Source organism: Ambystoma mexicanum, chromosome 11 (genome assembly GCF_040938575.1).
Source record: "Ambystoma mexicanum isolate Mex_15411 chromosome 11, UKY_AmexF1_1, whole genome shotgun sequence".
In the NCBI taxonomy this organism is placed as follows: Eukaryota; Metazoa; Chordata; class Amphibia; order Caudata; family Ambystomatidae; genus Ambystoma; species Ambystoma mexicanum.
The window spans coordinates 1,307,768,413-1,307,840,501 of NC_090934.1; positions in this window are offsets into that span (position 1 = coordinate 1,307,768,413).

Sequence of the window (72,089 nt, forward strand, 5' to 3'; positions counted from 1 at the left end):
GGCCCTTTTTCATTCCCGAGACAAATACATATTCTGATTAGGACAGCCCACAGAGAGCAATCGCGTGTCCAATCCTATTGACAACCGCACACCCTGAAGAAGAGCACTTGCTGGAGGAAGAAATAGGAAACAGGCAATTTAATATTTATGGTAGATTCAGGTGCAACTAAATCATGCATCATGGAGGGGAACTTTCCATTATCAGGTACAACTCTTCACATGCAGGGATTCTCTGGGGCTATTTCTATGGTTCCATACACTGAGGAGCTAGATATAAAAGTGGGAGGGGAGCTAGTACGAGCCCCCTTGATATATTTAGAGAGTTCCCCTGTGAAATTGTTGGATATGGATCTTCTCAGTAAACTAAATATAACTATATCATTCACAGACCAAGATCCATTCCAGGGATGTGTGTAGCTTGAGCAATAGTAATAATCAATGCAATGAATGGTGAGGGAGTCAATAGTCCATGGGGTTCCTGTGAAAGACCAAAGAAATATTGAGGCTTAGTACCACAAATGAAATACGCCAATCACAGGTTGAAAAGATACAAGTATCTTTTATTACTGTACAGTATCAAAGCAAAAAAGATAGCTATCTGGCTCCCAACACCTCGCAATGTATACCAGCAGACACAGTGAGGGGTGAGAGTGCTGGACATCTAATCACAGACATATTTATAACATTTTTGAAACCTTGTCCAGCCTCTCTCCAAGCTAATAAGTTACTGGCTAGAGTTTGTGCCCAGTTAATATGACAAATATTACAATATTGTACAATGGAATAAAGAAGTTTACATGTCCATGAAGTTACAATGATGCTGTTGGTTCTCTGATCCACGTTAAGCATTGTTGCAAGAGTCTCTACAATGCAGTTCAGCCAGAACACACGATCTGAGTTTGTTTTCCATTGTCTCATTGTTTATATGAGGATGAAGCTTGTGAGCGCAGACAACACTTGGATGGCAGTTGATTCTAGTCACAAGGTTTCTTTACATTGGTCAAACAGTCTGCTCTTAAACATTAACAGAACTCAAAGGTCGTTTGGCTCGGCTGCAAGTTGAAAACATGGTCCACCATTTTAGAAAACAGAAACAAGAGTTGAAATCAAAATGGCGGACGATTCTTAAAATGGCGGCGGAGTTTATCGAAAAGCAGAACATTTCAGATGCGGTTTTCTGTGTAACGTGAATGGGCTTAGGCCAATATTCATAACAAGGTGGTATTATGCGAATACGGTTTAACAAACCCTCCTTTTGGCCTAAGCCAAGAGCATTTACTGACCATTCGCTTTACTCAAAACCCCACACCTCAATGTCAGTACATCCTGAATCCCATTCTTCAGAAATATCGATTACCATAAGATCCTTGATGGTGATATCTTTCATTACAAAAACGCTAGCAATTTCTCCGGGTGCATGTACCTTTACTCCTAATGTACCTATAGTTTGTGCACAACATCCTCCTAACATCGAACATGTGGCAGGAAAACAATGCATGCAACAGCAACAGAACAATAGAACAACAAGAACTACCACTAAGACTGAAAAAAGCTTCCAACCCCATGAACGTAGAAAGTCCCAAAACCAAGCACTAAAATCCCAATTTTGACATGTACTTCCGTACTCAAGGTATGCAGATTTTGTATTGCCTTGAATATGGTAGGGGACGAGTCAGGTTCAAAAACACAGCAAGCATATTCCACCAATTTACATACCCCACCACGCTCTGCTAGAATGACGTCTAACACCATAGTATTCTGAAGGGCCACTAATCTGATTGCTTTTTGTTCCAGCGTCATGTTGTATAGTATATCAGTGGTTCTGTTGATGGTTCTCTCCAATACTCTTGATAGTCTCCTAATATCCTCAGAGTTCATTATCTATCCCCAAAATGGTACAAAGGATTTTGCTACATCACCCATAACCTGCGAAGGAGTATCACCATTCTTGTCCCGCCTTGGACGAGCTCTAGAGACCTCAGAGGTGCTAACCACATATACCCCAGTAACAAGATACCCAAGTAACAAGTACCCTGCCCATCTCTAGGTAACCAAGGATAAGCTGCATTGACACAGACAAAATAAACGGGATCACCTACATACAAAGGTCTGTCCTCACTAGTTAGGTTTGCAATGTTGGTACAACCCTCGAATGTACCCATTGGCTATAAACCATCCCTGTGTATACAGAAGGAAACAGAGTTGGGGCTATGACTGATAGTGTAGGAAGGAGGCATCCCGGTTCCCCACGGGAGCCATCTTGAAAGAAATTACCGAGGGGAAAGGTCTAGAAAGTCTATCAGAAGGCCTAATAGAAGCAACATTGAGTTTGCTCCTATTCGCAAAAAGGGAACATCCCAAAGGTGTCAGGACTCATTTTTTGAATTCGTTCAGATTAGTCCCATCGAAGTTCGCAGAAATACTCTCATTCCAACGACCAAAGAATTGTGCCCTCAGTGAGGCGTAGCATGCAGTAGTCAAAGGAACAGAATGAATATACCATCCCAACCCTTTTTCACCGTGCTGTGGCAAATGTGAACATACCCAGCAATTCGTTCTATTTGGAATCACATGGGTGGCATTCATGATGCATAGGAGAGTGTTATTGTGTGTTGGGAATCCCTAGGAGATAGAGTATGCAGATGCACGAAAGGTGAAGACATAGTGGGAACAATTTCAGTAAGTAACAAAGTCTCAAATGGACGCATCCCTTCTAAATACCAAAACCCAAGTGAAAATACAACTGTCAGACCAATTAACATTGTAACAAGCAAACAATGATCCTCAAGCACCATGATCTCTGAAATCAAATTCTTTGTCAGCCACAACACCAATGGCTTCCTCCGTACGAGTAGAGTTAGAAAAGGGCATTGTTTCTCAGAGTCCGTTCAGAAGCCTCTCCATCAGGCTCTTTTAGTTCATCCATCAGTGGCCCCTGACCACTTAGCTTATCTTGCTTGAAGGTAACTTTGCCTGTCCCTGCCACTTATTTCCATTTCAGCGAGAGAGTGGCAAGGGACTAGCTCAACAGTGGTTTCTTGTGGGCACAGCCGATGCCGTGCTGTAAGTCTAGTGCTGTGGATGCAGATCGTACCTCAAGCCTCCAGGTACGGTGTGATCTGCAACAAAGTGTCATCGCTTCCTGATGGAAGTGGTGAAACAGAAGCAAGAATGCTCAATGATGCAGAAAGATCCGAAGAAGAATTCAAAGGCAAAGCAGCATTCTCCCCATTCCCCACGGGCTCAGTAAGGTTTCCAAGACTCCCTTGGAGTCTGTCAGAACAGGCTTGCGATGAGGAACAAAGTGAACAATATATTTCTCTTCTCCTTCATCGTGTGGCAGAGGAAAAGGTCTCTTCTTAACGTGCGTCGTGTGTATCCAATATTTCTTTACGTCTACTCGTACAGCGGTCTGTGTGGCCAACAGGACTTGGAACAGTCCTCTCCAACGCGATGCGATACAGGATGCTCTTTCAAAAACCTTGGTGAGCACCCAATCACCAGGTCCGAGGTGATGACCTGGCCCCTCATATTTTACTGGGAGGGCTTCTCGCACCTGTTGATAAATCAAATACAACTTTTGAGTTAACTGGTCACAGTATTCAGAAAGGAGCAAAGGCTTGGCATCTTTCATTCGCTTGGGCTTGGGTGAATTCCAAATATTAGCTGGCCTTCCCATAACTATTTCGTAGGGGGAGAGCCCAGTTTTTGTTTGTGGGGTTGTCCGCATAGACAATAGAGCTATCAGCAAAGCATCTGGCCATTTAAAATTATAACTAGCGCAAACCTTAGCCAATTTGTGCTTCAATATACCATTGTGACGTTCTACAAGTCCGGCACTCTGAGCGTGTCTGGCCGAATGGAACTGTGTATCGATCTGTAATCCTGCACATATTTGCAGTGTAACAGCAGCAATAAATTGTAGTCCATTGTCCGACCAAATGACCCTCGGCAACCCAAACCTAGGAAAATATTCCTTAAGCATGGTTTTTGTCGTCGTTATTTCTGTGGCATCTTTTACAGGGAATGCTTCGACCCATTTGCTAAAGGCGCAAATGACTACCAAAACATATTTGTAATTTTGGCAGCGCTCCATTTCAATAAAGTCGAAATGTATTACCTCAAAGGACACAGAGGGGGGACCAAAACTACCCCTCGGTGTCAATGTACCCTTTCCCACATTATGCTGTAAGCATACCATGTAATTCTGGACCAAACGCTCAGCAGTCTTTGAGATGTTTACATTTACGCAGACATTTTCTAGCAGTTTACACATTTTTCTAGCACATATATGAGTGGGACAATGAGCCATCGTAACCATAATGGTGACATAAGCATCGGGTAGCATCCATCTTTTCTTGTCCCTGTCTACCCAACAACCTTCATCATCTAAGCTTGCTAAACCCTCAGCCCATTGCTTACATTCTTTTGAAGTGTCATCAGCTTGAATCTTTCTTATAGAATCAATTCCTTCATCTATTATACAAATGTTGGTGGCTTCTTTTGTTACATACATTTCAAAATACAAATCGGTGGCAGTCTGTTTGGCTATCCTGTCAGCAAAAGCGTTTCCTCTTCCCATATCATCTGTTACTTTCTGATGTGCGGCGCAGTTCATTATTGCTAGTTGAGTAGGAAGCGCAAGTGCTGAGAGTAGCCGAACTATCAACGTGCCATGTTGAATCTTAGTTAGCTCAAGAAAACCCTTTCTGCCCATAATCTACTGAAGTTGTGAACCACCCCAAAGGCATACTGACTGTCTGTAAATATATTTACTCTAAGCCCTTCGGAAAGTTCACAAGCTCGAGTCAATGCGATAATCTCTGCGGCATGCTCAGAGTTATGCAAAATTGTTTTGGTTTCCACAATAGTGCTTAAAGTAGTGATGGCATAAGCAGCAGAATTTTGAAGCAGGAGCCATCGCAAAACAGCTCCCCTTGTGGACTTTTCAATGATGTATCCTTTAAATCGATACTGCCTTTGTTTTCTTGCTCTGTGGTATAGAGGCAGTCATGTGACATCTTGTCACTGCAAGCAATGTCTTGCTGAAGAGGCAATAGTTCAGCCGGATTTAATATGCAACATCTCTTAATTTGGATATGTGGTGCAAATAGAATCAGCTCGTATCTTGTTAATCATGCTGGGGTGAGATGTTGCATTTGCGTTCTGTTCAATAGAATCTACAGAGTGGGGTACCATCAGGGTTAAAGAGTGAGCTAAAACCATAGCCTCACTTTGCTTTACAGATGCAGCGACAGCAGCAACAGCTCTCAAACTTTTCGGCAAAGCGCATGCAACAGGGTCAAGTGTGGAGGAAAAATAACTGCACGGTCTATTCTGCATGATCCTGCGTTAACACAGCCAAAGCACATCCATCACATTCATGCACATACGAAATAAAGACCTTGTCATAATTTGGTGTGCCCAAAACTTGTGCTAAACACAACGCAGTATTGAGAAGATCAAAAGCTTTCTGGCAATTCAAGTTCCACGGTAATGGCAAAGAAATGCCCTTCTTTGTCAATGCCAACATTGGTTTTATCATTAATGAGAAATTGGGGATCCACTGTCTACAGTACAAAGCCATGCTTATCAAGGCTCTGACCTCTTTCTGTGTATTTGGGACAGACATGCTAGAGATGCTTTTCATCAGTTCAGGTGTCAGTCTTCTTCCCTCCTTTGACAGGAGATAGCCTAAATAGGCAACCTCCTGTCGACAATATTGAAACTTTTTCAATGAAGCCTTATGTCCATCCTCTGCTAGATGAATAAACAGTAACACGGTGCCCTCCTTGCAAGCAACTTCTGAATCTGCAGCTAAAAGAAGATCGTCGACATACTGCAACAGCATACAAGTGGAAGGCAACTCAAGTGTATCAAGCTGTTCCTTCAAAGCTCTACTGTAAATACTCAGACTCTCAGTGTACCCTTGTGGCACATCAGTGAATGTAAACGAGCATCCCCGTAGGGTGAACTCAAACAAGTATCTACTGTCAACGTATACAGGAATGCTAAAGAAGGCAATATTATGATCCACAACACTGAAGTGAGTAGCAGAAGCTGCAATCATCGTTAATATTGCAGTCACATCAGGCACAATTGGAAATTGTGGAGCAAAAATCCTATTGATAGCATGCAAATCAATAATGAAACAGAAAGTAATCACATTATCCCCTTTCTTATACACCAGTAGAATCGGGCTATCGTACAAACTTCCTGCAATTTCCTAAATCATTTCTCGATGTACAAAATCGGAAACTATACTCTTTAAAGCTTGCTCACTGTCAACTGAAATCTTATATTGTGTAATACGTGGCAACTTAACACCTGGTTTCAAAACAATCTCAACAGGTTCAATTTGCAAAATGCCAACATCATTATCATCAACTGCCCATAAAGATGCCAGAACTTTATCCAATTCAGTCGGTAAAGGCCTAGTCATAAATTGTGAATCAGAAAATTGCTGAGGTGAAATCGTCAAATGTACTCCAACTGTAGAACAATGAATTACCGCATTTAATTCTTTCAACAGATTCAACCCAAACAAATTCTTGCTACAATCGTTGTCAAAAGAAATGGACATGAATCCGTGAATGGCCCCAGTGAAATCGGTACCAGCTGAGAAACCGGACTAACCACTGGTGTGCAGAAAACCCTACAGAAATGTTATTCTGCCCTGACAGTGGGATACCTGCAACCCGTGAATGATCTATGGAACACTTCTGTGCTGCTGTATCTATCAAAAATAGATGCTTCCTATTCCCCACCTTCATTTCTTTGTAGGGCCTTTTCTCATCGATGGAAATAGGCACTGGTTCCAGACTCTGCTTCGGGCTGTCCTAAAGGAACAATATATCATCAAATACAAGAACCTCAGAAAGATAGGCAGTCAAAGGATTATCAAAAATATTCATATTATCAACACTATGTTGCTGACTATCTTGTGAGAATGACTGTGGATTCTGAGCGAACTGACTTCTACCAGGACCCCCTACTGCAGGGCGGCCTCTGGATCATCTACCCATGGTACCATATGTGTTATTCGATCTCTGCTGAAGGATCGGGCAATTGTGCTCACCAATGACTTTCTTGTCTGTAATAAACACATTAGTTCATGTGTTCAGGACCCATCTGTGCATTACTCTGTGGAGCAAACTGACCTCTAAACTGTGTACTCCCACCTCTAGTCCGTCTTACTATCTGCTGCAACAATACATTGGTTTTCAAGTCTCCCTTCTTCTTTTCTATTCTCTCTTTTTCAGTATTGACTTTATTTTCATAATACTGATCCATATGCAATACTTCAGACTGTGATTTAGCTTGCCATGCCCTTTCGGAAATCACAATTTGTGACTGGATATCAGGTAACAATCCATGCACACATTTGTCCATAAAGAGCCTTTTCCCTGACTCAGTGCTTAAATCCTGACCGCTAAAATCTGAAAATACTTATTCGAACAGATAAAATACTATGGTAGCACCTTCAGACTTCCCCTTGGTGCAAGCAGTAAGCTTATCCCAAACTATTCTTCTCTCTGGAACCAAAGTCTTCAATGTAGTTACTACTCTGTCTGGCAGTGTCAGTATCACCTGTGGCAGTTTCTCACCAGCTTTCCTTTCTCCATCTATCCATACCAAGTTAACCCATGTGTCACCCAGCCCAGCCTGATCATCTACAGTTCTAATCTGTTTCCATAAATCAGCAGGTAGGATCACATGGAACAACAAGTCTATATCACCCAGAGTGAAAACTGACAAATGCAAGACAGATTCTATTTCTTTATAAAACCCTGCTGGATTTTTCCTAATATCTGGAATCAACTGTCTAATAGTATTCACTTCCTATCTAGAGAACGGGACATGAACAAATTGTGAAACATAGTGACCTTCAATAGTAGCGGTTTCTGCGCCTGTCGTGACATTCGCTGGAATCTCTACTTTAGGAACAAATGTCAGAGGAACCTCCCTCATTGGCAATTGAGAAGTAGGCAATTCCAAACGCTTGTTAAGCAATAGAACTAAATTGAGCGACAAAGTAGTCAAAGCAGTGTCCGGTGAAAATGCTTGCTTATAAATAATCATCAAATCTGAGGACAACAAATCTTTTTCTTCATACACTCATCCTGCAGGTACTTTACCATTACCTGTCACACTTTCTTTTGCATTTCTGGAGTATACTGACTAAACGTATCATATAATTCCATGGGAGATATCGAAACATCTGAAATACATCTAAGCGCATACCTTGTGCAAATTCGCATCTCTTCACATCTGTTTCATCATTCTGTAACCGATCTAACGCCCTTTTAAACACAAAAACCCTCTCAACATGCTCATGTACTTTCTCTGCAGTAGCCCTTGAGTAAGCTAAGACATTCAAATCCCTCAACCCTTGTGGGACATCCATGTCCGTCAAATCATTCCACATTCCAGCCATGTGCATTCCCATCCCCTTTATAAAAATATTCCGTTCGGGAATACTTTCTTGGACAGAAATTGCATTTAAGACAGCTGATTTTTTACCTTTTTCTATACATTTCTTAGCCCGTGCATACAATTCTCTTTTTTCTAGCTTTTGAAACTGTACTACGAGTCACTACTTTTGAATCAGCACTCGCCCCTTCAATTGTTTCAAGTGGAGCAGAACCACTTGGAAAAGAAATTTCAGACAAATCTTGCACAATCGGTAGTGGAGGCACTATCACTGGTGGTAAAGACAGAGTTAAGGGAACAACAACTGGTGGTAAGGGCAGAGGTGCAGAAGGAGGAGCAACAACAGGAAGAGGAGCAACAACTAGAGGAGGAGCTACAACAGAGGAACAGTAATAACAGTGGGAGGAGGTGCAACAACGGGAAGAGGTCAAACTGCTCATATTCACACCATGTCCATCCCCAGATTTAAGCTCCAAAAATCTGGAGGCTCTAGCTTCCCAGTTCTGGCGTCCAAGCTCTGGAACACGCTTCCTTCCTCCCTTAGATCCATCTTTCCAACTATTTAAGAGCAATACTAAACGTTGGCTCCAGGAACTCGATCTGGCAGGACAGTACGCTTAAGACTAGCCGTGATTGGTGGGTAGTGCTAGATGAACTCGATCTGGCAGGACAGTACTCATAAGACTAGCTATGCCTGGCGGGAAGTATCAAAGGACCACGTTATCACACCTTCCCCCATTGTAAAGTAAATGTGCTAAGTTCCTATTGTGTCATTGTTACGTGCTGGGTCCCTTTTTACTTTACCTGCCTCTATTCAATACTGTATATTGCCCTGACTTACCGTAATCTATGTAGAATACTGTATAATTGTGTTAACACTATGTTTCTGTAAGATATGCGCCCAGATGCCCCAAGGCCAGGAGCGCTCTATAAATAAAGTAAATACAAAATACAAATACAAGACAGCAGGAAGATGCACATAAGGAGGTGGTGCAGTGGCAACAGTCCTAAGATCATTTAAAAGCTTATCAATTAGTTGGTCTGAGGCATGGAAGTCCTTAGATGGATATATTTTCTGTACACCAAGTTAATGTTAATGTTAATGTTAAAGGACATTTGTACAGCGCACTATCACCACCGGAGTGGTCCCCTGGCGCTCTGGCGGCTCTGAAAGAGGAGGGGAGGTTGAGTTAGTGGAAGGAGGCAGGAAAAGTGCAAGAGAGCAGTGATGTGCTGTTGGCGGCCTCAGCCCGGTGGGTCCGTTGGCTGGGCCTGGGGTGTTTGCGGCCGGTAGTCGTTGTCTAATGTTGTGCAAGACTATGCATGTTTTTGTTTTGTTGTTGCAATGTAGTGAAGTTTGTGCGGTTTGTTGTGCTATATATTTTGGTTGTGTGTGGTTTGGAGTTTGAGAGGTGTATGCAGAAAGGGAAATTGTTAGTAGGGTTGGTTAGTTTGCGTCTCTATGCTGAATTCAGGCGCTCGGCTTGCGCAGTCTCCACTGGTGCGGCTCTATCCTGATCTGGGTCCGACTGGCAGACAAGGGTCCTTACTACTCTGGCCCCCACCTCTAACATGCTCTCTCATAGCTCCCCTTATCCTCCCTTCATGCTCCTGTGGCCAGTGCACCTGCCAATGTCAACCTCTCAGGTAGAGTGGTGATTTCCAATATCTCGACAATTCCACACCACTGTGGTACCTGGCGGTAACTAAGGGATGGGCGAAAGTGTTGGTGGGATTGTCTGGGGGAGTTGGCTCAGTCTTCGTGCGTGCCGCCTGTGTTCCAGTCTATCCGGTTTCACTTGTCTAGGTGCCGTGGGAGCACCCTCTCGGGTCGGGATGTCCGTGTCCTTTCCGGATCCGTCATCTTTTTTCCAGTTTCGGTTTCCAGATTTAGTCTGTGGTGTTGAAGAGCCAGGTTTTTAGTGATTTCCTGAATTGTAGGTGATCTTCAGTGTTTCTTATTTCTTTTGGGATGTTGTTCCAGGTTTTGGTTTGAGTTCCAGGCAGATTTCGTTGCTTAATCGGAGGGGTCTCGTTGGTTTGTAGACTGTTATTTTCTTTTGTAGGAATTCTGCTCGTTGTCCGCTGATTGCCCTGTGCGTTATGCACATTGTTTTGAAGGTGATGCGAAGTTTTACTGGGAGCCAGTGTAGTGTTTTTAGGGCTGGAGTGATATGGTCTCTTCTGCATAGTTTGAGGAGTAGAAGGAATGCAATGTTTAAAGGTAACACATAAATGGGTTTTAAAGGGTTGGGTTGAAAGGAAAAAAATTGACGATAGAGACACTTATTTTTCAAAGGAAACTCATTCAGTTTTATATTACAGGCGGGGAGAAAGAAAACCCTATATATACCCGGAGATTTGGCAGTACTCGAACCTATGAGCAGAGAGAAGGGTCAAGGGACCTAACCAGATGCCCATACACAAATGTGTCTGCTGTGCAGTTTTGACAGTGGACGAACTCCTGTGAAAACTCCCATATCGTTGAATGGACTAAGTGGCCTATGCAGTGAAAGTCCCAGGAACTTGCTGCAAAGCATGCCTCAAAAGAGGACAAATACGACCGGACAGACGATATATGGAGTCCAAACAAAGATGATTCGGGTGGAAGAAATACACAATGAATAAAGAAGAAAGGGAAAATCAGCGTGTAAAAATGCAAATGGGGAACCAGGAAATGTTATGGGATGGGAGCGATGGAACAAATGTGGAGTATAAGCCACACGTGAATAAAGTGTGACAAACGGGCTGGTGGTTTATCTCAAAGCGTGATCTTCTTTCAAATTCTCATAGTGGCTGTAAAATTATCTGTTAGTTTAAAGTTAACTGGGTGATAGTGGTGGGATTTAGATAAAAGTAAACAAAGGTATTGTTTAGGGACATATACATGTTTAGACTAGGAAAATATAATGTGTTAGTACTGACATTGTAGAAATGTTGTAGGATACCTCCCATATTAAAATAAATTATATCACAGAAAAGGGTGATTAGGTGATTATATTTTTATAATATAAAAAAGATAAAAAAACAAAACATAACATTTGTACGTTGAATTACAAATTACAAATGCATATGTCATCCATCATAAAAGTTAGAAAAATGACACCTAACAACAAAATACAGTGATTCCAATGCATTTGTGTTTGATATCTGAACACCATTATTTGAAGCTATTTCCTTAAACTGTATAAAGTATAAGACAGAGCACATAATTTCCCACCTGCAGCAGATCATGCCATTTTTCCCAATTTCAAAATGTCTAACAAAACATACTGATGGTTGTTTGGATCAATGCCATTGGAAGCCCATGATTTCGACTTAGTGGATCTTGCACATGTATAGAGAATATGCAAATTATATCTACTTCAGTTCTAGTTCATCTGTACACCGAGTTGGAAAGCCCTATCCATATTTCTAACAGACTCCGACTATTTCTGTTGATCATACAATAATGCCTTCTCTGAGTTAGACATATGACGATGTGCATATTTCTCTTTACTCTTAAATTGGTGCATAACTTCCTTTTTCCAATTCTGAATTACATCAAATGATGCAGGCCTAGCCGTTTTCTTTAACAATATAGACTCCAAATACTCTATACAAGCAATCTCAAAACTACCATGAACTGGCCACTGAAATTCGGAAGCATGTCTAGTTTGTCTGTGCCAAATATCATTGAATACTATACTACCAATGCCGTACTTAAGTACATAGTACATGCCAGCGACCCCTCCTGTGGCGCCGGTCGGCCAAATTCCAAAGATTGTCTGTCCCTGCAGAATAAACTCCTGAAACAGGCAGACAATTGCCCAGGCATATCAGATCACTGGTGTTACCTGGCGTCATTTGAACTTGCGAGTACAAATCTGCAACCAAATATCAGGATACTTAGGAATCAGCAAAATCAACTTGATGAGGACCCTTGTGGACACTTGGCAATGCGGACCTCAGCGCCCTAAAAGGAGGAAGGGTTTTTTATATATATAATTGTTGCATGCATTGCGCAACAACAGAGACAATGGTTCCTCCACTCCGTTTTGCGAAAAAAATTAAAAAATGTGTGGTTGCGCTTAATACTTCATGCGCCAAATTATAATATTGAAAAGAAACTCCACTAAATTGGAATACAATGATTCTGGTTTAATAATTGATTAAGATGAGTGCCCTTTGTGATAACACGTGTTTCGACGGACTCGCCGTCTTTCTCAAATCAGGGCTAATAGTATTGTATAAACAATTGTAGCACAAACGTTATAATTATTATGACCCACACAAGAATAGTATCCAATGTAATAAAGACATAAAGGGAGGGGCGAAGGGGAGGATTTTTAAGGTAAAAGAAATTATTAACATCGAAGCGAATCAAACAGTATCCGTAATCATAACGAAATACAAACATTTATAATAATGAAAAACAAAAACACAAGGTAGTTTGAAAGGGAGAGAAAAAACAGAAAAACATAATGAGTTCATTTATCTTTTGAAAAAACATGTAAAAAGAAAAAATCTTTAGTATCTAAAAAGTCAAGGCTTACCTAATGGTATTGTATACAAATGTGGAACGCTGCTTTTCAGCAAAAGAATGGAAAATGAAAGTCTCGGGTTAGATCCCAACCTGTCAAATGAATTTATGGTAATGTATATGGTATTAATACACCAGTTCCTTCTTAAAGTCATAAATTCAGAAAGTGATAAAAGCTCATGGTTCACAATACGTAACAAGTAACAGGTTTCATAGAAATGAAGACATTTCATTATCCGAATTCAGGCCTCTTTCTACTGAACGAAAACGACATATTAGTTTGGCTTCTTCTTGTCTTAATTTCTTCTCAAGGTCTCCTCCTCTTGGTCCCAGTGTCACTTTTTTTAAACCTACGTATGTGATGTCTTTTTTGTTGCTAAGTTGGTGTTCTTTCTGCCAGTGGGATGCCAATGGTAAATTAACATTCTGGCTTCCAATGCTTGCCAGGTGTTCCTGAATCCTAATTCTCATTTCCCTAATGGTACTTCCGATGTACACCTTTTTACATTGACAAATTATTGCATAAATCACAAATTTCGTTTTGCAATTAATGAAGTCCGTAATTTTGTATTTGATGCCAAAAGAATCTTGAAAAAGTTCTGTATTACCCGTTGCATATTGGCACATCGTGCAGGAGTTGCATTTTCGGAATCCTGCTGGTAATTGGGGTAACCATGTGGTTGCTGCTGGACATTTTTCTTCTTCTGGTAGTAGAGACGGACTAAGGATATTTTTTAACGTTTTTGCTCTTTTAAATATTACTGAAGGTCTCTCTTCAATAAAATTCTGAATGTGCGGATCCAACTTCGAAATTTCCCAATTCTTTTTCAAAATTTTTCTTATTACGTCATTATTGGAACAATAGGTTGTGATAAATCTGATTTTCTCCGACTGGCTCTGAATTGCCTTTCTGGACGTCAGTGTCTGTTGTCTGTTAAGTTTCAAGGCTTGCGCACAAGCTTTGATGATATGTTTCATGGCATATCCTCTGGCTAGAAATCGCAATGAAATTAGTTCACATTCTTGATCAAAGGCTGCTTTTACTTAGGAATCGCGTCACGACTCACCTTATTACAAAGGACTAAGGAGGTCCGATCGGATTACAAAGGACCCTCGTGGTTGGGGATTTCGACAAAACAGCCCGCCTCGATATGGGGACCCTCGTTTTGAACCTTGTGCTCACCATTCAGGGATCGGAAGGTGCAGTACTGTCGAGGTGTCACATCTCATACAAAAGGGCCCCCTTTTTCTCACTCTCTGATCCTGGTCCTGAGGTTTTCTCTTCAGCGAGGTGACATCAATCTTGAGGGTCCCTATTTGGGCGCCATCTGAAAGACCAAAGAAAAATCGAGGCTTAGTACCACAAATGAAATACGCCAATCACGGGTTGAAAAGATACAAGTATCTTTTATTACTGTACAGTATCAAAGCAAAACAGATAGCTATCTGGCTCCCAACACCTCACAGTGGGTACCAGCAGACACAGTGAGGGGTGAGAGTGCTGGACATCTAAACAGAGACATATTTATACCATTTTTGAAACATTGTCCAGCCTCTCTCCAAGCCAATAAGTTACTGGCTAGAGTTTGTGCCCAGTTCATATGACAAATATTACAATATTGTACAATGGATTAAACAAGTTTACATGTCCATGAAGTTACAATGATGCAGTTGGTTCTCTGATCCACAGTAAGCCTTGTTCAAAGAATATCTACAATACAGTTCAGACAGAAAACACGATCTGAGTTTGTTTTCCATTTTCTCATTGTTTATATGAGGAAGAGGCTTATGAGCGCAGACAACACTTGGATGGCAGTTCATTCGAGTCACAAGGTTTCTTTACATTGGTCAAAAAGTCTGTTCTCGGTCAGCTTAAACATTAATACAACTCAAAGGTCGTTCGGCTTGGCTGTAAATTGAAAACACGGTCCACCATTTTGGAACACAGAAACAAGAGGTGAAATCAAAATGGCGGACGATTCTTAAAATGGCAGCCGAGTTGATCAAAAAGCGGAACATTTCAGATGCAGTTTTCTGTGTAACACGAATGGGCTTAGGCCAATATTCGTAACAAGGCAGTATTATGCGAATACGGTTTAACACCTGTGGTCCTAGATATATTTATTTTTATGGCATTAAGGTATTAGTAAAAGCAGTGCCTCCAATTGCAAAAAAGTATTGGAGAGTGCACACAGATTCTATTTTCCAACCCATGGTGCCACCCGAGATGGTGGCAGGGGTTAGATTTATAATGCTTAGTAGTGTCAGACAAAAGAGTAGTCCTGATTGAAACAGACCAGGACGGGTGCTAGTAGCACATAGTCCTATGTGTAGGCCTGACAGTACAATTGAAGAAAATGACTGATGAGGAGTTATTTGAGGACAGTGACCAAAATGGGAAGATTATTTTGGAAATCTGCATCCCCTGTGATATCATGGTGCAGTATAGGAAGGTACTGATGGCAGCGGTGACCCAGACGTTTTTATTTTTTGAGGTGGACATGCGATATGCTCCAGCACAATTATGGACTTTTAATCCACATGATGATGGGTGGCTGAGAGATGTGACCCCAGTACAGATTACATTTAATTCAGGTGCATAGCATAATCATCCAGTATGTGGATGATCAGTTGGTATGTAGTGAAAATGAACATCAGTGCAGGAGGGATTCTGTTGCAATATTGCAACTGCTGGCTCACAAAGGGTACACGGCAGATAAAAAGAAGCTACAATACTGCCAGCAGGGGATACTATACTTGGGACAACTAATTTTTGCAAACAGGAACAAATATTACCAGATAGGGTTGCAGCAGTACACGCCACCCCTAGGCCCAGTACTGTCAAGCAAATGTAGATTTTTTTTGGGCTTATGTAATTATTGTAGGGCATGGATCCTAGAGGACACAGTCTACACAAGGCCACTATTACAAAGTCTCAGGGAAGGACAGATGACTTAAAAGTAAATTGGAATGGACTGAAGAAATGACAAGACTTAAAAGAAGCTGTTTGCATGGCCCCTGTTTTAGCAACTCCGGATTATATACAGGAGTTTTATTTATTTTCCCACTCTGATGAACGGCTCTTGCATTGACGGAAGGAGACATACTATATGTTCATGGGTCATAAATAATTGACCATGGGATGGGACGGAGGCACACAGGGGCGGTAGTGGTGTGTGGTAAAGGGGGGGAGAAATAGTGACCACCCCTGTTGAAAGCGAGACCACAGTTCCATATACACCATTGCCCATATTACAACTGGACCATTATTACCTGGGGAACTGATCAGCTCCAGGTTTGAAGGTCCATATGAGGTGGTGGTCTGTACTCCTTTCGCTGTCCGTATGAAGGAGTTAGACATTGGGTGCATCTCTTGGTTGTCCGAAGAGCACCTGAAACAAGGCAAAGCTCAAACAACAGACTAAGACTAAGATAAAGGATCCATGCCGGGGGGGGGGGGTGCACACACCTGATTTTTTATTTTTTATTTTCTTTTTTCATTTTTTCATTTTTTATTGTTTTTTCTTTTTTATGTTTTATCAATGTTTTGATTTTTCAATTTTTTGAAGGTCCAGAACCTGGTCTGCCCTGGTGGAAAACGGGTCTCTCTCTCTCTCTCTCCCTCCCTCTCTCTTCTCTCTTCCCTTTGCATGAAAAAATATAATCAATGAAAGCTGTTACGTGTGTGCACTTATCCCGCATGCATCAGGGGCTCCTAAGGTTTTAGTTCCACATCCCGTCCCAATTACAGAGGCACAATGCCTGGTACATCTTGCACTATGGGGGATAAAGGGCACATATCAGGCACACAGTGTGCAGTTGAGGAGCATTGATCTATACCCAGCGTTATGCAATGGCAACACAAAATACCGCCAGTGTCTACAAGGACCATATTTCTCCTTGGGAAGTTACTCAATTGGCAATGACAAATGGCAGGACACCCCAGTGACGTGCCAGGCAGATGAACTGATAGAGTACAGCAGAGAAGTAGTATCCCAAATAAAGACTATGGGGGTCATTATGAGGTTGGAGGTAAGTAACCGTCCTTACCGGCATGGAGCAAATACCATGTCCTTGTAGTAAAGAGCCCACTAATAGAGGGCAATCACGTGTTTGCGTGCACGAGTTTAGCGGCATGCCGGTAATGACATTACCGGCCTGCTGCTAAAGCCCTAAAAATGCCCCTTAGCGGCATCATGGAAAGCGCAGACAGCACTAGCGGCATCAATGGATACAGCATTAGCGGGCACGGCTATCAGCTGTGACCTCTATTAGCGGTGTCCGCAAATAGGCAGAACCGGAAGTAGCGTCTTTGCACAGGAAAGGGAAAGAGCACGACGGCCATCTTGAAATCCATTGCCATCCTCACCACACAGGACCTGGAGCCTTTTTCTGATTACAGACATCGACCATAAACTCCAGCATCATGCCCAAGGCTGTAAAAAAGGTGTTTCCCGCCAGCGCAAAGAGCGCTTCAATGAGGATGAACGCACCATGCTGGCAGAGACACTGGCAGACAATGCAGAGGTTGTTTTTGCAAACAGCCCCAAGAGGAAGGTACAGATAAAAAAGAAAGAGATCTGGCAACTTGTTGCCTGGAAAGTCAGCGCCGTAGGCAACACTCCCCGCACCATCAAGGATGTCCGCAAGCGCTGGGACGACCTGCACCTGAGAGTGTGGAACATTCTGTTCGCAAACTGGAGCCAGGCCATGGCTACTGGTGGTGGTCTTAGCTCACCCATAAAACTAAGCTGGTGGGAGGAGATCTGCACCAGCACGATTGGCATAGAGGCCATAGAAGGTGTGGGGGAGATGGAGCGTGGCGCCACCTCATCGGCGGAAGGAGGTGAGTGTCCTAAGAAAACCCTGTTACGCTAAGTATGATGATAGTCCGCCAATTTGTCTGTCCAAAGAGGCAATGCATGGCCCAATACATACACATTGATACATCCCTGCCTAGATGACGTCCGCAGAACAGGCACATGCATGCAGCATGGCAATGCCATACCTGACACTCACCACACAAATATGAAAATGGCATAAGTCACACTGCACGCAGCCCACAACAGAAATGCATGTCACGTAGCATACTCCAGGCCCAACACATGAGTGACCCTGATGAATGCCTGCATTCTCCACCCATATAGCAAGCAACGTGATCATCAAAACTCCACTGCCTAATCCCCTCTAATGTGTAGAAGAGCAATAATACAAATGTATGCATGATGCTTGTCAAACCATCACTCATGCCGTCCCTCTCTTGGTCCCCCACAGGCTCAAATCCTGACAGCGAGGCCTGGGACTGACCCCCACAGGCAACTACACCCCGGAAGAGGACCAGGGATGAAGGCACCAGGCCTTCCACTTCGAAAGGCCCAGACAAGCCATGACAGCCACTGAAGTCAAAACCAGCACAGGATGCCACTGCACTGGTGCCGCTAAGGCCCATTACCACAGTCCCCACAACACCTGTGTCGACTGCACAGGAGACAGTGGGCGATTGGGCACAATCAGCAGAGAACAGCTCTGTTGGGGAGGCAGCAGCTATGGCACCCCAGACAGATGATGATGTGCAGGGCCAGGTGTGTGTACCTGTCGAGGACGACTCCTCGGACCTTCCTGCAACACCCAGTCCCACCCCATCCCCCCAGGTCACACCTGTCTACTCCTACCATGACACCACACTGGAGCAGTCTGGAGGGGAGGTCGTACAAGGGAGCATGAGTCCCACAGAGGACCCACAGGAATTTGGTGATGTCACACATGCACATTCCACCTCCACTGGTGTACAGGCGGGGGTGCAGCAGATAGGACAAGCAGTGCAGTGCCAGGTGGACCTCACAGCTCTAGTGAAGCAGTTTGTCGCAGACAGTGCCCAGGCAAGGCAGGAGGGGCGTGACAACAGTGCTTCCCTGAGGCAGGCCATAGAGGCAAGCACCACAAGACTATGTGAGGAGGTGTCTGCACTGAGGCAGGTCCTATCCCACATTGCGCATTCCATGGAGGCTGAGCAACTGGCCCCCAGACTGGAGCAAGCAGCCACCCCTTCTTCTTCCAGCTCACCCAAACCAGCCCCCTACGCAGGTCAGGGCGTACCTTGTGTCGCTCGGACATGCCGCCACCAGGTGCAGGAAGTGGAAGCATGCAAACGGGGCAGCCTGATTAAGGCAATAGACACAGACACATGAAGCATTTGCTTGGACACCATGTGTGGGGGAGTTGTGGGGGGAGAGGAAGGGGGAAGAGGGTGTGTGTGGAAGTTGTGGGGTGGGCGAAGGGGGAGAGGGTGTGTGGGGGAGTTGTGGGGGAGGGGGAGAGGGTGTGTGGGGGAGTTGTGGCGTGAGGGAGAGGGGGAGAGGGGGTGTGCGGTGGAGGGTTTGAGCACTTGAATTTTTTGGACAGTTTAATACACCTGTTGTGTGAAAAAAAATCTTGAGTGGACATTCCTTATTGCATATGTGTCATTTATTGATATACATTAGATAGTGCACATGTACTCCCACACCCAGTGCCCTCTGTCCCACTTTCATGTCACCCTCTGCACCCATATGTCTAAGAAATATTGTACAATCACTGACTGACACACAGCACGTCCCTCCTGTGCATCGGCACCATGATGATGTGCGCCCACATCTTCTTCATCCCCTTCATCATCACCAGGTGGTTGCAGTTCAATGTCACGGGACAGGAGCACGTTCCGTCGGATACGCATCTTGTGCAGCATGATACATACCATGATGATCTTGGCCACCTTCTCATGCCTGTCGAGGAGTGCCCCACCCGACCGGCTAAGGCAGCGAAACAGTGCCTTCAACAGGCCAAAGGTCTGCTCGATGACCACACGGGTACGGGTATGGGAACAATTGTAGTCCTCCTTGTGCCTGTTCTGCGGGTTTCGGACAGGGGTAAGGAGCCACGGTTTCAAGGGGTAGCCACTATCACCTGCATGAGAAGAAATTAAAGGTATATGTTAGTCGATTCGTGATGGACAGCTGTACTTGTCACACATGCCTGCAGATAATTGATGGTCACATGCACATATCCCTGGTTGTATGCACACATTTTTCATGCCCTCAATGTGTTCTGTGCCATGGACTTATGGTGTGGATTGCATCTTCAAGATGATACACGGTGTACACTGCCTTGATGTTGCTCATGCATTGTGGACGCATACCGCTGTGTTTGAGTTAAATATGTGATGTGTAGTGTTCTGTATGATTTTCTAACTGGCAGCGTTGGCAGTAGGCTCTGCATTATTTGCCATTTAGCGTTGATTATTCCCATGGTGACATGCAGCACTTCTTTGGTGGCGGCCCTGTGACATTCAGTGGATTTCCTTGGTGGTTTTGTTCAGTGCATTCCCATGGATGCTTGTCCTGTGTGGTGATTTGCTGCAGACAGCTACATAGTGAATATTCACAGCCTTCATCCTTCCGAGGTCGATAAATGAGCACCACACACCGTGGGTAATAATAAGCAGCGCTCAGATACCTGAGGGTTTGTAGCGCTATATAAATGCTAAACTATTATTATTATTATTATTATTATTATTATTATTATTATTATTATTATTATTATTATTATTCACAGCATGTTGCTGGATTGTGTTATGGAGGGTGAGGTGTGGGGGTGGGTGGTGCACGTGTTGTGGGATGTGGGGTGGTTTTAAGTTTGACATGTTGTGATAGGTGTGCAGCTTACTGCATTTCTATGGGATTTGGTTGTCATGTTCAGTTTGGGATGGTTTGGGGTACAGTGTTTTTTGATGTGCACATTGTGCTGTCACAACAACAATGATACCATGGTGGTGTGTCCATCTATCCCTCCATTTCACTGTCATGCAACTTACCAAGCAGCCAGACACGTCGTCCTGCATGTCGCTCCATGAAGCATGGTAGCGTGGAGTTCCGCAGGACCATTGAGTCATGAGTTGATCCGGGATATCAGGCACAACAATGTGTGATGATCTTACTGGTGTCACATATCATCTGCACATTGACGGAGTGGTATTGCTTGAGATTGCGGTACACCACCTCTATGGCATGCAGGACCACGAACTCCACGTGGGTGCAGCCGAGAGCACCTATACAATTTGGTATGCCTGCCAGTGCATGGAAGTCAACATGTGTATCAAATATCTCCTGGGGAGTCCGTGGTAGGGATATGTAGTCCCTTGTGTGCTTCAGGAGGGCATCCAGCACTTGGTTCAGTATGCAAGAAAATAAGGGTTGTGATATGCCATATATGTGCCCCACTGTGTGCTGGTAGGTGCCTGTGGCAAAGAAGTGGAGCACCAACCCTACGTTAAGTAGAGTGGGGGTGGCGGTGCATATTTTCATAAGGCTGACAATGTTGTTGTGTATCATGTCCACAATGGTGGTGATGGTTTCCCGGGACTGACGGTACAGGATGTGGATCTGTTCAGGGGTTAGGTTGAATGGACTGGTTCTGATGCGAGGGATTGGGGGCTGCCTGCGTGGTACCACTGGCTGCACTGCTGGGGCATGCTGGGCATGTCTCACTCTCCTTCTTCTCCTGCATCTCCTCTGTGGTGCCTGCTGTTGTTGTTGTTGCTGGTGTGGCAATGCAAGCATGTGCTCCAGCCCCGGTATTGCTACTACGAGTGGTATAATTTTGGTGTGGGGAGGGGTGTGGTGTGTGGGTGTGCTCCTTTTGTGCTGACCCAGACTCCATTGACTCCACCTGTGCTGATTGTGTGCACCTGTGGCAGTTGGGAACACTGCACATAGCAGTTTACGGGTGGTTTGCGATGCTGGTATTGCCGGCATGCCGGTATTTTCAAGTCCGCATGACTTGTGATGTCCTCCTGTTAACTGTATCCCGGTATTTCTGGCCTGAAGGGCCGCGTGCCCCCGCCCTTGCTGCTATTAGCGGCAACGTTATTAGCGGTGCCTCTAATACCGGGTTCTTAGGTCGGAATAGCACGGAGCGGTATGTGATGCCGGTAATCGTTTACCAGCATCGTTTTTCCATTACCTCCAATCTCGTAATGACCTCCTATGTGTGTGCAAATATGGTCCTGACACATCAACAATGAAGAAGCCAGGGCCAATACATAGAGCCATAGACTCAATGAAGGAACAGTTCCTATTGGCACTAACACACAGTGCAACCAAACTCTTGTAATCCCAGATATGACGAAATGTACAGCAGCAGTGATGGATTACTACTGGGTACTCATGAAGGGGCAAGCGTTCACTGGACACCCTGTACACAGTGCTACTAGTAACCCTAGAAGAACACCTGAAGGGAGAAGAAATGCCTGTCAAGGTGCCAACATCCACTCCAGCACCTAAAGAAGCAGAAAGAAGCTTGCAAATTACACAAGAATTTGGTATGCTGCCACAAAAGGACGATTTGAATGGTGGGCAAGAAGGAAGAGCTCAAACTGTCTCAAAAGACTCTTCCAAACTGCTAAGAGGAATACCTGATGAGTATCAGCTTTTTAGCTCAGCAGCGACTTTCTTTTCATATTTTTTGGCCCCTGGGGTACAAGTATCTGCTGCACTTGTATACCCCCGAAGGATGCTGAGAATGGGTCACTATCCCACACCATCAAGGCAGTGCACAATCTAGGTGTTCAAATGAAGAAAGAAGGTTTGGTTCAGAACACGGATTGGCTATCGCTTGCCTTTGATTGGGTCATGTCATGGCTGGAGGCAGCAGTAAAAATACTGGTTCCTGTTATTGTATACTTCTTGGTCCTCTTCTGCACGTGCCAATTGGGTCTCCGATATTTGTATTTGTATGTATTTATTTGTAAAGTGCAGCCAAGCCCTGAGGAATCTGGGCGCTAATCCTACATGTTACAGGTTAAATAGGCACTTAAATACAGGAATCACAGAAGTACAAGTTGCCCAGGCACTTAGATACAGGAATCACAAGGTAATGGTACAGGGTTACATCACTGTACATGTATATATAGTAATAGGACATAAATTACTGTACTTTGATGTACAATTACGTATTTACAGGGTCATGTAGATGAGCAGGTGACACAAGCAGATATATGTACATCAAAATGTGATACTAACGAGGTACTGAAGTCTTATAACTGTCAGTGGCCTTGAAGAGCGGGCAGGCTTTTGTCTTGCTCGAGGAGCCAGTTTTTGGTCTTAGTACGAAAAAGGCAAAAGGATGGCTCCCCTCTAATTGCTATAGGGAGATCATTCCATTTCTTGGCCGCTAGGACTGGGAAGCTAACCCCCCGCCCGTTGTTGGTTAAATTGTGGGATGTAGATACAATGTGACTGCGCAGATCGTGTAGGTCGTGTTGAGGTGTGACGTGTGAAGGTATTAGCCTGTTACATGGGTGCTTGGTTGTAAAGGCACTTGTGGGTAAGGGACAGTGACTTCATATCTATTCTTTGTCTGATGTTGAGCCATTTTATGGTTTGTCTAGTTGCCATGATATGTTGTTTTCTCGGTATGTTGCAAGTGGCTTGAATAGAATTGTTTTGCATAACTTGCATTTTGTTGAGATTTTGTAGAGCTGTGCCCAAGTAGAGAGCATTGCAATAATCAAACTTCAATAAGACAAGCGCTCTTGCTACTGAGATGCAATTATTAGTCATCAGATAGGGGTGGTAGGCTGTGATGAGCTTGCATGTATAGGCCGTGGAAGAGGCTAATGCGTTAGTTTGTCTCGTAAGAGTGAGAGCAGAGTCAATGTAAATTCCTAAGGTTTTTACGTTGTTGGCTTCTTTAATAATATTACTGTCAATGTTAAATGATGTGTATGAGGTGCATAGTTTATTTAATTTGGTTGTTGAGCCGAGAAGGAGCAATTCGGTCTTGTCATCATTTAAGCAAAGCCCATGTTTTGCCATCCAAGCTTGTATGGTACTGTAGATGTCATTGAGAATCTTACTGTCTACAATGTATTCACCAGTGATAGGGATGAGTATCTGGGTATCATCTGCGTAATTGGTATATGTGACTTCCAGATAATCAAGTATGTCAAAAAGGAGCTTGGTGAATACATTGTAGAGAGTTGGGGAAACACAAGAACCGTGAGGTACCCCACAAGTCACTGGCATGGGATGTTGTGTTCATATAGTCCTTATTGGTGCAAAGATGATGGTATCAATTGGGGGGTCTAAAACACCTTGCCATACAATAGAAAGCACAACTCAAACTAATATTTCTGGTGTTGCCGGGTGGGGATGAGTTAGTTACTGAAGAAGTAATGAAAGGGGGGAATGCTGGGGAGGAGCTAGCACCTTCCTGCACCCCATAAAAGCTTTAGAATTAGGCAAGTCTTCTTTTAACTATTTCTAAGCACTACAAGAGTCCAGGGGGCAGGAGGGCACTAAAAAGAAGGCAGTTATTTAAATATAAGGTGTAAATAACTATTATCTGAATATATTTGTACAAATGTTTAATTCTATGTAGTTTTAAAATCTCAACTCATGACAGAAGTAGGCTCTGAGCCAAAAGGAATGCAGCCTGTGCTAGAAATAGACTTCTGGCATTGCCGTGGTGTTCGCTAAGGCTGGCATAGAGCATGAGCTAACTCAGCAGCTGTTGGCTGACTATCTAAAGCCCATGAAGGCTAAGACTCAATGCATGACATACAGAATTATGAAATCAGGTTTAAAAGAGATTGTACGACCAGATACAACTATGAGTATAATGAGTGAAGTGTGGAGAGTATGGCGGGAAGGTATATTTATATATAAATGTTCATAATGTAGCAAAATGATGTAAAATGAAGCTACAATGTATTCTTGCATAGGCTAACAGCCTGCTAAGTAGTTTGCCCTAAACGAAAACCCAGCCATGAAGGAAGGAAGACTGCAGCATCCCTTGTAAGGGAAGGACAGTTTTGAATGAGCCATGCCAATATCCAAGTTAAACAGTATATAAGGCTCCTGCTTGGCACCAATCTGCAGGAGCTGGGAGTGGTTTAGGGACAGAATATACCATTCAGGAGCAGAGTTATTTTCCCCATCCTCATTTCTGTACACATTAAATGTGTTATCCTTGCAAGATAAGGCTCTTGGCCTTAATTCCCTAGAGGGATGAACTTTAATCTGGTGTGAGCGTGATTAGGGGTACCCTGTATACTTAAGGGGTGCCCCTGTAAGTTGGCCTACCTTTCACAGACTTAGACCAAGAGTTGAAATACAATGGGCTCATTGCAGGCCCCTTTATTCATATTTCATAAGCACACAGATAACTATGGGATTAATGCAATTGATTATACATAAGCACACAAACAATGATAGCTACAAAGGGTATGCATCACCGTTAGTGTAGTTGCAGGAAACAACTTAATCTCAGCCACGACAACACTACCCAGTCCCGAGGCAGGTAGGCAGAGAGATCACACGTACTAAGGGGGTCTGGAGCAGAGCGTCCTACCTCTCAGCGAGACTTCATCACCCAGGGTTCCAATTCTCTATCTCCTCATCAGGAAACCTCTCTTCTTAATGGGGACACATCCCTGCCCCTCATAAGTTGCAAACTGTCCCAGCCAAAGGACAGACAGCAAGCATGAGAGGCAAAGAGCGGAAAAATCCAGACAGTGGTGGAAAAACCCAGCTCATCTCTGGTGCGCTCGTTCCCAGCACCCCTTATCAATGCACCTGCACATATCTGACTCCCCTCTCGGATCGTTCTTCAGCGAACAATACAACAGCTATCCTTCATAGTAAGCTCATCTGCTTTTTAATATAATGTTGTAACCATTGCAGAACTCATGTCTGCCGTCTAACTGAGCTCACAGAAATGTGGACTTTCATTGCAGTTTGGAAGTAAATGTCCAAAATGGTCATGAGCTGGTGCCATATTTTAGCTCATTTTCACACACGCAATACACTACATCCTTTGGATAATCAACTACCATACCTCAATGAACCAAAGAAGGTCTCTGAAACTGGTGAAACATCCTCACTAAATTAGGGATACAAGAAATACAACAACAACAAACAATTAAAACAAAACAACTGCAAAAATACAAATAAAAACATATTGCAAAGCCTCAAGAATCCAAGAAAACAGTTGATACAGTTGATACAACCAGCTCCCGCCCTGTTCTTGAGTGATTTGGGAAAGAAGGTAATTTAAACAACCAATCAAAACAACACATCCCTTCAAAGGCATTGCAACATAAATTATGCTTAAAAGAAAATAATCTATAGCTGCTCTGTTTTGCAAAATAGCTTTTCTAAAATGTCTGCTGTCTAGCAACAGTTGAGTCAAAGCTTGAGAAGTTTCATTAAGCCTCATAACAATCACACGCCAATCTAATAAAGGATTCATAGCCTACGGCAGCTAAACCCCAAACTCCCACCAAGGAAAATGCAAGAGCCCAAACTTCAGGTTCAGACAATAAATGCACATTAGAATCACAATCAGGAGACAGGCCAATATGATGGACAGGACGTGTAGAATGACCAATAGCAGGCTGTAAGGGAAACATCATCAAACTAAGTTGTGTCAGAGCAGAAGGGCCACCAGAAATGTTAGCAGGAATGTCGATGTAGGTAAAGTTAACACAGGGAAACAACCAACCTGTCGCAAGCTTAACATGTCGAAGATGGCTGGCAGCTAAGACAGTAAAATTACAGAACATAGCATTAGACACATCAGTACACACATTCATAGACCGTGTATATAAACGCTTCTCAAAATCAGTTACAGATTGATCATTAGTCAAGTCCAATTGCTGACATTTGCCAATGCGCTGAGGATCACAAGTCATGAGATAGCAAACATCGGAAGTAGCAATGTCATAGGTGACAATATGCGTCATATTCCTCCATTTGCAATCAGTGTCCACACAAAACTTGCAGTACTCATAGACAGAAAAAGAATTTCGCGAATCGGAATCTTCAACTATAGAATCACTATGCAGTACTCCGAAAACGTGTCGTAGCACAGGGGCCGGCATAGGGATGGCCACAAGACATGTAGAAATCAAGTTTTCAGCATCATGAACATCAGCCAGGCAACAGTACGAGATGTTCAATACCCGACGGGCTAGAAAAATCCATACATTTTCAGGCTGCTCAACAATCACAGCATAGCCATGCTGCACAAAAGACATGGAAGTCGCGGAATGGGGAAAAACATCACGCCCATGACCACAACGTTTTCTCAAGAAGCTGAGGTACAATGCTGTTGATCTGGCAACAGGCAATGCAGTAACATTAAAGCTGCTAGTCATCATCCAGACCATCAAATCCAGTTGTAGGATGGAGATATTTGCCACACCTTTTTGCATGTCCCCTGACCCTCCAGAATGGACTCGACACAAATCCACAAGCGCAAACATCACACCTTTGGTCTGGAAAAATGTTTTACAAAAAAAACAAGATGTCAGTGAAGTACATCACTCACGTAAATAACATTTGTCAGTGGGAACATGACTCCATTTCCTATTTCCTGATTCCATTGCTAGAACAACTTGATCTTGCCCTGCTGCAATCACATCTGCTGGAACTGGCAGACCACCAGGTATCTCAACCCACACTTTCACTCCCGGAATCATTCTGTCTGATGAGCCAACACCTTTATCCCCTTGTGTAGTTAGTACAGTGGGTGGCTCTCCTTTCTTCACCATAGATAATTTCACAGGGATGATAATAATATGTGCCACTCTAACACCCTTATGGATGGGCAACATTTTCTCTCCACTATTGATTAAGAACACCTTGATTTCCCCTTGGTAATCTACATCAACAAATCCTCCCAGTACCTGGATCCCTTTTAATGCCAACCCATATCTCGGGGCAATCAATCCCATACGTTCTGATGGAATTTGTACTCCAATCCCTGTATCAATAAGACTGATTCCTCTGGATTCAACTCCTCCATAGCATGCAGATCCACCCTGCAGACTCTGGTTTTGCTCAATAAGGAGCTAAAGCTTCAGGAGGTGTTTCCCAATACATCAATGTTTCAAATGCCCTATTCAGTTTCATTTGTAAAGCTAGCATTAATATATGCATCAATGGTGTTTCACTGTTAGCAATTGGTCAGTTATTCAACACTTGCACCACATCTAGGATGCATTCACGCCATCCTTTCAGGTTACTATCACCAGTATTTCACAACTGTTCTTTCAACAAACCATTCAATCTCTCAATTAATCAACCCGAAGCCTTGGGGTGATAAGGAACGTGGAAAATCCATTCAACACCGTTCTCCTGACAATAGTCTTGAATCATTTTTCCTTTACAATTACACACATCATCACTTTGAATTTGTAGAGGTACTCCATAATATGCAGCCACTATATCCAATATTTTACTGGTATTCAAGTGCGTGACTCTTTTGCATGGTAGCACCATCAAGTATCCTGAATACTTGTCCACAATTGTACACGCATATTGACATCCTCGGCTGACCGGTATTGGACCGATGTAATCGATTTGCTGAATTTGTGCAAGTAATTTATTTTGTTTTAAGGTGCCTTGAATTACATGGGGGAAAGATCTCTGTTTTTGATGTTGGCACACCGGAAATTGTAAAATCACAGTTTTCACGCTCTCTAAAAGAATGCTAATTCGTCGATCTTGTGCCCACCTGATAGTAGCCTTTTCTCCAAGATACCCACTTTTTCTGGTGTGCCCATTTAACAATCCCTTCCAAATCATCTTCCTCAGACCTCGTGTCCATAGCCGAAATCTTGGCATGTTCGTCTGCAACAGAATTGAACCATCGTTCCAATGAGTCTGTAGCACAATGTGCATCCACATGATACACGGTCACCTCACTATGCATCAACATTTCAGCAATATCTTGCCACAATTCTTTTCCCCATAATTCTTTTGCATGCATTTTTCATCTATTTTTCTGCCTTGTCGGCATCCAAACAGATAATCCATTCACCAGAGACCAAGAGTCCGTGAATATGTAACAACAACCAGGCGCTTCTTGCTTCAATGCCTGAGTCACTGCATACAAATCTGCGAATTGATTACTCTTCCCTTTGCCTGACGTTGTCCAATTTTCTTTTTCGGTTTTGCATTATATGACACCGCCTTCCCCTGTTGGTCAGTCCCCACATATTTAGCCGAACCATTGGTGAACCAAGCATCTTCAGTTTATCACTAGTTCGCTCCCCATAAGGAACTCCCCATTTTACAGGAGACTCACAAAGTTCAGTCCCCTCCTTTGGTTCCAATCAACTATTCGGATAACAGCCACTTGCTCATGTAATTTTGCAATTCCACCCTTCCCTGTTTTGGCACGATCTTGTATGTACCATTTACACTTAATGATACTAGCCTCATGAGCATGTCCCATTCGATGTGTTTTAGGAGAGCGCAGTACCCATTGCATGATCAGAATTTCTGGTTGGATTAATACATCATGACCCACTTTCATTTCCTCTGTTTCCATAAGAGCCCAAAGCATGCCAACAACTGCTTCTCAAAGGGAGTGTATCTGTCACCAGCTTCTGGTAATTTACATCTCCAAAAACCCAAAGGATCACGCTTCCAGTCCTGTTTCTGCCACTAACTCCTAATAGCATAATCTTCATGTACAGACACAGTTAATTCCACTTCACCTGCCCTTAACGGCCATAATTCAACTACTTTCTGCATGGTATCTTTCGCTAGCTGAAATGCTTTCTCTTGCTCAAAGCGCCATTCAAAGTCAGATTTAATTTCGTCTCACTTTGTAAAGAGGCGCTAAAATCTGCCCCAAATGTGGTATATGTTGTCTCCAGAACCCAAACAACCCCATGAACTGTTGAGCTTGTTTCTTATTCGCGGATGTAGTGAATTCAAGAATCTTTTGTTTGGGCTTTGGCACCATTTCACGATGCCTAAATTCCGAGAATAATCACGGTCCCTGCTGGAACTTGGATTTTTGTCTCATTGATTTCCCATCCTTCTTTTCTCAAACCCTCAATAGTGGTGTCTAGGTGCATACGCACACTCTGCTCATCCTTTCCCTGTATCAGGATGTCATCAATGTTGTGCAAAATCTGGACACCAGGTTTGCACGGGATCTTATCCAAATGTTCCGCCACCAGCCGGTGACAAATGGTCAGACTATGCATGTACTCCATGTGCAAAGGTTGAAACGAATACTGTCTCCCATTCCAGGAAAATGCAAACTGCTCCGGACACGCTTCTGCAATCGGCACAGTGAAGAATTCATTTGCAAATCTATCGCCGCATAGCAAGTTCCCTTCAACTTTTGCACATTCTCAATCAGGGTAACAGCCTCTGGGACTGCAGGTATTAATGTAGGAGTGTACTTGTTTAACTCACAGTAATCCACAGGCATCCTATATCTTCTGTCTGGTTTCTTAACCAGCCAAAACGGATTGTTACACGCCGTGGTTAGCACGCCTGCTTCTGCATATCCCTTGATGGTATCTGAGATCTAGTTCTGCCCCCCAGGAATGCAATTCTGTTTCATAGATACCCATTTTGTGGTCAAAGGAACCTGCACAGTGGCATCTTACATTTTCCCACAATGATGGGGTAAAAGTCAATGCACTCACCCCAAACTGATACATCTTACCTCCTAGTCCTAAAGTCAATCCCTTCAGAATGTCAAAGCCAATAATATATTCAGGGATGAGAACAATCAACACCCGGCATTTATTTCCTTTTAAATTGCCAATTTTCATGTCAACTCTCATGCTGCCTTTTCACTTTTTATACCACTCTTTCCCTTCATGTCCTGAATTTGTATACAGCTGATACATTTCGCAAGTTTCAATTCCATCAAAATCTTCGTGCGGCACTCCATATTTTAGCAGTGCCAAAAACATGTCTTTCCTTGATCCACGCAAATCTCTACTATCGAGCCTCTTTCCAGGGGTCAGTTTATCACTTTGCCCCTCTCTCTCTTTCTCTCTCTCTCTCTCTCTCTTTCTCTCTCTCTCTCTCTCTCCCTCTCTCTCTCTCTCTCTCACTCTCTCTGGGTCTCTCTTCAGCTTTGTCCCATTCCACTAAGTCTGCTAACTGTCAAATTGCATCCACCACCTCATCCGTTAATTTGCCTGTCATCCCCAGCAGTAAAGTCATAATTACATTTTTATAGGTCGGTGGAGCAGTTTATATAATTGTATTTCGTGCTGAGACCAACAATGTCACCACCACCATATGTTCTGGATCATCGATATTGATGGCTTCTTTCATAGTATGCTCCCTGAGCTTTTGGATGGCCTCTCTCAGTGTGTACCACCTTTTCTCCTCGCTAGGCCAGTCCGATGCAATCGGATACTTACGATTACATCCTTGAGTAGCTAACTGTAGAAAATACACTTGCGGATCACTCCCTTGACCATCCAGAGATGGTCCTGCACGTAATACTTCTTGAATATGGGTTTCATGGGATGGAGCAAGAACCTCAGAGAATCGGTCAAATCTACGAGGAGACCTGCCACACCTCCGTCAAATAATATGACCATCCATGGTAACAGAGGCTCACCAGTCCTCTGTTTTAATCGATTAATTATCTCCCCAACCTCTTGTTGAGAATAATGCTCCAACATTGTTAAATCCACTAAACCACACCTGGGATTATTCGGATGTGGACCAACTTGTCTAGGCGTAACTGGTTTAGCGGTCAACTCTTTCCTATCAGGCTCTGGGTTGGATGGTTTTTCCTGTCTGAACCACTCTCTGAACTGGTACTACTGAATAATTTGCCGTCCCACTCGTTGGGGTCCCAATCAACCCCTGTGGAGGCAATCACCATTGCCACCTTGCAGGTATTCACTCTGCCTCTTCTCTTTCTATATTCATATTGGGCAACTCTCACAGCAGCTCGCTCAGCTACTGCTTGATATTTATCGTCATTATCATGATACAATTTCATCTGAAGCTGCTGCATTAACGCAATCTGTTTCTCAGCAGCCAGCTCCTTTCCCAATTTCAAGACACTCGTCTGCAATTCTACATTCTGCTGATGCACCCACATACCAAATTTCTGGTTTGTTGCATATTGGGAAGTATGCTGAAGATTACGAACAGATATACACTCATATCCACACATTTCCCTTAGATAAAAAGATAGATAGATAGAGAGATAGATAGATAGATAGATAGATAGATAGATAGATAGATAGATAGATAGATAGATAGATAGATAGATAGATAGATAGATAGATAGAAATGAATGAGACAGTTCTAGGAACAGGATCTGGGTCATTTCAACTTATTAGGGTAAGCGGGCAAAAAAGGGACAAATAGAGAACAGAAAACAACCTAGTCCTCTTATATTAGAGATGATATGCACTCAGACAGCCATATAGAATGTAACCTCACACTGAAAGTGTGTGAGGATGTTGCATGGACGAATGCTACATGGAAGGATGTCGCCTGCCAAGATGTCAGAATGCATCAATGAATATTATGAACGTACGTTAAAGTGACATCTGACGAAGACAAAGTGATATCAAAAAGAGGATATATGAACCTATGCTGAAATGATATGAAGTGAAGCACTAAGAGTAACATGTACCTAAAGCTAAAGTAATCATGGATCTAAAAAAGATGACGTAACTTGCTGATCAATAACTGTAAATACGCAGTAACGCAAGGTAGAATGAAAACGTATAGCAGCTTGCTAAAGAGAAATAAATAATGCCATAGTAGGAAAATGGATGCTGGCTCACGTTGAACTTAACCAAGCGACCTCAGAGACAGGCCGAGGCTGTAGAATCAGGAGACTCAGAAAAACAGCTCTGTGTGCAAAGCCAACAATGATTCAAGATTGGCCCAGAGTTAAGGGTGCTATTTTTAAAAGGATAACCACAGAGCACAAATAGAGTACATGGATAAGCTCTGAACGTGGGATAGTCTTCGTAGATGGAGGAAAAAGAAAACATCTGTGAGAGCCAAACTGCTAGTCAATTAAAAGTATGCAAATTTCATATGAGTGAGCAAGTCTCTAGAGGCCAAGAAGAGCAACAGCACCCTGCATAATTAAATCAAATAGCAGTAAATAGAAGGCTGAAATTGGCAAATTAGTGGTCTCTTCACATGTGACACAGAAGTTGAAAACAAAGGTTGAAAACAGAGTCTTAAGCTAAGATAGTGGTGGTCTCACACTCCCTTGAATGTTCCAGAACAGTGAGAAGGCAACACGGACAACTACAAATGGAAGACTTTGGTTTGTGGCCTACCAATGAGAGATGAAGAACTAATTGGGAAAATGGGGAGTAGCCTGATGGGATTCAAACACCTAAGTTTCGTTTAATGCACATGCTACTACAGATCCAAAAGTCCCAGGTTGGGATAGTATGCCAACCAATCAGTGAGGTTGAGGAACAACCTAACTTGCAATGTAGAATAGACCCATCCACTGTTGTTTTGTCCGCCATAATCAGTTTTATTAGTGTTTAGAAGTAGTTTAATGCATGCCCTACAGATGATAATGATGTGTTATTTATATAGCGCCTTAATACAAAGAGCTTTACAGAGCACATATTTACATACAATATCACCCAACCGAAATTGGTACTCATTTATCGACCTCGGAAGGAGGAAAGGCTGAATTGGTCTTGCCGGCATTCGAATTTGCGACCTGCAGATCACGCTCAGATCAACACAGCGAGCGCTCAACCCACTGAGATATCTTACTGGCAGGTAAGGGTAAGGGTTAGCCAATGAGGTACTAAGCCTTATACATCATATAAGTAGAAATGTTCCATTAACCAATGCCTTCCCTTGAAAGGTTTTGTACTTTTCACTATAGAATGACATCATAGATGATGCATAGTGGGATATAAGACATCCATGTAATCAAGCAACTGTGTGAGTGTGCATGCATCAGTCTGATGTCTGTGAGGGCACCCTGCTTTAATAAATTGACAATAAAGCAGTACTGTGCTATATTCTTTGAGTCTGTCCAATTATTTGGTCTGCAATCAGTATTGTAATTCCATCGAGCACAAAAGACGCTTCAAAGTGATAGAGCACCGCAGCTCTCGACAATTCAACAGGTAGGTCGAATTTCCAGTGAGGCCCAGTCATGTAGTGCAACATGTAGTGCAACATGTGGACTGATTATTTTTGTATTACCCAAAGCTTCCACTTTAAAATATGCAAGCCATATTATCCTATGGTATCGCTAGAAGGTTTGGGCATTCAAAGTGTTTCTGTCATTGTGGTAAAATGTATTTGTGAAGCCTTTACAGTATTCCTAAGAGTCACAGTAGCTAATGTACGGTTTTGAAAATCTCTGGTTGCTGTTTCATACTCCAGCGTTCTGCCTCAAGGAATGGAAACTACACCTTACGGGGAAAAGAATGAGATTGCCAAATCCTCTCATGATGCCCCATCACACTTAGGTACTGCTCCAAGATCACACAACACAAGGTCAGGAGTTACACTCAGGAGTAAACGTCCCATTACCTCACAAGGACGTCAGTTCTTGTACCACAGATGGTGCTTGCCATGGAGCTTGGGCAGACATGGTGGGGTCCGCATTTCTGTGAGGAGACGCCTGTTGCTGCCAGGCGATACCGCCTCCCGATTCTCAGCACGTCAGCGATCACGTGACATGGCGTCCGGGCCTCTACACTCCCATTACCAGACTCAGTAGTCGTTCACACTTCCGGGTCCCACAGAGCCCAACACGTGACACCCACGTCAGGATCACGTGGTACGGGTCCGACAGCAAACCAGGAACTATGGGACCGGACACGTCATGCACGCACACAGAATCACGTGATCCGGGTCCCGTAGCGGCACACTTAAAACAGCTCAGTTTCCATTACTCAGTGCTTCTAAGCTGTTTCATTCAGCGTTTAGCATTTTGGTAACCTCGGCTCCTGTTATTTGCTATACTCGAACCCGGACTTCATTTATTGGACTTCCTTTGTCTCACCCTTAACGGCTCCGCGCTTTTTGCCTTGCTGCTCCTCCTGTTTTTGATTCTGGACTTGTTAACACGGACTCGATTTGCATTTCCCTTTTTCACAGACGACTTTTGGATTCTCGTTCTGCATCAGCCTCTGGATTCAAGTATTCCACGCATTCTGCACTTCGTCCTTGCTCAGGTGCTTCCAGTGTGTTCATGTCAATTTCTGGCCATCCTGGTGCCCATTCTGCCAGTTGCTGTCTGAACTCACTGAGGGAACGGGGCTTTACTCCTGAACCACCACACTGCAGTACTCCTCCCAGTTAAGACAATTTGCATTACATATCCTGGTAGGTGTCCCTATCTTTCTTACCTTACTGACCTATTGCTCACAGGTTTGCTCTGCACTTACCTAACCAGCTCCTTCTTTCACAGCAGTCACTCGGAGGACCTGGTGTTCCTGTTCCTGCCACCTGTGGCCCTAATCCTCAAACACCAAGTATATTCGTATCCTGCTGTTGGTTGCTTAGGGACAGAGGTATTCATACGCCTCGAAAACCTCAAGTCTTGACAGATCTTGACAGACTGAAAAGCCATTTACTTGTCTGCAGTATGGAGCCCTCTGCCGGGGACCCAGTGGCTGCTCTAGTCCAGGCCATTTCGGTGTTACGCTCTGATATGGCGACAGCTTCAGCAGCTATACACCAGTGTCTTGACGCCATTCAGAGTGAGCACCATGCTTTGCCCGCAGATCTAGAGTTTGGGGACATTGCATCACAACCTAGTGCTCCTCAGGGAGCCCCTTCCATTATCACACAGGTAATAGTACCTACACCGTTCCCTCTGGCTGCACCCAAAAAGTTTCAGGGAGACCCACGTAACTATCGGACCTTCCTAAATCAATGCAAGTTACACTTCATATGTAAACCACAAGCTTTCCCCGATGCTACCACCAAGGCGGCCTTCACGTAGTCCCACCTGGGTGGCATAGCTGCCACCTGGGACAACCCCTTAATTGAGAGCAACAGCCCCTCTTTATCTGATTTTGACCTTCTGGTAAATGAAATGACCAAGGTATTCAATACAAGACACAAGGCTCAGTCACGAGACCTGGAATTGCTTAGCCTTTCACAAGCGAAAAGCCCCCTCATTGAGTACCTTATCCGCTACAATCAACTGTCTGTAGAAACGGCTTGGCCTGAAAGCAAGAAAGCCGTGGTCTTTTACAAGGGCTTGAGTGATGCCATAAAAGACGCATTAGCGGTAGTTCCTTCTTTGCCCGTCCAATATCATGAACTCGTGGATTTGGCTCTGCAGGTCCATGCCAGGCAGGAGGAGCGAAAGGCAGAGTCAGGCTTTGCTCCTTCCTGATCCACACCAGATCATGATCCACAGGGCGAGCCTATGCAGATAGGGAGTGTTTGCAGTCGATGCCAGGCAGGAGGAGCGAAAGGCAGAGTCAGGCTTTGCTCCTTCCTGATCCACACCAGATCATGATCCACAGGGAGTGTTTGCAGTCGATGCCAGGCAGGAGGAGCCTATGCAGATAGGGAGTGTTTGCAGTCGATGCCAGGCAGGAGGAGCGAAAGGCAGAGTCAGGCTTTGCTCCTTCCTGATCCACACCAGATCATGATCCACAGGGAGTGTTTGCAGTCGATGCCAGGCAGGAGGAGCGAAAGGCAGAGTCAGGCTTTGCTCCTTCCTGATCCACACCAGATCATGATCCACAGGGCGAGCCTATGCAGATAGGGAGTGTTTGCAGTCCGATCACAGCCACAGAGAGGGAACGCAGAAGGTCTGCTAACGCCTGTTTCTACTGTGTCCTTAACGGGCATTATTTCAGGGAATGTCCCCGCCGACCAAAACTCAAGACCACAGATTTTCAGAAGGCCCATCCCTAGACAAGGGGGCATGGACGGGCCCAGACCTGACCCCCTCAGTGACCACATCCGCTCATGTAGGAACAAGACCTATATAAGTACAGGCCTCCTTGTCCCCTTCCCCTGACACAACATACACGGTCCAGTCCACCGGAAACTACATTGAAATCGCTCTGGCGGCCACGTTAAACTTGTCATTGCAGAACAAGAGACGACCTGAACCAGTGCAGGCCATAGACGGGACATCTCTTATTTCCAGCCCTATGAAGCAACAAACCATCCCATTGACGCTGGTAATCCAGGACACCCATAAGGAGCAGATATCCTTCGATTTAATCACTACCCCTCAGTTTGGGCTGATTCTCGGGATTCCGTGGTAACGCCACCACAATCTCGTTGTCGATTGGGTTTCTGGTCACCTTTACTTTGAATCAGCGTTTTGCCAATCCACTTGTCTTACACGCCATGACACTCCTGAGACTCTGGCACAGTTGCTTGGGGCTGTCGCTCAGCTCACACTGAATGACCCGCTTCCTTTGGATCTGGATCCACCCCAACACATGGTTGGTGCCATAACACCAGATATTCCATCAGAGTATCAGAATTTCCAGAAGGTTTTTGATAAGGGCTGTGCAGAGACCCTGCCCCTACACAGCACCTACGATTGTCTTATTGACCTTATGCCCAATTCAAGTATACCCAGGGGCGGATTTACTCTTTGTCTCCCCCAGAGGATCAGACACTCAAATAGTATATAAAAACTGCTCTGAGTCGGGGACATATCCAGCCCTCCACGTCGCCAGCCCCATCTTTTTTGTCCTAAAGCGGGAGGGGGACTTACATCCCTGTATCGACTACAGGGGCTTGAATGCAGTGACCATAAAAAATGATATCCCATACCTCTTATCGGCCCCTTGCTTGACCGTCTAACCCATGCTAGGTTAGATCTCAGGTGCGCATATAATCTGGTACAGGTACGCAAGGGCAATGAGTGGAAAACAGCATTCTGTACACGGTAAGGCTTCTACGAATACTTGGTCAGGCCATTTGGCCTCTGTAAACACCCGCTACATTTCAGCGGTACATGAATGACATATTCAGCGATATCCTGGATACCTACGTCATCATCTACATCACCGATATATTGGTGTTCTCTCCCTCTTTTCCAGAACACGTGGTTCACGTGCGTGAGGTACTCTCAAGGCTTCGTACCCATGCCTTATATGCCAAACATGAAAAATGTCTGTTTTACATAGACAGGGTGGACTTCCTGGGTTTCCACATATCGCTGGGGGGCTTGTCCATGAACGCTTCCAAAGTCAGAGCAGTACAAGAGTGGCCAGTCCCAACCTCAGTGAAGGCTCTCCAATCATTTCTTGGTTTCGCCAACTTCTACCGGCGATTCATCTCAGGCTTCTCATCCATTGCGTCTCCCCTCACAGCTCTCATCAGTCCGCAGGTTCCTTTTCTATGGACGTTGGTCCAACAAGACGCCTTTGAGAGTCTGAAAGCCGCCTTCACCTCAACTCCTGTTCTTCAGCACCCAAACCCAGACCTCCCATTCATCGTGGAGGCTGATGCTTCTGTCCCAGTCCTGCACAACCACTGGCCGCCTGCACCCCATAGCCTTCCACTCAGGTAAATTTATCATGGCAGAGACACACTACACAGTTACAGAAAAATAGTTATTGGCCATAAAAGAAGCCTTCCAGGTCTGGAGGCATCATCTTCTGGGGGATAGCCTCCAAACCATTGTATACACCGACCATCAGAATCTCCAAGACCTAGCTTCAATGAAGTGCACTAACAGCAGACAAGTACGGTGGCATCTTTTATTTTCTGCCAACAATTTTGTTGTTAAACATAGACCCGGAAGCACGCATGGTAAAGCTGATGCTCTGTCCCGTTCTCCAGAGGGGGTTGCTCTCCCTACCTACCCTAAAACACTACTAGACAAAAACACCTGGTTTGCCTATGTACACCCCATCAGATCTATTCAGTTCTACCTGGCAGTGGGTGTCTCTACACCCCGATCTGGTGTCAGATGGGACTTGGTTTTATGGGATGGGCTACCGTACTACCAAGAGAGACTGTTCTTGCCCTCTCCAGACACATGGAGCCAAGCCCTGGAGTGGTCTCACGATGCCCCATCAACGGCCATCCAGGGCAAAAACGCACATACGGCCTGCTTCATCATTGGTGTTGGTGACCTTCGATGTGGAAGGATGTCAACACCTACGTTGATACATGCTCCATTTGTGCACAATGTAAAAATAGAAAAGGACGTCCTCTTGGCTTACTCCAGCCGTTACCCATTCTTCCCCGGCCATGGCATACACTTACAATGGACTTTGTTACAGACTTACCCAGGGTAAAGGGTTATGGCACCATATGCATAGTTTTTGACTCATTTACTAAAATGGCCCATTTCGTCCCTTGTTCCGGCATACCCACGGCCCCCAGAATGGCTGGGTTGTTGTTTCGGGAGATCTTTTGTTCTTTTGGGCTGCCCACGATCCTTATATCAGACCGTGGGTCCCAATTCACATCTAAGCACTAGAAGGCACTCACCAAGTTGTTGGGCATAGATGCTAGATGCTCCTCCTCATACCATCCGGAGACACGGGCAAACCGAACATGTGAACCAAGCAATGGAACAGTACTTACGATGCCTGTCCCTTCAGAATCAGCAATCCTGGTATCAGTTGTGACACCTAGCACAATTTGCATAGAATAATGTTCCTCATTCCTCTACTGGTTGCTCACCCTTCTATGCTTTGTTTGGGCAAAATCCACGCACCCTACCTGTTCCTGATCTCTCTATGTCCCGTACCCCGGCTGCTTCCGCCTGTGTTAGGGACCTGGTCGTAGTCCACAACCAAACACTAACCCATTTTCGCGAGGCACAGGACACCATGCGAATCACTGCCAACAAGAAGCAATCTCCGGCCCCCCTTATGCGCTAGGAGACAAGGTATGGTTGTCCACTCGGCACCTTCGGCTGCCCGGCTCTCGCAAATTGCTTCCCCATTTTGTTGGTCCATTCAAGATCACCAGCGTTGTGAACCCGATAGCTTTCCGGTTGGCCCTTCCCTCCACCTGGCATATACAACCAGTCTTCCACACGTCTCTGCTCAAGCCCTGCCCAGCCTCCACGAGGTTCATTTTGCCCCCCTCTTCCGTGGTGCAGGACGGGTCCTGTGAGTAGTGGGTTAGTGCCATCCTGGGCTCTCATATTACCAGGAGTCGTCTGTACTACCTGGTTGATTGGTTGGGTTATGGTCCCGAAGAGAGGTCGTGGGAGCGTGCTACCGATGTCCATGCCCCTGTTCTTGTGTCTTGTTTCCAGCGGGATAATCCATCTTGCCCATGGGGTTGTGGGCACTTGGGGAGGGATTCTGTCATGCATGCCCCATCACACTTAGGTACTGCCCCAAGATCACACAACACAAGGTCAGGAGTTACACTCAGGAGTAAACGTCCCATTACCTCACAAGGATGTCAGTTTTTGTACCACAGATGGTGCTTGCCATGGCGCTTGGACAGACATGGTGGGCTCTGTGTTTCAGTGAAGAGACGCCTGTTGCTGCAACTGCCAGACGACACGGCCTCCTGATCCTCATCACGTCAGCGATCACGTGACGCAGCGTCCCGGCCTCTACATGCCCATTACCAGGCTCAGTAGTCGTTCACACTTCTGGGTCCCACGGAGCCCAACACGTGACACCCACGTCAGGACCACGTGGTACGTGGCCTGCAGCAAACCAGGAACTACGGAACCCGACACATGATGCACGCGCACAGAATCACGTGATCCGAGCCCTGTAGCGGCATGCTTAAAACAGCTGAGTTTCTGTTACTCAGTGCTTTTCAGCTGTTTCATTCAGCCTTAAGCGTTTTGGTAAACTTGGCTCCTGTTATTTGCTATATTCGACCCCGGTCTTTGTTTATTGGACTTCCATTGTCTCACCCTTGATGGCTCCATGAGTTTTGCCTTGCTGCTCCTCCTGTTTTTGATTCTGGACTTGTTAACACAGACTGGATTTGAGTTTCCCTTTTGCACACTTTGGATTCTCGTTCTGCATCAGCCTCTGGATTCAAGTATTCCACGCATTCTGCACTTCATCCTTGCTCAGGTGCTTCCAGTGTGTTCATTTCAGTGACTGGCCATCCTGATGCCCCTTCTACCGGCTGCTGTCTGAACTCACTGAGGGAACGGGGCTTTACTCTTGGAACCACCACACTGCAGTACTCCTCCCAGTTAAGACGCCATTACACATCCTGGTAGGTGTCCCTTTCTTTCTTACCTTCCTGACCTATTGCTCGCAGATTTGCTCTGTACTTACCTAACCTGCTCCTTCTTACACAGCAGTCACTCGGAGGTCCTGGTGTTCCTGTTCCTGCCACCTGTGGCCCTAATCCTCGAACACCAAGTATATTCGTATCTTGCTGTTGGTTGCTTAGGGACGGAGGTATTCATACTCCTCGCAAGCCTCAAGTCTTGACAGATCTTGACAGTCTGCTCAGAAGGATGATGTACCGAATGTCTCATATTAAATTGAGCACAGTGGTAACAGCCATGCATTTCAGGAAAAAAAGATCACAAGAGAGTGGAAATCTGCTAACACAGATGGATCAAGATAAGAGCCACCTTGTTGGACATCCGTCGTTCTGTACAGGCAGTCTGTAATGTGCACACATGGGCAATGCTTTGCCTCATAAAGATGTCTTGGAAGGATGCTGCCTGGTAAAGCTTCCTAATAATTCATCCTGTCCTGGCTTGTACTACTATCATGAGCTTATGGCCCTTGGAACATGCATCTGTTAATGGATGGGATTACACCAGAATAATTCTGACTCCAAATAACTGGACAAACTCAAGAAGATGGCAAGTTACTGTTTTATTAACAATTACCTAAAGCAGGGAGGTTACAACGAACATCAGCGGATGTACGCTCATTCTCTCAATAATTTCCACAGAAAATACAATTCATATACTACATTATGTATCAGACTGGCATCATAATACGTGACAATAGTGAAACACCTATCAAGGGTCAGGATTGGTTGAGGGAAACATCTAAATATACAATGATATAGGAGCTGGGATTGTTATTGGCTGTCCACTATCAGGTGGACAACTTATACCTACCTTTTCAAACATGCCATTTAAGAAAAAAAACATTGCACTGTGTTTCTTTGGCCTTGTAAGCTATAAGGTCCTTTGTTATATGGACTAATACAATTGGTTGGCATGCTTGTGCTATGTCTGGAACATTTGGTTCATTTAGCAGTACCTAAACCAAGACCCAAGTGCAGGGAAATAGGACATGAAGCTACCTCACCTATCAATTAGCACAACATCTCTCATCACCAATGCCTTCTGCCATGAAATTGTCTTTGTACTTGGCCTTGCAGAGTATTCTCATCCTGGGAATGCACGGGAGTGAAGGCACTCACTATTGTGTCTGGGACTCCAAGTTCAAGCTTTATTTCCATCCTTGGCTCACGTGACAAGAGACCACAATTTGGTCCATTCTGCAACTTTTAAATGGTTTAAATGAATAAAAAATGGGCATCCTTTGTATTCTTTCTTGCACCTTAACGTGAGAAGATGCATCCTCCACACACTCGTTCTCTTCAGAGTAGATAGCTGATCTCGATTTCTAGGATATTTACTTCCGGTCACGCAGCTTGACACACAGCTTCAGTAACCTGTTATTCTACTGTGACACAGCTTTTCATTCCCCCTTCATGGTTTCTGGCTTATTTATTTCATGAAGCCAATGTCCAGTTTCTATACAATGGCTGCTTTGCCTGCATTCTACTCACAACGCATAGCTCGTCTATACAATAACTTTATCTACCTTCCGTCTCAGCGCTCTGTATACTTATTGAACTTCTGTTTTCTGCAGCACTTTGTTAACATTAAGAGGCCGATTCATGGAATAATTAGCGCGGCGCAAGTGGGCAAAAACGTGCGAATCGCAGTGGAATAGCGAAAATCGCAGTGCAAGTGCAAAAATCGCACGAAAAGCAGCGCACGTCGATTCATGGAAGTCCGTGCGCGAGAAAACCAGCGGATGTGCGATAAAAAAGTGCGCCGTGCACATTGGCGCACAGGCCATCTAACAGCGTGCGCCAGGTCACAGCGAAAATCGCACACGCCACAGCGAAATTCACACATAGCGCGGCGCACGCAACAAAAGTAGGCAGAACACGGGCGTAACACTCGGAATGGGGAACAACTTGAAAAAACGTGGGCGTCACGGGGGAAGTACAGGGCACAAGTGCGCGGAACGCTCACACGCTCGTCTACAACACGTATTCATGGAATAGAATAGGGCAAAAAAGCGCACGCTCAAACCAGTGCACAGGCACAAACACGACCGCCACAAGAAAGCAGGCAGTAGCGTCTCTGCGGCTGTAAGAAATGTGCGCCAAAAGGTGCGCCAACAAATAGCACCTATATACTGCCATGATGAATGTCCTATACTGTGGCCCTCCAGGACAAATGACGTGCAAAGGGGTACCCACAAACCCGGACACCCGCTGACAAAGAATACATGTGCGTGTATACCGGGGTGCGCGGGAAGTCTCACACGCAATTTGGCCGGGTACGTGGATTTCAGGGGTGCGCGGGAAGTTCCACACGCGATTCCATCAGGGTAGGTGTATTTCATGGGTGCGCGGGAAGTTCCACACGCAATTTCAGCAGGGTACGTGTATTTCAGGGGTGCGCGGGAAGTTCCACACGCGAATGGGCCATTGCGAGCAGGGTACGTGTATTCCATGGGTGCGCGGGAAGTCCCACACGCGATTCCATCAGGGCACGTGTATTTCAGGGGTGCGCGGGAAGTCCCACACGCAATTTCAGCAGGGTACGTGTATTTCAGGGGTGCGCGGGAAGTTCCACACGCGAATAGCCTGGGCGCGTGTATTTCAGGGGTGCGCGGGAAGTTCCACACGCGAATAGCCTGGGCGCGTGTATTTCAGGGGTGCGCGGGAAGGTTTACACGCGATTTCAGCAGGGTACGTGTATTTCAGGGGTGCGCGGGAAGTTCCACACGCGAATAGCATGGGCGCGTGTATTTCAGGGGTGCGCGGGAAGTTCCACACGCGAATAGCCTGGGCGCGTGTATTTCAGGGGTGCGCGGGAAGTTCCACACGCGAATAGCCTGGGTGCGTGTATTTCAGGGGTGCGCGGGAAGTTCCACACGCGAATAGCCTGGGCGCGTGTATTTCAGGTGTGCGCGGGAAGTTCCACACGCGAATAGCCTGGGCGCGTGTATTTCAGGGGTGCGCGGGAAGTTCCACACGCGAATAGCCTGGGCGCGTGTATTACAGGAGTGCGCAGGAAGTTTTACACGCGATTTCAGCAGGGTACGTGTATTTCAGGGGTGCGCGGGAAGTTCCACACGCGAATAGCCTGGGCGCGTGTATTTCAGGGGTGCGCGGGAAGTTCCACACGAGAATAGCCTGGGCGCGTGTATTTCAGGGGTGCGCGTGAAGTTTTACACGCGATTTCAGCAGGGTACGTGTATTTCAGGGGTGCGCGGGAAGTTCCACACGCGAATAGCCTGGGCGCGTGTATTTCAGGGGTGCGCGGGAAGTTCCACACGCGAGTAGCCTGGGCGCGTGTATTTCAGGGGTGCGCGGGAAGTTCCACACGCTATTAGGCTGGGTGGGTCCTCACAGGTGTACCCTGTACACCCTCGACGGCCCCTGCAGGCAGCCCACAAAACAGGGGACTACCCTGCACACCTGCTCATGTCCCCCTGCACCCCCACCCCCAAGCAGTGCAGGGGCAGCCTCCACCAGGCCCCCACCCATGTCTCCCACCACCCCCACCCCCCAGCATCCAGGGGCACCCTCCACCAGGCCCCCACCCATGTCTCCCACCACCCCCACCCCCCAGCCACCAGGGGCAGCCTCCACCAGGCCCCCACTCATGTCTACCAGCACCCCCACCCCCCAGCATCCAGGGGCACCCTCCACCAGGCCCCCACCCATGTCCACCACCACCCCCACCCCCCAGCAGCAGCCTCCACCAGGCCGCCACACATGTCCCCTATCACCCCCACTCCACCGCCACCAGGGGCACCCTCCACCAGGCCCCCATCCATGTCTCCCACCACCCCCACCCCCCAGCAGTGCAGGGGCAGCCTCCACCAGGCCCCCGCTCATGTCTCCCACCACCCCCACCCCCCAGCATCCAAGGGCACCCTCCACCAGGCCCCCACCCATGTCTCCCACCACACCTACCCCCCAGCCACCAGGGGCAGCCTCCACCAGGCCCCCACTCATGTCTACCACCACCCCACCCCCCAGCAGTGCAGGGGCAGCCTCCACCAGGCCCCCACTCATGTCCCCTATCACCCCCACCCCCCCGCCACCAGGGGCACCCTCCACCAGGCCCCCACTCATGTCTCCCACCACCCCCACCCCCCAGCATCCAGGGGCACCCTCCACCAGGCCCCCATCCATGTCTCCCACCACCCCCACCCCCCAGCCACCAGGGGCAGCCTCCACCAGGCCCCCACTCATGTCTCCCACCACCCCCATCCCCCAGCCACCAGGGGCACCCTCCACCAGGCCCCCACCCATGTCTCCCACCACCCCCACCCCCCAGCCACCAGGGGCAGCCTCCACCAGGCCCCCACTCATGTCTACCACCACCCCCACCCCCCAGCATCCAGGGTCACCCTCCACCAGGCCCCCACTCATGTCCCCTATCACCCCCACCCCCCGCCACCAGGGGCACCCTCCACCAGGCCCCCATCCATATCTCCCACCACCCCCACCCCCCAGCAGTGCAGGGGCAGCCTCCACCAGGCCCCCACTCATGTCTACCACCACCCCCACCCCCCAGCAGTGCAGGGGCAGCCTCCACCAGGCCCCCACTCATGTCCCCTATCACCCCCACCCCCCCGCCACCAGGGGCACGCTCCACCAGGCCCCCACTCATGTCTCCCACCACCCCCACCCCCCAGCAGTGCAGGGGCAGCCCCCACCAGGTCCTCACAATCCCCAATCATGTGCGTAATGGACAGCCACCACAGCCAAAAAGCCCTACCAAGTAACCCATTCATCCACATGGAAATGGAAATCACATGTTACACCCCCAATGTTCATTAAGCTAATGAACCCATGTCCGTCACACACAATGGTTGCAATAGAATGGGAAAATACACAACATGACATGCATGAAACCAATGAGATGATACCACACAGTGAAGTATGGAAACAAAAATTGTATGGAAAAAAATAAAGAATGCTAAAGAAAGAAAACAAACTACAATGTGAATGAGAAAAAAAAGCTGCATGTCCGTATAAAAACACAAAACTGAAAATCAGAATCCTAAAAATATTTGCCCAAAGTCAAAAGTTAAAAAATCTCCATGCAATAACGAACTATGTAAAAAACTACCAAGGGTCCATGAGCCCAACTGAACAAAGGAAACCTACTAAAAAACCTACCCAAAAATCAACTATATACAAAAAGTGGAGCAGTGTCCGTCGACTCCAAATCATAATAAGAAAGAAAGGAAACCTAAAACTAAAGAACTATATACAAAGGCGGCGGGCAAGTCCAGCGGCTCACTCCGTGGTGTCCCGGGCCAGGGCATCATCGAACTCCTGTTCGATGTCCCGGAGGCGGTCCAGTTCCATGGCCCCGAGGGTCCGCAGGGACGACGCCGTGTCCTCCTCAAACCCCCTGCGGATTGCCTCGAGGCACTCGGCCCGCCTCAGGGCCCTCCGCATGGAGTTCTCCGCCCTGACCATTGTGAGCCATGCCTCTTCCGCCCGCCGCCGCTCCGCACCTAAGGCGTGGCCCAACCGCTGCCACACGGAAGGCACTCTCTGTCCTGGGTCCCCCTGCCCTCCGGCCGATGCCTGCCCCTCCGATGTCGAAAGCCCCGAGCCTTCATGTCTCCCACCATGTTGCTGCTGCTGCTGCTCTGCCTTTGCCCGTGCACTGCCTCCTGCTGCCTGCACATTCTCCGCCGGCTGGGGTGCAGTTGTTGATGTGGCCACCCCTGCTGGACCTCCGACTCCCGACTGTGGCAGGGATGCCTCCTCCACCAGCCTGGCCGCACCGTCAGAGGCAGCTCCACAGGGCACCCAGATGACTGATGGGTGGGAAGATGGCACAGAGGACGACTGGCGCGTAGGGGGTCCAGTTGAGGAGGGGGTCGGAGCAAGCCCCATCAGATGGAGGAATCCGGCCTGGGTGACCTGTCCCAGCAGGCTGATGTGGTCAACGAGCCATTCGAGATGACGTGCAGTCTCTCCATGAAAAGACTGCAGGTCACCTCGCATGGCCCGTTGACGCAACGCCACACCAGCCAGGACAGGCTCAACCCGGACCTGGATGGCCACGTCCGCAGGCAGAGGAAGGCCAGTTGACGTCAGCTCATCCCCTGCCTGAAAATGGGTCTGGACGTAGGCATCTCTGCTGGTGCAAGATGATGCAGGGACAGGATCGGGGACAGGATTGCACACAGGCACCTCCGCGGCCGCCTGTGCTGCCTCCTGTCCCTGGTCCTGCACTGCACCGCTAGCACCAGTGGGATCCCCACCTCCAGACTCCGTCTCTGGTGCTTGCACGTCCCCCTCCTCCACCAAACCCCCCACCAACCTGGATGACTCTGTGCCATCTTCCCCTGTTGGGCCCTGTGGGGTCCCAGCTGCCCCTTCTGCTGCCGAGGAGTCCAACTGCAACCTCCGCCTCTTGGACCTCCTCCCGGCAGCTGCGGCCTGGGACGCGGCACCGGACTCCTCACTCCCCGACGAGATGACAACACGGGAGGGGAGCCGGGCCTTGCGTCTCCGGCTGCCGGTCGGATCCCCGGGGCTGTGCTCCACAGCACCTTCTCCGCCCTCTTCATCAGTTGACGCTGCAGACAGGGAGAAACAAAACACAGGCATCAGGGCACTGTACAATGGACACATACACGCATGACAGTTGCACATGAGTGGCATTGGCAAACCTCAGACATGTCATCACAATCCCCAACACACATGTCATTGCAACTCACACACATGAGCCATACCACAGCCATATCGCAACTGCCACCACCATCCCTACACATACAACAGCATCAGCAGCCAAAGGGGAGCCAGACATCACATGCAACACAGGAAGTGCACCACACATGTACACACAGCACCACACTTGCATGCATGTCTACACCTCTGCCAAGTGTTGCACTGTTCAGACGGGCATCCATGTCACATCTGCCAATCAGGCTTCCACATACCGCTGTCACATCCATCCATGTTGCATCACTGTTGCACCCTTGACAAATACACACACATGCACATGTACACAGTGCTCATACATGCAGCTGAAAACAACATACATGCCTGACATCACGGACATGTCTACTTACATACACATTCATCCAAACATGTGTGCACGCACAACTGCATTTGCCATGCAAGCCCACACACACAAGCACCATCCATGTCTCACACATTACAGCCCTCGCATGTGTCACGGCCCTGTACACCCCCACCCATACTCGACCCCATACAAACAGATGTGCAACCGGCACAATGCCGAATAATCACCACACGCACTGCTCACAATCAGGATGCATGTACACTCACCGCTCGACTCCAGACGGGTCTGCTTCTCTAGGACCTGGACGTGGAGGGCTGGGGATATGCGTACCAGGACCCCCATCTCTTCTTCCGACAAGTAGCCCCGGCGCCCCTTGGCATCCGCTGCCTTCAAGAGGCGCCGGGCCTTGTTCAGGGTGCTGGACCTGAAGTCCTCCCAGAGCTTCCTGACATGTTGTAAGTCCCGGACTGCCACCCCCTCCGCGTTGATGGCAGTCACGATGTCAGTCCAGATCCGAGTCCGTCCTTCCTTGTCGCCGCGGGAACTTCCGAAGAGGGCATCATACTGCCCCAGGACTTGCTCCACCAGGACACGAACTTCGGTGGCACTGAAGCTGGTGCCCCTCTGCCTCTCTGGCCGGGGGTTGTCAGTGGTCACAGATGGTGTTTGCCCCGACATGACAACCCCAGAGGCAGGAGTGGGTGGGCAACTGGGTCCTGGGGCTGGGCTGTGGAGCGATGCAATTCCAGTCGGGAGTCTTTGGTTCCAGCAGGGGTGGTCACAGCAACAGCACCCCTGGCTGATGTGCAGGCAGCAAATGGCAGTGAACGTGGGCAGCAGGCAGTCAGGCAGCAGCAGATGGCAGGTGGGAGCGTGCTCGGGGCTCTGGGGGGCAGTAGTCCGGCCTTCTGGGCAGGAGCGTGGTCTTCCGTGTGCTTACGCGTGGCCAGCTTGGTACGGAGTGATTTGGCACGTGAAAATCCTGCACGTCAGCGTGAAAACCGAGGAAAGGCCCTTAGCGCGTAAGTGCGTCAGCACGCATACGCGAATCTATTGGACCAAAGGCCCTCAGCGCGTAAGCGCGTCTGTGACGTGACCCGCACGGGTGTTTCCCACACAGCACATGATGACAGAGCACACGTGGAAAGACTGCACGTCAGAGTGTCATCGCGTGTAATTGGACAGCACGGCAGAGTCTCATTGCGTGTAATTGGACAGCACGTAAGGGTGTCATCGCGTGTAATTTGACAAAAGTGCGCGTACACGCGATTGTCCTATGTACGTGTATATCAGGTGTGCGCGGACACTTACACACGCAAGTACGTCAGCGCACCTGTATCCCGGTGTGCGCGGGAATTTCCACATGCTATTGGACTGGGTACTGGATTTCAGGGGTGCGCGGGTCACACCCTCGCCTACAACACGCGCGACGCATTCATTTGCGCGCTAAAAAAATAACAAGCTCAGACCCAGGATGAACATACCGTTCCTAGCAGCAGTGGGCGTGGCCTACCAAAGGAGGAGGAGGATAGTCAGGGCCAGAATATTCACACCCAGAACCAGCCTTTTCGGGATGCCTGATGACCAGGTGCATGGGAGGTACAGGTTTCCACCACACATCATACTGGACCTGGTGAGTGAGTGGGAGGATGACCTCACATCACCCACCCTGTGCTCCCAATCACTCAGCCCCCTGGAGAAGGTCCTCAATGTACTGCACTTCTTAGCCACTGGATCATTTCAGCGGACAAGTGCCATTGTGGGTGGTGTATCACAGGCCACCCAGTCAAGCTGCCCACACCAGGTCTTGAACATCATCACTGCACGCCCATCAGTCCGCAGGCACATATACCTGCCCAGAACCCCTGCAGAAAGGCATGCTGCCGCCCTGGATTTCTACGCTGTGGCACGATTCCCCAAAGTGCTAGGTGCCATCGACTGCACCCATGTGGCTCTACGTCCCCCCAGGGCATCTGAGCACATCTATAGGAACCGCAAGCACTGGCATTCCATCAACGTGCAGGTAGTATGTAATGCCAAGGGAATCATCACCACAGCTTCATTTACTGAATGTCCACCCTAAACCGGGACCTAGAAGCTGGGTGGCATGGCGATACATGGCTGCTTGGTGAGTATGAATGCCACTGCACATGCATGCATGTCAGATACTGAGCAAGGTCACAACCCCACCAATGATACCAATCACCACCTCCACAGGGGACAGTGCCTACCCTCTCAGCCCCCACATGATGACGCCAATTCGGAAACCCACCACGCCACCCCAGGTAAGATATAACGCAGGCCACATTAAAAGCCGGGCATAGTGGAGCGCACATTCGGAGTGCTGAAGTCACGCTTTTGCTCCCTTGACCGTTCTGGCGGGCAGCTGTTGTACGCTCCCCCAGTAGTGTGCAGGATCATAGTGGCAGCATGTGTCCTGCACAACGTTGCAACACGCCGGGGCCTGGCCGTGGACATGGTGGTGCCCCCCATCCCCAACCACATGCACAGCCGCTGTGCATGGGAGGGGAAAGGGCACGGAGGGAGGCAGCCCGTGCACAGCTAGTGGCTAATTACTTCACATAGAAATCACACCCCTGTGGAGTGCACACTGCCCTGCCACATTCCATCTGACAATCAATGATGACTCAACCTGACACTGACCCTGAATGTCTGGAGAAAGAACCGTGAAAACCGTGAAAACCATATTAGCCTGAGATTGTTCATCTGGAAGTGTCACAATGTGTGCATCCCTACCCACACAGACACCACCAATGCAGTTTTGTGAAGTTGCACATTCAAGCAGCTAAAATGAATACCCACTTGCAAAATGCAACAAGAGGACAGTGCCATGTCAGCCAACCCAACCCCAGCACCGCCACACCACACACCACACACTGTGCCATGTCATGCTATTTGCAGGTAAACAAAGTAATCCACACAACATGACACTAGTGTCACAATGTACAGTGTCCCTATTAGATACTTGCAACACCTGAAATGCTCACAGTAATGCCGGACCAACAACAAACTTGAGCACGTACTACCATTAACATGACATCACTAATGTTAAATATTAGTAGTCTCACCACCTGGAAATGCCAGCACTCCCAACACTACCAACTGTGCAGTGTTGGCGCCATGTAGAGTTGTAGGTGCACTGCTGCCAACATGGACCACATCTCCAGACTAGAGGTCCTTGTGTAGACATGAGGAAGGGACCTGCAAATTGGGAGGTAGACACAGAAGATGAGTTACACATCAATGCAACATGCAGTGTACAACACAACAGCAATATGCACTAGGAATGTATACACAGTATTGACTACAGACTGCCCACACAGCTCATGGGAGTCCAACGTCACTGTGTAATTCACTGTCACTTGGGCACACCCTTTGCAAGCCCATGGAAACGGGAAGCAGGAGGGGTGTGTGTGACTCAAACCCAAGCATCTGAGCCAAATACATTACAAGCCTGCATCTGCCCAGCCACAATGCAGCGTATGCCCACAGGAACCACGGAAGCCAACAAATCGTCCCAAAAAAATAGGGAATAAAATAAATAAAAATAAAAATAAAAATAAAAAAAAATCAAAAATGGCCATTGAAGGGCCCGGGGGGTTTGGGGAGGCCACCCAGGAGGTCCGAGGACAGGATGCACACCAGAACCCACCTGCGTGGATCCTGGGAAAAAAAAAACCTCCATGGGCTCATGGCCCACACGGCTACCCTATTGTGGGAGTATCACTGCTGTCGCTATTATCACCCTGTGCAGCTGCATCCGGAGGTGGTTGCACTATGGGAGGCAGCCCACGCAAGGCCCTGGTCTGCTCCTCCATGGCTGCAAGCATGCGGGTGTGGTAGGTCTGGTTCTGGAGGATGAGTGTGCGGAGGTCCCCATGCAACAACTCACGGGATGCCCGGACCTCCGCCCTCGTTGCCTGCATCTCAGCTGAGAGCGTACGGGTGAGACGCTCCAGCTGCTGTTCTGTCCTTTGGTGTGTTGAAGCCTCAAGTTCAACAAGAGTCGTCCTGAGGTGAAGGAGCTCCTGCCTCAGGGCTTCCCTGTGGCCCTGGGACTCAATGGAGATGGCCTCCTGCAGAGTCGCCAGTGCCGCCCGCCTGTCCCTGTTGGACCCCAACATGTCCTCCCTGTGTGACTGGCAGATGGAGTCGGTTGCCTGCTCTAGTCGCTCCATCAGCCTTTCAGGGGGGACAATGGAAGTGGCCACCCTATCCATGGCCTGAGCCATCATCTCGGATGATGCTGCCTGTTGGGTTGCCATACGTAAATGGATTGCTCCCATGCGGTATTGCCAGGTGGCGTACGGCCACCACGTTGGCGGGCACCACACCTGTCTGGGGCAAGGCGAACTGCGCCTTGCTGTGCCGGCACTGCCTGAGGCTGCAGGACTGCATTCCCCCTCTGATCTGCTGGCCCAGGAACAGGATCAGATGTCACGGAGTGTGACCCTGCATCCGTAACCACCAAAGGCGTAGCTGCCAACACTGACATCCCCATTGAGGGTTCTGACCCTGGTGCAGGTGGGTGAGACAGAACAGAATCCCTCCCTGGAACACTCACCTGCGACGGCACGTAGGTCTCATCCGAATCAACACCTGAGTACAGCTCGGGGGAGGTGCAGCCAGAGACACCCCTTGAGAGCAGGACCTGCAGCACTTGTGGGTTCTCACCCACCACCACACCACGTCCCTCACTGGTGGTTGGTCGGCCCTCGGACCCCTCCTGGGTCTGCACCATCTCCACAACCCCAGCAGTATCAGGTGCGTCTTCCCCTGCAAAGACATTAAAACAAAGAAATGGAAACAGGCATTAGCACCATGGCACACAATGAGGGCTGAGAAGCAAGAGAACCAGTACTTGTTTGACACATGTCCCACATGACTGAAACCCTCCCATGCATGCACCCTCACTGCGTATGAAGGGCAGGCAAATGGCACACACTGATGACACCAAGATGGAAGATGAACACATTTTCTGCATGCTGCCTGGCAGTGGCATCACACATTGGCCTGTGATTGGCAGGTGAAACACACATGCCATCACACAGATGGCATGTACCATTGCTATTGAGTGAAGATGGAGAGGAGGACAGCACCTATTCATTCAGTCCAGTTCCCGCATGTAATAGCTTTTCTAATTCAAACAGGTCAGATTCTTCACCTGGAGCTGCCAGTCCGAAATGGTGCAATTGCACAGGGACATGTTTGTACAAATGATATCCAGGTAACAAAGTCACTCCACTTTACCATAGCCATGTCAGACATGTGACTAGAGGACTGCGACATGCCTAGTAATAGTGGTGGAATGCAAACAATCTGACTAAATGAACAATGAAAAATCAAGCAACAATGTTGTGGCAAGGTGACACTTCAAGGGCAACTGGCGTGCAGTTGGGCTAGATGTCTACTGTTGTGTGAAGGGATACTGCTATGGCCAAATGCAGCTGCGCAGGATGTATTGCATGAAGCACATGGCTGACCCATACGACTCAGGCGCACACACTCTCAAATGTCACATAAACAGAAGCCCTCACACACACCATGCACATGGATGTGCACTCACCGGACAATGCCTCGTAATCAGCCAGATCTCCCACGCCTTGGATCTGTTCCTCCGTGACGTAGGTCCCAGCGACTGACTCATGTGGAGTGAGTTCCATGTCTACTACTGGAGACCCACCTCCAGTCACTAGAGTTGCGGCATGACTTGAGGCCAGCTTACTCTTTGCCCTGCGCTTTAGGTCATTCCAGCGCTTATAGCAATCATTGGCTGTGCGCCTCACGATTCCAAGGGCACTTACGATGTCCGCAACGGTCTGCCAGTGTGCCTGGCGTTGTGCAGGTGTGGTCTTGGATCCTGCAACAAGGACCATCTAGTTGTCATGTGCGGACACATACTCGACAAGTGCATTCAGTTCGTCATCCGTGAAGCTGGGCTTCCTGGATGGGCCGGACTGTGTAGCCGTGTCTGGGGCATCAGCCTGTGCCGGACGAGCACTCTTCCTCTTCCGCTTGGAAGGTGATGGTGATCCTGAGTGTCCTGCGCCGCTCTGGACACTAGGGGCAGGAGCCCTGGTGGACTCTGTATCAGGAGTGTGGGATTGCACACTCAGCATGGGAGTTGGTGCAGGCATTGGCTCTAGTGTGATGGTGTCAGGGGGAATGTCAGCAGCATGGACTAGGACCGACACTGTCTGGGCTGGGTGTGTGAGGGCTGGGGTGGATGGAGCCGCAGCTGCCCCTGCAGCCTCTCCGCCCTGCCTACTTGGTGCAGCAGATGACCTTGCTGCCCCAGATGCACGTGGCATGGTGACATCAACGTGCACCAGCGCACGTGTCATAGGCCTGCTGACCTGGAAGTCAGCCATGGAGTCATCCAGGTCTGGTGCCACAATGGGCTGGTCCAACAAGGGCTGAGCATGGATGGTGTCAGCCACATCAGCCTCAACAGGAGGGGGGGGGGATTATGGGTGCCCTTGACTGGTCCTCCACACATGGGGGGACAGGCTCACCCTGCAAGTAACGACCACGTCCCCTACCGGATCCACCACGGCCACCACTTGTGGCTCTTCCACCTTTGCCACCCTTACGGAATCCTCGCCTCCCAGCCATGGCACTGATGTTAATGTGCGTATGGGAGTGGCTGTAGAATATTGTCCTGGGCAATTGGGGGTCAAAGGAGTTGGGTACCAGATGGTAATTGTACCCTAGTGCTCTTGCAAGGCTGATTGTAACCCCTGGGGAAAGATGACGGGTCACGCTACGCACAGGAGCCCCAAAAAAGGGAGATGACGTGCATGCAACCCCTCCTAGACCACGTGTGCAGAAAGAAAAACCTGCACTACGCTGTGGCACCCAGTAACACAAGAATGAACGTATGCGTGTCACACGCAGCCTAGAATGACCTCTGAAGGGGTAGGCTACACACGGGGCAAGCACAGATGTTAGATACGTGCGTGACTCACCGTCTGCCAGGTAAAAGAGCGTGGAAAAGGAGCGCGTTTGGTTGGCAACACCACCGCCAAAAGAAGATTTGTACGCTGTCTGAGGAGACAGGACAACAGTAGAAGGGAACACTGTTTGAGGGAACAGGCCCAGGTAAACCAGTAAAAGAGAAAAAAGAGAAAAAGCTGTCAAAGGTAACAGGGAATACGAACTTGAAATGCAGTGAAGTAAATCGCGTGTGAAACGACAAGAAGTACAGAATTCACCCACTCGCTCTCCACGAAAAGCACGTACAAGGAAATGGTGTTCTACGTGTACCTTTTATACAGGCCCACACGTCCAGCGTCACTTACGGGGCGTGTACGCGCTAGGGCCATTTCCACCAATTACACGCTTTGTCACTTCTGCCTGTAGGGCCATTTTACCAATCACACGCGATGACACTCTGACGTGCAGTCTTTCCACGTGTGCTCTGTCATCACGTGCTGTGTGGGAAACACCCGTGCGGGTCACGTCACAGACGCGCTTACGCGCTGAGGGCCTTTGGTCCAATAGAATCACGTATGCGTGCTGACGCGCTTACGCGCTAAGGGCCTTTCCTTGGTTTTCACGCTGACGTGCAGGATTTTCACGTGCCAAATCACTCCGTACCAAGCTGGCCACAAATACCACGCTCCTGCCCGGAAGGCCGATCTACTGCCCCCCAGAGCCCCGAGCACGCTCCCACCTGCCATCTGCTGCTGCCTGACTGCTTGCTGCCCCTGCACTGCTGGGGGGTGGGGGTGGTGGTAGACATGAGTGGGGGCCTGGTGGAGGGTGCCCCTGCACTGCTGGGGGGTGGGGGTGGTGGTAGACATGAGCGGGGGCCTGGTGGAGGCTGCCCCTGCACTGCTGGGGGGTGGGGTGGTGGGAGACATGAGTGGGGGCCTGGTGGAGGGTGCCCCTGGTGGCTGGGGGGTGGGGGTGGTGGGAGACATGGGTAGGGGCCTGGTGGAGGCTGCCCCTGCACTGCTGGGGGGTGGGGGTGCAGGGGGACATGAGCAGGTGTGCAGGGTAGTCCCCTGTTTTGTGGGCTGCCTGCAGGGGCCGTGGAGGGTGTACAGGGAACACCTGTGAGGACCCACCCAGCCTAATCGCGTGTGGAACTTCCCGCGCATCCCTGAAATACACGCGCCCCGGCTATTCGCGTGTGGAACTTCCCGCGCACCCCTGAAATACACGTACCCTGCTGAAATCACGTGTAAAACTTCCCGCGCACCCCTGAAATACACGCGCCCCGGCTATTCGCGTGTGGAACTTCCCGCGCACCCCTGAAATACACGCGCCCCGGCTATTCGCGTGTGGAACTTCCCGCGCACCCGTGAAATACACGTACCCTGCTGAAATCGCGTGTAAAACTTCCCGCGCACCCCTGAAATACACGCGCCCCGGCTATTCGCGTGTGGAACTTCCCGCGCACCCCTGAAATACACGTACCCTGCTGAAATCGCGTGTAAACCTTCCCGCGCACCCCTGAAATACACGCGCCCAGGCTATTCGCGTGTGGAACTTCCCGCGCACCCCTGAAATACACGCGCCCAGGCTATTCGCGTGTGGAACTTCCCGCGCACCCCTGAAATACACGTGCCCAGGCTATTCGCGTGTGGAACTTCCCGCGCACCCCTGAAATACACATACCCTGCTGAAATTGCGTGTAAAACTTCCCGCGCACCCCTGTAATACATGCGCCCCGGCTATTCGCGTGTGGAACTTCCCGCGCACCCCTGAAATACACGCACCCAGGCTATTCGCGTGTGGAACTTCCCGCGCACCCCTGAAATACACGTAGCACGCTGGGAGACATGAGTGGGGGCCTGGTGGAGGGTGCCCCTGGTGACTGGGGGGTGGGGGTGGTGGGAGACATGGGTGGGGGCCTGGTGGAGGGTGCCCCTGGTGGCAGGGGGGGTGGGGGTGGTGGGAGACATGAGTGGGGGCCTGGTGGGGGCTGCCCCTGCACTGCTGGGGGGTGGGGGTGGTGGGAGACATGAGTGGGGGCCTGGTGGAGAGTGCCCCTGGATGCTGGGGGTTGGGGGTGGTGGGAGACATGGGTGGGGGCCTGGTGGAGGCTGCCCCTGCACTGCTGGGGGGTGGGGGTGCAGGGGGACATGAGCAGGTGTGCAGGGTAGTCCCCTGTTTTATGGGCTGCCTGCAGGGGCCGTCGAGGGTGTACAGGGAACACCTCTGAGGACCCACCCAGCCTAATCGCGTGTGGAACTTCCCGCGCACCCCTGAAATACACGCGCTCAGGCTATTCGCGTGTGGAACTTCCCGCGCACCCCTGAAATACACGCGCCCAGGCTATTCGCGTGTGGAACTTCCCGCGCACCCCTGAAATACACGCGCCCCGGCTATTCGCGTGTGGATCTTCCCGCGCACCCCTGAAATACACGTACCCTGCTGAAATTGCGTGTAAAACTTCCCGCGCACCCCTGAAATACACGCGCCCAGGCTATTCGCGTGTGGAACTTCCCGCGCACCCCTGAAATACACGTACCCTGCTGAAATCGCGTGTAAAACTTCACGCGCACCCCTGAAATACACGCGCCCAGGCTATTCGCGTGTGGAACTTCCCGCGCACCCCTGAAATACACGTACCCTGGCTAATCGCGTGTATAACTTCACGCGTACCCCTGATATGCACGTTACCTGCTTTGCGTTCCTTGTTTGGCAGCCCTGTAAACTGGTCCAGGGTTAGCGCAGCCCTTTGCGATGATTTAGCGATTTTGATGGCTTTCCCTTGCGCGAGGGCGCTCTTGGGGGCGTTACTGGCGCTGCTGCAGGGTCGCTGCGATACTCTGCGCCACGGCTGCTTTGGGAGCCTAAAATCCATGAATACGCTGTGCGCGGAAATCGGTTTTAGCGCACGTGCCTGGCGCAGACAATCGCACCCGGACACTCTGCGCCAGCCGCTTGTGACACTTTTCTGCGAAATTCTATGAATTACCCTGTAAATCTTCTTTTCCACTTTAATAGTTCACTTGATTCTTTACTTCGTCGTTTGTCCTCTAGGATCCATATACGTCGTCTTCATTCAGAATCTCAGGACGTTGTACACTCTTTTTTATGACGTCATCAGTTCATTTTCTTAACTCTTTCTCATAGTTCATCTTGTAGTTTGTCATCAATTAGAGGGTACATTCAATATGGTTGTCTCAATGGATATCTCCTTCCAAATACTTGCTGCAGTATTGGCACGATAGCTGGTGTCAGATAAGGCATGGTCTCATGTCTCCAATACAATGGAGCTAGGGGGCGGGATCTCCTGCGGATGTATACATCTGCTCCTTTATAGACACATGGCCCATTCCCAGTTTTGGCTATCGTTAATTGGCATGGTATGACTGAGGACCTTTGTGTTAAATTGGAAGTTTGATAGTGCCATCCCACCTCCCAGTCACAGCATTGCATAATGTTGGACTATTATGGATTGCTATTGCTATTGCACATACAATATTCATGTCAATGATGAAGCCATGGAAAAGTTGGGTTAACTAAGGGCTGGTTGAAGATAATTGAGGGCAAATACCGGAGAACAAGATTATTGAATTTACCTAGGTCTGTTCATATTCAGTTAGTGCATCTTGAATTAGAGTTATTTTCGCTTACTACATTGGTGCTCAGAAGAAGGGGCATTCTCCTAAATAAGGCGTTTGGTAGAACCCTAACTTCCCTTTATTGAAGGGTATGGATCTTCAGGATGTGGTAAAAGACCAAGGGGAATAGATTTTTATATATATATATATATTTATATTTATTATATATATATATTCTTTTTTTTTTATTATTATGTATGATTTAAAAAAAAACTTTACTATACATTGAATCAAGTGGGCAGAAAGGCACCCACAAGCACAACTCTAAGAGGGGAAGGGAGTGGCTTGAGCTACTATCTGAATATCCAAGGATACTGTATCAATGCTTGCTATAAATTGAATTGTGTGTTTTTCATTACTTTTATCTGAACAAATGATGTTTGCTGTATGGGGGCACGCATCTTTTCACGCCCACGAATCTTGCACTCCAATTGATCTCTAAAATGTTTATCTCACAAACTGGACTAAACGACTGAATGCAATATCTAAACCCTGACACCATGTCACCTCACCTTATATGGTCTAATTACACCTCACGTCATTTCACATTCACCCTGCACTACTCACCGATTTTAATAATGCATTTTTTTGTCAAAATGTGGACCTACTTAACCTTGGTAGCCTTGATAAAGACCTGTAGGGTCAAAAAACTTGTTGGCACCACCTGTTTAACAATGTGAACTACACCTTGAGACTTTGCTATAGTAAACACAGCAAACTCATCAAGAAATTGATTGTATCAAATAAAAACCTATTCAAAACAATGACATTTGTGGACTTTAATTACCTACTGACCTGCGTGAGAACAAAGGAAAAAATCCTCTGTATTAATTCCAGCACATGCGCCAATTGAGTAGAAACTAAAACCAAGTTTCCAGGACTATCTGAATATGACCTCGTTCCCTTAGGCACCACAACCTCTGACAAAAATTATACCAGTCAAATCGATTTTATTTTTGTAAATCATCCTATACTAGATTTGTCTCCTGAACTTCAGACACACAGTGATCATGTAACCCTAAGAATGAATTGTAAAATTGCCAGGTCAACTCCCATGAAAGAATGAGACCTAATCCGGGGGTGAACCTGCAGGGTAATAGGCTTCTCTGGTTGAATCAAAATATTAGCAATTTTAATGATTCACTCAAACGCTGTGGATTAACCTGTGGGGAAATTATATGGGCCTGCAAATGGGATCTTAAATGTATGATGCACATTGTTTGGCCCCACGAGATTAGACATTATGTTTGTGGATCCCAAGTGAGAAAGGATTTGGCCCCTGTTGATATTGGCATTGCAAATAAGAAACAAGCACTCAACGCAGGGGTCCGTACAATAAACGATGCTCACTACTGACCTTTGTAGACCAAAAAATCAGGGTTTCTAAAGTTAAAATGGCTTAAAAAAAACTGGCTCTGCGAGTACCAACACGAAGAATACACACAGAGACACTCTGGTGGCTCAGAAATGAGGTGCATAACTGAGGAGGCATGGGCTCGACACATAGAAGATTGTTTTTGGGATACCCGTGAAAATGGCATCTACGCAATGGATATGTCGGTGTGCAGTCATAATGTCGACATCAATAATGTCGACAGTCAAAATGTCGACAAATTAATGTCGAAAATCAATAATGTCGACATACAAAAATGTCGACATTTTACATTAATGTCGACATTTTTTCGAAATGTTGTATAAATAAATAAATATATATTTATTGTTGTGTTGTATGTGTTGAGTATGAGGGGTGGGGGGTGGCAGGGGGTATTGGGTGAGAGGGGTTGGGGGGGACATCCCCATAGTAAATGATATTCTTTTTATTTATTTGTTTATTTATTTATTGAATAATAAATAAATAAATAAATATATAATTACTATGTGTTGGGAATGAGGGTGAGAGGGTGGTTGGGGGGGGTGTGGGGGGGTGTCAGGGGGGTGTTGGGTGAGGGGGGGTTGGGGGGGGACCCCCCCCATAGTAAATTAGACTCTTTTTGGTTATTTATTTATTGAAAAAATAAATAAATAAATAAATAATTAGATTGTGTTGAGTATGAGGGGTGAGAGGGTGGTTAGGGGGTGTGGTGGGGTGGCAGGGGGGTGTTGGGTGAGGGGGGGTTGGGGGGGGGACCCCCCCATAGTAAATGATACTTTTTGTTGGTTATTTATTTATTGAAAAAATAAATAAATAAATATATAAATAATTAGAATGTGTTGCATATGAGGGGTGGGAGGGTGGTGGTGTGGGGTGTGGGGGGGTTGCAGGAGGGTGTTGGGTGAGGTGTTGATAGTGTTAAGGGTTTATAGTCATATTGTCGAAAAAAAAATGTCGACATTTTTTTTTCGACATTATGACTTTTTACATTAAAAGTATAGAATGTCGACATTATTATTTTCGACATTATTTTTTCGACATTTTTGTCTGTCGACATTTTTTTGTCGACATTATGACTATAAACCGGATATGTCCATGGTGGGGTTTGCAATCTGGCACTATGTGAAAGACTCGGCTAGTGGGTACAATTAGAAAAATCAAGCCCTCTATTGGCCCTGATGGCCTGTGCAACCCGATTTTCAAAAAAGATCCTGAGTTATGTGCAGGTATTTAAAAGAGTTTTACCTACACATATGTTTGACCGGCAGCTTTCCGAGCTCCTGGCGGAATTCCATTCTGATTCTGGTACATGAGCAGGGATTGACAAGCTGTTATAGGTTACTTTCAACGTTGGACTATAGTTCCAAAGTATTTGCCAACATCTTGCTTGAATTGCTTAAAGCTTGATCATCTGCACATTACTTACTAGTCAAACATCAGTTTGGTTTTAGCAAAAGTTTCAGCACTTCACATCTGATGTGTTTTTTTTCCACTAATCTCTGATACTTCCTGCTACCCAGAGACTTTTTTATATCCTTGTTTTGTTGAATTTAGTTCTGCGCTTGACAATGTCATACGGTCAGAATTGTGGGGAAAGCTGACAAATGGGGGATAGATTTGTCACTACTCTATTTTATAAAACAACTACATAATGACACTCATGTTAGAGTCCGGCTTTCACAAGAAGGCATTCTATCTCAAGCTTTTGCCATGAACATCGCCCTTAAGCAAGGGTGCGTGTTAGCGCCTTTGCTATTTAATCTATACATGGCTGATCTAGAAATGGCATTAAAGATAGTGAATAACAACCCTCTCTCCACATTCTGGCCCCGTGGATGTCAACTGCCTCACTACGCTAATGACATTGTCATTCTGGAGAGAAATGCAATAGGCCTCCAGCACTCCCATGCCTTCCATACTTATGCAGAAAAGAACATCTTAAAGGTTAATATAGATAAAACCAAGATCATGCCTTTTGACAAGAAGGCATACAGGGGTGCGTTGTTTAGTTGGCAACTAGTCTCTATCAATTTATCCTGAACAGGACTGCCAGACTTGCCCTTGGCCTCAAGCCCAGGGATTGTATCTCCTCAGGTCTGAAATCTCCTCACTGGCTCTCGGTGGCTGCATCGTCCACAAGGTTTTCTGGGGCCAGGGACCACTCTACCTCCAACTTTCTCTTCCAAAACATCTTCCTTCTCAAGCTCTCCACTTATCCACCTCCAACTCTCTGAGGGTCAGATGCTTCTCCAAGCAGAGAGTTGGGGGCAGATCTATCTCCTCGGCTGGGGCCTCCCTCTGGATCAGCCTCCCTGCCTCTCTCAAACTTCAGCAGAACCACCTTTGGTTCCCGAAGCAACTCAAGAACTTCCTTTTTGCTTCCGAATTCTCTCTTATTTTATTTTTTTACAATGCATTAGACTTTCTTTATTTCCCCGTCCAGTTGCTCAATCATATGGTAGTCTTCATCAGACACCCTCACAGATTTAGCACATTGGGGTCTTATCCCAATGTATTTGGTTTGAACATATTCCGATGTCAGAACCAAAAATCAACACTTTTTGCCAAATGGATGAACTATTTAAAACTTTAAATCAAACATATTTGGTAGCTGTAGTAACTCTGCATGCTATCAATTTATGGTCAATAGAAATAACACAGGCATGTATTCATTGAGGCTTATTTTAGAATGTGCACCTCTTTTCTATTCAAAAGTATTTCATGATCAAATCATTCCTTGGTTCAAGCATGTGCAACTTGTAGGCCTAGCTTGTGCTATCCAGAATTAGAAGGTCCACTAAGATTGTAAATTTTGTGTAAGTTGAGTCTGTCTTAAAAAGTGATGTCGTTGTCGGCCGGTCACATCACTCGTTTCAAGGTGGGTATTAAATCTATTGTTCCTGTACATTCCGCTTTCTCTCTACCTCTCCCCTGCTGATACACCTGACTGCTCCATGCACTTGGTCACCTGGTCACCCTCTGAACTTGGGCTCAGGCTCCTGCAAGTCCAGTTGCCCTTGCACTGCCTCCAGGCTCCCCGGCACTTAAAGGTCTGTATCTGCATCCTACAGTTCCTTCTCTATGCACTTATGAGCCACCTGATGGCTGCACTTGTGAGTTAACTGCACTTCCCCTTCCCCTTCCCCCATGGCACTTCTCCCCTTCCCTCTTCCCCGCACTTGCACAATCTGAAAGTCACAAGGCCTAGTAAGATCGTTATTTTGCCCTTCCTTGTTTTCCCCTCCTTGTTTTATCGCGCATAGAAACACTTGATTACAGACACGTTATAAATGCCACATCATATCATATCCTATTGGTTCAAACTGATAAACATGAGTACCAGGGCATACATGTTAAGGCATCCCGTCTGTGTTGTACTTGCCGGACATCATCTGCCCTAAAGCTTGGAACAAATGGCTCGCCATTAGGAAAACCATTCACAAATGCAGGGGTGGTTCTATAGAGGCAGAATTAATGGCCTATAAGGTTTCCATCACACCGGGAATAATGTACATGCTCGAAGTATTACCCGAGAAGGCTATTTCCTGGTTACCCAGACCCAGGCTTGGAGCAAGCACATTACACTCATTTCTAGGCTTACCAGACTTAGTACCAGTGGAGGCCATAAGATTGTAACTAGGCCTTAAATGCTTGCAGTCTTTGTGGATTAAGTCCAATTGCAAGCTCTGGGCAAATACCAAATGTGGGGGGAAGAAAGTATGACTCGCTCCTGCACTGTACCATGGCTCACGCCAAATGTTAATCCAACAGTATATGGTACAGGGATTTGGAGAAGTGGGTCCTCGCACACTGCTGTGACATCTGCCTTACTTGCATTTCGGAGCAAGAGTTTCCTGTCTTTGGATTTTGATCACATACTTTCCTTGGCTCGGTGGCAGAAATGTGCAAATATACTGCTTATGTGCAACAAGGGCTATTTGAATATAGCCCTCATCAGTATTTGGTTAAAATGCGCATACCAGCCTTGATACGTTTCATCCTGTATATACGTTTGGATATTCTGCCGGTTTATGCAAACACTGGAGTTTGAAAGGGCATTTCTTTAGATGAACGACGTATTTGTGTTAGGGACAAGGGTGAGACAGCACGACATATATTGATGCACTGTTCAGCCCTAAGTCCCTTCTATGCCAAAGGTTATGCCAAATTCATGTCACGTAAGACTGATCAATTTTGGAGCATGCTATATGCAGCTTAGTTGCTGGTTGTGACATTTGCGGCACCCCATTTATGGCTTAGGGCCTAAGGAATTTTCGATCTCTCTCTAACTGAACATAGCATGCTTCCTCAAACTAGTGCTTCTTTTAACTATGTAAAGTGAAATATTCTTACCTTTGTCCCATAATGTTTACATAATTATGTAAAGTGTAATGCTCCAATCACGTGAGTATTGAGTGCGAGCGACATTAAAAGGAGTCGGATATAAATAAGGGTGTACGAGGTCAGGCTAAGTTGAAAAGGGCCTCTTTTTTAGGGGTAAACTAATTGCTGCTTTCTCTCTCTCTCTCTCTCTCTCTCTCTCTCTCTCTCTTTCTCTCTCTCTGTTGCATATGGCCATTACGATAGGTTAAGGAGATTATAAGGTGAAAAAGGAAGACAGGAACCTAGCTCTGCAAGGGGGTAGAAGGCGGCGCTGCATTGTCCTATCTTGACTAGTACTGGGAATAAGAGAAACAAGGGAAAATATAAGTAAGAGTCTCTGAGGAGTAGAAGACTCTGTGTATAAGTTAGAAAACGCCTTTTTCTTTCTCATCTTTTCTAAACTCTAAGGGGAAATTCCGACATTTCATGGGTCAGAAGGTGAAACGGGTTGAAGTAAAGGGGATGCTTTGAATAAAAACTGTGAAGAAAGGAAAGGGAGGTATATGTTATATGTTGTAAGTAAAACGTTTGTCAAATTGACGTCATGTATTGAATATCTTAATCTTCTTTTTTTAACTACAATGTGGTGACAAAGTTATGAATTGTTCGTATTAGGATTGGTGAAAAACTGGTCACGGGATCGCGTGTGACCTTTTGAAATTAAGTACCCAGGTTGTTATAGGGATATATAAGTATTTAAGAGCTGCCATCATTGTAAGAGTGCACATAAGGTACCCCAATTAACACAGGGTGACACAAGTGAGTGAAAAACAGGGGAACAGCATGGGGGCCGAAACACCCCAGGCACATATTTGCCAAAATTTACCAGGCTATGCGGAGCGGATAACACAATACCATCACCAATGAGTCATGGAATTAAAGGGGGAAGGGCTACCCAGGTATGGCCACAAGGAGGGTCATTTGACAAAAGCGTGTTGGACATGGTGGCCACATGCCTGTTTGTAAAGTACAAGGGTAAACAATTGCACAATAGACGGGAAATATTAGACTTATGGAGGATATTCGAAGAAGTACCCCAGATCAAAAGGAAAGAAATAGCACGAGAGCAGAGTGCCACTCCCCTGGCAACAGAAGGGAGCGAGAAGAAGGGTGAAGGAAAGGAAGGGCTGGTAGAGGTAGCACGATTGTATCCCCTTTTGAATAAACCAGTGCCCGCTGAGGGATACAATGACCCAGTGTACGTGTCTACACCTACTCCCTTAATCGCACCCCAACCCAATGCACCCCCACCATATGATTGCCCTAGAACAAGCGGACAGGTGAGTACCCCGACAATAGACATTGAGAAATTCACAGAAGATTTAGATTCCAAATTATCACTAGTCCGAAATGAATTGTCTAGGCTACGAAATGCATGTGACCAGGGTGGACCAAGTACTTCTAGAATAGAGCAAACACAGAGGGTGCAGACGCCTGACAGGTCCATAGAAGAAGGGTGGAAAAAGGGGGAGATACTATTGAAAGGAAGCGCCCCCAATTCAGCACGATCCTCCCCGCAATGAGAGACAATAAGGGACTCTCCCGTAGTGGGAATAAGACCAAGACAGAGTGCGGGTGAGCGTAAGTGGGAGTTTATCCAAGGATAAGGCATGCAAAGAACTCTGCAACCTACGAGAGCGCTCTGCTTGACAATAGCAAAGACAGGCGTATTTCTAATACAAAAAACGTCATCAACACCTAAACACTATAGGGGGCACAAGTCAATTGGGATTGGGTGGTGTCGACTAACTATAGGTGTTGCTGCCGCGGGGTTGGTCTTGGCGGGACGACGTCACTGGTCAGCCTCGTGGGTTGGGTTGGGCCTGGCAGGCCGGCTTGAGGTCATCCGTGCGGTGTTGATGTGCTGGGGCAGCCTGTGACAATGACGAATACCTTTCCTGTCTCATTTGCCCTAGGCCATGCACACTACAGTTATTCAGAAAATGACATTTACGTTCATTAATAAATCGCTTCACCAGCTTATCTTATAAAATAAACACAACACATGAGGAATGCACCTCGTGAGAGGTCTGGTGGTTGTCGGTTGGGGTGAGATTTACCTGTGTCTTATTGACCGGTATTTTAGGTCACGGGACGGGGCTCTGGGACCTGGGCCGAGTGATACATGTCTGTCTGCTGCGTTAGAAGTTATTATATAGATGGGTCTCTATGTCTTGTCCCAATGATGGGGGTCGTCCTTACACGGGGTCAGGATTCTTGGGGGGTTCGTGGGGATTTATGAGAGGGTGCTGGTAGATCAGTGGGTTCATCCGTGGGTTTATTACCGTGCTGTAAATAACACAGGTGGCGGGCTGTGGCCTTGGTTGCGGCGCCGGGGCCTCTGACTCTCTGAAGTAACGCCAGCTTGGTTGGGGGAGGTGAGGGAGCGCAGCACAAGTCTTAGCTTTTTTATCTGGCAGGCTTGGTGGGGTGGGAGAGGGAATGACCTTGCATATACTCACAAAGGTATTTTCCTCGTGCGTTGCTGATCAGTGAATGCAGAAGTTTTATACTGTTCTGCCTTATTTTAACGTTATTCAGACACACATATATATATATATATATTTCATTTTCGTTACACATTTCTTTAATACTGTCGGTTCCAGTACCTTTTCATTACCTAACATTATGTTCACTACATTGTGTGCGTATTGTATGTACATTAGACGTTATACGAGGGATATCTAGGTTATGGCCTACAGAGATTGATGCTCGCCGCTTTGGGTGATTCAAAACATATATGAGTTCAAGTTTCTACATACTATTGAAAAACACTTTTACAAATAGAGGTTACACGTTTGGTCAACATCTTTCTCCGTGGTTATAGCAGCATTAGTCCAGACCTGGAGGGATATCATATAACGTTACATTTTTATGGTTCATTCACATTTTAAACAGAGGTAGTTCATTAATACCAATACTTGAACTATTTTCTACCTTCTTCAGATAGTGATGCTTCAGCTTTTTTTCCCCGTTGTCCCGGCCTTGCGGTCCGGGTCATACGGGGTGCAATATCACATTGTTACTAATATAATGTTGCCGTGTTGGCATCTCGGGTTTAGCTCATCTCCGACTTTCTCATGGGAACGCGCTCGCAGCGGATCTGCCAGGGCTGCTGAGGCGGCAGAGATGCATGAAAGGCCCTCCAAAGGTGGGGGCCTCGTTACAGTGTGCTGAACTCACGCCATGTTTGCTGTGCAAGATGGCGTCTAGGCCTAACTTAAGTTTCGGTAAATGCAAAGACAGGGTGCGTGTGGGCAATGTCGTCGGCGGGTGAACCCTCCTCCACCTGGGCCCGGGTGGCATGAGGGTGCGCTCATCGAGCCATGGTCCGCACCTGGGGGGGAGCTGTAGGTGAGGAGGGCCTCGTGGCCATTCCTCCCCTACATTTCCCCCCTTTCGTTACTTAAAGTAACGAATTTCTTTAGCTCTTCTAATCTTCTACATTCTTGTTCCTCTAACACTGCACCATCCCATGCAGGGGTTCCTTTTATAGGCATCCATGCTCTGCACACCCCCCTTAAGCTCTCACCTCTCCTAGCATACTCGTCTGGTGTACATGTCAAATATATACAGTCGCCAGTTTCTTCCAGATCTACCCAGACCTCCTCATACCATTCCAGTTCTACGTCTCGTGGTTCTTTAATCGTGGTGTGCCATAGCTTATCTACTATGTACTTGTCACGGCACATAGGCACTAACTGGTACCTGGGGGTGTTGTCTGTTCCTGTCTGCACATGTACTTCTTGTGTTGCTTTAATTGTACCACCGGAGTTGCCCATTGTCACCATCATCATTGCACCGTTAGGGACTGCATTAGCACAACATCGGAGGCCCACCTGGCACAGGCAGAACATCACAAGGATGATCACCACTATTGGTATCAGGAACTTCATTGTCACTCCAAGCCATGAGGGAACCCAAGAGAAGATATTGTCGAACCACGAGCTATCTTCAGCTCCACCTTCCATTTTCATCTTCTCGCCCAGGTTATGTACTGCTTCAATAACGTGGGACAGGGACCCATTTTCTGCGTCTTCGGAAGGTACGAACGTGCAGCATGCACTTCCTATTTTTCGGCAAACACCTCCATCGATTGCTGTTAACAGGTCTAGAACATACCTGTTTTGCATGGTCATTAATCGCAGAGCTCGTAGTTCCACCTTTATTATGTTAAACCCTTCTTCAGTGTCATTGGCCAACTGGATCAGTTCCCACCGTGTGATCTGGAGCCATTTTGCATTTGCTCTTGCTTGGACACTTGATACTAGTGAAGCAAAGAATGTTTCCACGGAGCTGAACAGGCGATACTTGTCTGGGATCTGTGCCAATAAATCAGATGATGCTTGTGATATGTAGTTCGAGGCTCGCTTGTTCCTTGAGAGCTCTTCTCCTTTCCCTCCGGAGGACAGGACATAAAGGTGCGCTTGTGTAGTTGGAGACGCTGCATTCTGGTTCAAGCCTCCGTTCATCGTGTTCCTTCTGTCAATATGGCTTTCGGGAATCACCATTAGTGTTGAATGCAAAGTGGCCATTGAGCAGCTACCACTCCATGATTGGGGAAGGTGCAGGTACGCCTTGTTTCCGCATACCCAGTAGGTGTCCATTAGTGCTGCTGTTCCTTTTTTCATATCTGGGATGGTGAGAGTTTTGTTACAGTTCTTGTTCGTTCCTATTGCCATTTTTCCTTCTCCCTTGAAACATAGTTCGTTTTGTATTTCACTTTGTAGCTTAAAGGGTTTTTCCATCGCTGTTACCCATGTTAATTTAGGGATGTGTTCTTTCCATATTGGCAAGCACGTTCTTTCCATCCACCGCAACTTTTCCGGTTGGACACCCTTCAGTGCTTCTGCCTTGCACAGCACTTCTTCGTCTTTCCATTTGTTTTCGGAAAACAGTGTCCCTTGTATTGCAAAGAAAGGTTCTTTAAGGCAGATCACTCCAGACGCTTGCGAATAGCACGTTTTGTTGTTCTGTACCATTCTGAAAGAGACATCGTGTGCTTGGAAAGTGTTCTTTATTCTACACAGCGTGAGATGAAGGAGACATTGGGCATCCACAATGGGCAATTCTCGTGGCAACAATACTTTAGGTGTGCCTGATGCATGGGGGATAAGTGAGCAGACATAACAGCTCTCATTGGTTGTTTGTTTAGCTGTTGTGCTCATATCTGCATACCATTTATTTGCTTGGTGTGGGTGTCGTGGGTCTTCCATTTTGTCTAACCCTAGCCCATAATACTCATCATACCCTTTTCCACCAGTCTCTCTTCTCCGCCTACTTTTCTCCCTTCTTCTGTACCTTCTCGTTATAGGAGGTGAAGAACCAGGCCCCCCTTCCTCCCTCCCACCCCCCTTTTCTAATTCTTCATATAGGGACTTGTGTTCTGTCATCATAATCACTTTTCCATCCTCCTTAATAAACAAGAGATCGTTGTTTGAAATTGGGGCGGGAGGGATCGTGTGGTTGTTGTATGTTCCAGGTTGGGACATTGTGTCATTATCTACATTTTTGGTTCTCCATTGTGAGAGGACAGCAGTGGGTGGTGTAGTATAGTATCCCCACACAAGGTGTGATCCATCCCAGATCAAGAAATCACCTTCTTTGATACCTACAGTCGGAATTGTTTTCGTTCCAGGAGCAAGGGTGGTGTTGTTCCCCCCTCCCCCCTCGTTCATCTCGGTAGAGATGAACGCTATAATCCAGTGTAACACCAGACAAAACATTGAGATGAAGAACACGATAGCACACATTGATAAACCACATTCAAATGAATATGTTAATCTAGCCACTAACATTTCTCTAAATCTAACATATCTATTAGTTGCAGGCTGCCCATTCGATGCCATGATAAATCCTGTTTGAGACACAAAAGTTCATTAAATACAAACATGTAAGCATTTCCACATTGTAACGTTTCGGTGATAAAATATAGGGTTGGGTGAGGAAGGGGGTTTGTTGACAGACAAGGTAGCTTTCAGTCAATATTATTCGTACCTTACTATATATATATATAAATAATAAAAAACATGACATTTTAAAAACAACAATAATAAAAAACATCTTAAAGAGCACAGGAAGGGAAAAAAGAACCCCACGCAAAACTTTCAAAAATTGTAAAAAAAGAAAATTTACATATACATGTGTACATGTTTTAGTCCAGGACATTTGTTGCGCGCTAATTGTGTTCACTGTTCATCTCATGAAGCACACAAAATTCCAATCATTCATTCCGCACAACTTCATCGTCCGCTGTTGCCTGTGCCTCATCCTGCACCTCACTCTCCGCAGTGCTGTAAGCTTTACGTACATCTGTCAAATGCACCCAATATCGCAGGCCCTTAACCTTTACTGCTGTAGGCGTGCAAAACACTACCTCATAGGGGCCATGGAAGCGTGGTGCGTTCCACCTCCGCACAAAACTTCTAACATATATAAGGTCACCAGGCATTAGCTGTAGTGGTTTTTCAGGCAAACCGTTTGGTTCAGTCGCGTTCCCCTCCTCTCTTGTCGAGGGGGGGGCTAGTTGCTTTGAAATTACGCGCGCTGCCCGTGTCAATTTTCGCAGGTATTCTGTGAACTCCTCCCCCAATATAGCTGCGCTTCTGTGTGCATCAGAACGCTCACGGAGAGGCGAATGCGCTGTGTGCATTCTTCTTCCCGTGACGATCTCGTGCGGGGACAAATGGTGATCCTTACTTGGCTGGTTTCGTAGTTCAAACAAGGCCAAAGGCAGGCAGTACATCCAAGTCTTTTTAAGGGAAAAACAAAGTTTTGATAATCTGCTTTTTAACAGGCCGTTTATCTTTTCTACGACGCCATTACTTTGAGGATGATAAATCGAACATAATTTGTGCTTTATTCCCAATAATGTAGTCACTTCTTTAAAGAGTTCATTAACAAAATGCGTCCCGTTATCTGAGCGAATAACGTCGCAAATTCCCCAGCGCGGAAACACTTCCCGCACTAGGAACTTCGCGGCGCCCTTCGCGTCAGGGCGGGCACAAGGGCCTGCCTCCACCCACCTCGAAAATGGACATACAACCACAATCATGTATCGAGCCCCGTTACACCTTTCTCCCATGTCTACATAATCAATGTGGAGCTCTCTAAATGGGCCACTTGGTTTTGGTATCGTACCCCTTAGTGTACGCAATGTCATACCTGAGTTGTAAATTTGACATGTCGTGCATTCTAGAGCTAACCTTGTGACGTGTTCCTGGAGGCAAGGTGTAAACCAATCTTCTTGTATCTCTGCCATTATGTGTTTCTTTGTGTTGTGTGCAGGAAAGTGTAGTTGTTGAAATGCTATTTCTAACAGCGTGATTGGTATTACCACTTTTCCTGAACTCTCTTGTCGCCACAATAAATCAGTCGGTGATTTGCTGCATCCTCTCTTAGTCCACAGCAATTTTTCCTCTGCACTAGCTCCCTCTTGCAGCTCTATTATCTCCTGTGTGGACATCATGTTGTATCCTGTGGGGACCTCTTGGCTTGCTGTGTGGTGCAACATGTACTCTCCTATTTCACCTTTTTGTAGATATGAAGCTGCTTTGGCAGCGGCGTCTGCTGCCGCGTTCCCCAAAGATACAAAATCTGTATTTGTGGTATGGGCTTGACATTTTACAATGGCCACTGCCGTGGGGTCTTGCAGGGCCTCAATCAGTTCTTTCAATAATTCTGCATGCTGGACTGGCGTTCCGTCTGCTCGCCGAAACCCTCTCCGCCCCCACCGGGCCAACCC